This window comes from Ixodes scapularis, unplaced genomic scaffold (genome assembly GCF_016920785.2).
Source record: "Ixodes scapularis isolate PalLabHiFi unplaced genomic scaffold, ASM1692078v2 PGA_scaffold3__209_contigs__length_174095766, whole genome shotgun sequence".
Taxonomy (NCBI): domain Eukaryota; kingdom Metazoa; phylum Arthropoda; class Arachnida; order Ixodida; family Ixodidae; genus Ixodes; species Ixodes scapularis.
Genome location: NW_024609868.1, coordinates 154,285,644 through 154,348,783, shown reverse-complemented (window position 1 = coordinate 154,348,783; position 63,140 = coordinate 154,285,644). Strand labels below are relative to the sequence as shown.

General features: G+C 44.4%; 1 protein-coding gene across 1 annotated transcript; it reads right to left on the bottom strand.

Moving 5' to 3' along the window:
• Positions 1 to 34,177: 34,177 nt before the first annotated feature.
• Positions 34,178 to 54,921, bottom strand: LOC115325471 (juvenile hormone acid O-methyltransferase-like). Its single transcript, XM_029986191.4, has 3 exons — positions 54,451 to 54,921; positions 45,906 to 46,071; positions 34,178 to 34,363 (listed from the first exon to the last, which is right to left on the bottom strand). Exons 1-3 carry the CDS (start codon positions 54,919 to 54,921, stop codon positions 34,191 to 34,193), a joined length of 810 nt encoding a protein of 269 aa, XP_029842051.4. The 3' UTR covers positions 34,178 to 34,190.
• Positions 54,922 to 63,140: the final 8,219 nt, after the last annotated feature.

Sequence of the window (63,140 nt, the reverse complement as noted above, 5' to 3'; positions counted from 1 at the left end):
GTAAGTCTTATGTGGCAAAGTGCGGTCGGATGAAGCTTGGTGTTTAGTTTATAAGAACGACCAACCACACTATTTTTTCAAGCAACTCAGCTGCATTCTTCTTCAAAGTTGGGAATTGTGGGCTTCGTGGAGTTGACACAAATAATTGATGTCGACAAATTACTACTGCCCTTGGACGACGACCGACACCAAATCAACTGTCATTAAATTGCTGCTCACCTGCTTTGTCGCGCTTAGTGTAGAAGCATGTGTCGTGTCGTGCTTATCTCCCGTCAAGGTGATAGGGATCAGCAGCTTCAGGGTAGTGTCGGCACCAGAGACGGAGGCCGCCGAAGATACTCCTCAACGTCCCGCGGTCGCTCCTCGAGACGGGGTCAAGGGTCGTTCAGCACAAAACCTCGCTAGCCCATGGACTGGCAAGGCCACCCCCGGTACACAAGGCCGGCCTCACGTAGCGGTAGCAAAGTGGCCGTCGGTCGGCCGTTCGCAACACCTCCGTCTTCCTCTGTGTACTTTGTTCAGTGCGGACCTACACTGGTTCTTCCCGACGTCAGGAATACTTTGGCATTGGGGTGTCCCGTTGAATTGGCATTCTAACAGACAGCTGGTGGCGGTCGTCGTGCCATTACGGCGTAGGTCATTCTCGGTTCGTCAGGTGCCGCTTCGCTCGCAGAAATCTCCGGTTGAAATACCTGTTGAACTTCTTCCCGAACAATCTCGACAATCGCAATAAAAGCCGGGCGACTGGTGACAGGAAGTAGCTTCCTGATTTCCCAGACAACATTGTGTATGATGTCGCGGATGCCTGGCAGGCTAGCGTCGAAATTTCAGTTGGTCGGCTCGAGTGTTGAGACACTGGGGAGTTGTTGATAGTGTCGGGCTGGGGCGTGCAGTGCACGTTCAATGTTGGAAGCCTCGGTGATGAACCTTCCGACTGTTGTCGGAGGGCTGTGGACAAGGCTGCTGAGAGTGTTGTCCCGCACATGAGAGACATGAGGACTGTCAGCTTTTTGTCTTCTTTTAGCGAGAGGGTCAGCGCGGGCGCTCGATCAGGTGCAAACATCCTCCACGAAGGCGGTGATGCTCTCGTTGGAGACGTGTCCTGGACCGAATGAGGTGTTCGGCCCTCTCTCGTCGATGTTGGCTGACAAACAAGGGCTTCAGCTCAATCTTGCAAACTTCCCACGACGCTGAGAAGGATTCGTGGCTCTCTAACCGGTGCCTGGCAGTTTCTTTCACAAGTATAAGTTCTGTAGGTACTGGTCGTCTGTGCACCCATTGTGGTGGGCGACACAGTCATATTGTTCAATCCAGTCCTCGACGTCTTCACACACCTTGTGAAAGGGCGTCGGAGTGCGAGATGTGACGGACATGCAAACAATAGTAGAAGCGGACGCGGTTTGCTGCTACGGGTTCACCATCGTTGCTTCAGCCTGCATCGGTTTTTCTGGCAGGAAACCGAATTCCGGTGGTTCTTCCCGGTAGCAGCGACTGAATTGGATTTCAGGTTCTTCGTGGTGTACTTGCGGGATTCGCCCTTGTGGGACTCGCTCGTCTTGCGGTTTTTCTGTCGGACTCGGGATTGGACTTGGTTCACGGTTCGCTGGGGGTGTAAGACGCGGGACAGTCCGCCACCTGTGTCCTCTTGTGGGCAACTCGACTGAGGAGCCGCCAGGTGCACGATAAGTGAAAGGCTAAGGGTACAGTACCCAGAACCTCCACCAGAACATACGATGATAGCTGAAAATATGATAACAGCCAAGCATGGGCTAGAACTTTCCAGAATAGTAAAGATTGATGCAAGGACTAGACCAAGCATCTGTGACAATATTACAGAACTGATACAAGGTTCAGGTTGGTTGGTTGGTTTTATTGTGCGTAGATCAAAGGTAAATACATTAGAAATATTACAGAAGGAGGTCCCAGAGTCACAGACTGGAAAGGGACCTTCTGTTAATGGTAGCAATAATAATAAAACAAATTTACAGCAGTCAGAATAGAAAATAAATTATGACATGAATAAGTGAAACACAGAACTAATTGCAGTGATATAAAATGAACAAAATAACAGTAAGTTAAACACTCATAATAATTATAAACGTATAAATAAAATAACACTGAATAAACAGAGCAAGGTTATAACAGTTGGAATTGCAAATCAATTTTGAGAATAAGTGAAATGCAGTACTAATTACAATAATATGAGAGACAAAACGGCAATTATCAAAAAGAGAGATACACAATTACGTCATGACAGCAATGTATGACTAAAAGGACTGAAGAAATATGCGAAGTTTCTGCTTAAACACGTGAATTGATGGTGATTGCTTGATGGCTATAGGTAATGAATTCCACACAGCCGTGGCTGAGAAGTTGGTGGTAAATTTACCATAGTTAGTCCTAGGCTTAGGCAATAACAAGTTATGATGAAATGCGAATCGAGTTATCTTATGCTGTGGAAACTGATTATCGTTAAGAAGTGTTAGAGCGAGTTTGCCGTTCACGAAATTATACACAAGTAACCCGAGGGTATGTTTATTTAAATTGCTAACAGATAAAATATTAAAAGCACGGAAAAACCAAGAAATATCTGATGAAAAGTGACTAAAGGTGATGATACGAAATGCTTGATTTTGGACGTGCTGCAATGGAGACAAATGTGTGCGATAAGTATTTCCCCACGAAGATATGCAGTAGTTAAGATGACTATGTGTAAATGCGTACTAGAGGGAAATGAGCGTATCGATGTGGAAAAAGGCGCGTACTTTGATTAATGCTCTTATGCCGAATGCTGCTTTTCTAGTTAAGGAGTTAATATGCCTGTGGAATTTTAAATGAGTGTCTAATTCAACCCCAAGAAATACAACGTGGCTTGCAGCCGTCAATACATTAGAGTTTAAGTGAACTGATGGAAGCCCTGGAACGATTTTGTTGGTTGATGTGAAAATGACAAAAGTAGATTTAGAAGCGTTAATGTTTAGTATATTACGCCGACACCAAGAGAGTCTATCCTGGACAATAAAGAAGCTGCATTGCTTTAGTGGCATTTTGTCCGAATGAGTCAACTCCTTTGGGATTTTGACGACTGCTGTAGACGAACTGAACTGAAACGGATGTGGAAGCACTTTTCTAGTAATGCGCCGCTGCAGGCTGTCGCCGCGAAGCGGCGTGAGCGGGTGGGCGGGGTAGGTAATACGCTTCCAGTGATACACGCGCAATGAAATGTTCATACAGCTTGCAATTCGAGTAACAAGTGTTGATGAAACGCATGTGTCGACGAATCGTGCGGCAGACCAGCGGATTCAATACCAACTGCCACACCTGTGCTTTGTGAGAGTGCACGCCTACGCCAACACAATTTAGGAAGCAGCACAGCATCACCTAGCACGGCACAAGAGCTACCAGCATGAAAACAGCTCTTCGGTGCGCCGCACACCTGTGCTCCATGAAAGAGCACGCGTCCGCCGGAACAATTTAGGAAACAGCACAGCATCATCTAGCATAGTACCGGAACTACCAGTTCTCCGGTGTGCCGCACAACCAAATTGAGCCCTCGGTCGTTTGAACGAAGCGGCACCACGATTACACATAGCCAAGCACGACTCACACGATTTCCGTAGCAAAACTGTGTATTCAAATACCTTCAACACGATTTACTGCAGACCTCAAAGGTTTCAATGGTCAACGAGAGCACAGAAGCGTTTCGTTGAAATGTACCCTTGCGATATCCGAATCAATATAAAGTCTGAGCAACCCAGGGCCGATTGTTTCTTTCGTGGCATTATCAGCAATATCCCCGTCGATCACCAGCGAAATTCATAACGTTCCTTCGCATTTCCACGTTATACCTACGTGAGAGACCACGCTGAACTCTGAAGTCGCTTTCGACCACCTCCATGTGACGGCTCTTGCATCTAAAATCAACTCGCTCAGACCAACGCATACGACAAGCTCCGGCCGATGCTCCGACCCAGCTGGAACCAGCCGCTGCCTGGGCGCTGCCATCTTTCCTGTGACGTCACATATTTGGTTTGGTCACGTGACGAGTAGTCACTTTTGCGTACAATGGCAGCGGCCTGTAGTGGGTCACTTTCGAGTGCAGACCGGAACCCCTGGTTTATCGCTCTAAGCCAATATACCTTGTTGGGGCAAGCATAATTATCCCGTAATTCAACTCACAAGGTTTGTCAGACTATCGCATGCAAGGACACGCAAAGAAATTGGACCGTTAGACCCTCGAGGAAAGAGGAATTGCTATAATTATGCTGAAGGAGCAGAGTTCCTGGATGCGTACGGTGACACCTAGGTTTTCTGGTACATTGCGTACAAACGAGGTGAGGTTGCTAACTTACATAAACAGCCTGCAGTGCGAAAGGATAGTGATTTTAGAGCTTAACTGCGCGTTGCATTATGGGACGTTTCCCATAATGACGTCACACGAGACACCACGTGTGATGTCAACCGGGTTATACCTTGTGAGGGTTACGAGGGTTACCCTCACGAGGGTCACGAGGGTTACCATTACGAGGATCACGAGGGTTACCCTCTCGAGGGTCACGAGGGTTACCCTCACGAGGGTCACGAGGGTCACGATGGTTACCCTCACAAGGGTAACGAGGGTTACCCTCACGAGGATTACGAGGGTTACCCTCTCGAGAGTCACGAGGGTTACCCTCACAAGTGTCACGAGGGTTTCCCTCGCGAGGGTTATGGGAGTTACACTCACGAGGGTCGCGAGGGTTAGCCTCACGAGCGTCACGAAGGTTACCTTTATGAGGGTCACGAGGGTTACCCTCACATGGGTTACAAAAGCTACCCTGACGAAGGTCGCGAGGGTTACCCTCTCGGGGGGTCTGAGGGTTACCCTCACGAGGGTCAGGAGGGTTACGCTCACAAGGACCACGAGGGTTAACCTCAAGAGGGTCCCGAGGATTACCCTCACGAGGGCTACCTCCATGACGTCACACCTGACTTCAAGTGTGATGTCATTATAGGAAGCACGTGACGTATGACGTCCCGTGTGACGTCGCGTGACGTAACAGGCATTTGACATTGCCAATATTCCCGCTAAATTTAGCGGGGAAATTTTCCCACTAAATTTAGCTGCAATACTGTCTGCGTACCCTCCCCTCCTCCTCCTCAAGAGCTGCGCTCTAATTCGGTGTTACAAAAATTGTAATCGTCTAATTTTTTTTAAAATACCGTATTAATTTTCCATTTTACTTTGATTCCGTCACACTGTGCATGCGCAGCTTGCTACCCCAGGTTGTTGAGTGGAACTTCTGAAGCGAGTTTTTGCCACCAACTCCTACCAAGTCCTGTGTTAGCGCACTGCAGAACACCACATTCAGCACCTCTAACAACAGTTCTTTTTTTTATTAATTAAACACTAAATTTGTCAATGGGTATGTGTGTTTGGTTCTAGCATAGGGAGATTAGAGAGTTAAATTGACTTCTTCAATGAATTTTGCCAAACAAAACAGGAGTCGGCCGAAGAAAACTGAACTTTGCAATACTACACCGAAATGTTAGAGAAGCCAAGCGGACAAGGGTGTTTTTTATGTTGCTCAGCAAGGCGAAACCAGGTGCGAATACAATTGTTAAATTTCCTCAAAGACAGCAATCCCAGCACTTCCCGAGGTGCTCGAAGAGACACTCGGGGTTTTGCTAAAACCCAGTGGCAATCTCTGGTTGTCTATCTTTATTGTTCCGTATTGGTGAGGTTCAAAGGTACTGAAACCAAATTTTAGCGCTGATTTATTGCCTAAATTTGACCTATTGAATACAAAGACCTCAAAACATCAGTCGTTGGCTGAAAAATGCAAGAAAATCTATTTTAACATGAAATCAATGATTCACAAATTTCACGTAGCTGATGCCTCTGAAGCTTCGATGGGGTGTCCTGTCATCATTGGACACGTGACAGCAGCGCAGTGCTGTGGGAGATTGGCGGAGAACGCCACCGTAAGTGGGCCACGCTGGAATGCATCGGCAAGCTTCTTTGAGCCGTTCTAGTGTTGACGAAGCTGAAGCCGGGGCAGTGGCGTCACTAAAGGGGGGGGGGGGGGGGGTCCGACTGTCCCTGGTGCAGCGCTTAGGGGTCTGGAGCTGGGCAGTGAAAGGGGGGGGGGGGAGGGGGAGAGGAGCTGCGGGGAACAATGGGGGGGGGGGGGGGGGGGTCCGGAGGGGGAACGTGTCCAAGCGAACCACAGCCTTAGGGTGTGGCCCTAGTGACTACTGCGCCGAGTTTGATGTCCAGGCGCCCTTCGTAAAGATTGTTTGCTTCGTTGGACGGATGGAATGTTCACGATAATTCTGCGTGTTTACAGCAAGACGCCATGCTATTCTGTGGCAGAGAACTTAGTTCTTTCTAACATTTTGTACACAAATGCGCGCTTGTAAAACCCTCGTTTTTTTAGGGATATAATATTATAAGTTGAATAATTTTAACAATTTCAGCGGCATTCTATACTCTATGTCTATCAACTAAAGTTTCTGAAGAACAACTTTGTTAAAATTTTCTTCACAAACAAAGTTCGTGAAGCAAATGTTTTCTACGAGAAATGATGTGCGATACTTGAAAAGGTTATGAATCAGCGTGGTCTATCGACTATTGTAAGACACTGTTCGGCTGGTCCACCAGTTCGCGAAAAAGGAGGAACTACCAAAGCTGCTGGTATCGCCCAATCGACCTTCCCGCTTGACCGTCGTGTAATTATAAATAATAATAATAAACCGTATATTTTCATTCATTGATGGTGGAGACCGAGGGGAAAACTCACACTATCGCACGGTAGTGCGGCCGTCATTTTTGTATTTAGTACTGTGGGCGTTCCTTATGGAGGTCCCTCTACTAATAATCGCCGCCCGATCGATATGCGTTTCGCTCGTCACCCAGGGAGTGGCATAACAGCGCGAGAAGGCAGCGAATGGGTTTACTGTACCTCCTGGTTGCTCGTCGTCGAGAGCCGGCAATCCGGGCCCCCTCCGACCCTTGTTGTCGCACGTCGATCAGAGCTCGCAGTCGGAGTCCGTGTCCAGGCCTGCGGATCGCCTTTCCCACGCCAGCGCTGCGTAGGCTGGCTGTCCCGGGCTATCACCGCCCGAGTCTCGCTGCGGAACCACCCCGGGGATCGTCGTCACCTAGGCCAGATGGCCAGGGCTCGCCGTTTCCAGCGGTCCGTCTCCAAACCTCGCTGGTGGACCGCTCCGGGGTTCGCCATGGGCCAGGTCAGGCAGCCCGGCCCCGTCGTTCCTGCCCAGCTCCAGCCTCGCTCAGCCCGCACTGTCTCGCGCCAGCTCGTGACTTCTCCGCCGACCGCCTGTCACGTGCCCTCTGCCTCGTCTTTCACCCTCGGCTCCCACAGTATTTTAATGCGAAAGGAGGGCAAATGTGTTGAAGCACTGAGTGGACCAAAAAACAGCATGGTTTGGCCAAAAATTACATAGCTTCGCTGAGGTCTCGCTGCAACTAAGCCGGTGCCGGTGTAGTTGATTGATGTGGCCATCGTAATAATACTTATTTTGAAAAGGAACTTTGCGCGCACAACCACAGGTAGCTTGCAGTGCAAGCACTCCGCGAACGCAGTGGTCGTGACGGTGGAGGTAGAGATGGTGAGATAGTGCAGCCCTCGGATACCTTGACAAAGCGAGGTTGTAACGCGACGACGCCACCAAGTGACAAAACTTATAACCACAGCACGCTTGGCCTCCAGAGAGAACCGATGATGTCACGGGCACAACCTAGCGCAACGGATATCCCGAGAAACATAGCACTCTCCGACAGATGATTTTGAAGCGGTTTCAAAACTGCGTAATTTAGAAGAAAAATCAAATACAGCCATCTACTCAAAACTCAAGCGTGTGATTATCATTTACCGGTACTATTGATCCTATTCGACTTATTCCTTAAGGATTTGCAGATATTTCAAGTTCAAACTCAGTATTCCTTTTACCCAAGATTTTACCTGCACAATCTAGGTTAACATTACGGTATGCCATGTTCATAATTTGAGTTTAAACACATGCTTTTCAATGATTCAATTCTGAAAAAAATACCTACTACAAGTGGTGCTCAGTCAAACGTCCACGGGTTCCTTGAATACAGATAACGTCATCTGAAATAATATTATAAAAATAGCACCAATAGATGGAGAACTAGCTCGGTCAATCCTAGTCGAGTTCTGTCTTGGTTATATTCACACGTAAGCATGATTGCGTCTCCAAGAGCGGACCTTTTTTGCGCATGTCAGTCTCAGGTGAAGCAAAATTATTTTAAGTTGCCCCAACGTGACATCATGGACTCCGAATAAATGTAATCGAGGGACTGTTTTCCCAGAATACGACACACTGCGATTTGGTCGTGAAGTTCTTCACACCCAATACAGTCGCATGCAAAGAATATTATTCGGACGTTCATCCGCTTTGCGTGCGTATCTACGGAGTGTGAAAACGTTCCAGACAAGAGTAGTGCTCAGTGAACACACACGTCAAGACTACGTCTTAGCAAAAAATCATTTGAAAGAATAACAAAAGAATACATTCAAAAGTAGTGCACCTTCAAAATCTCAGTAGAGTAGATTGCTGGGCTAGTTGGTTTTGGAATTTGGAATACATTTTAGCGCTCAAAAAACAGGGACAAAGAGGCGAGAAACAGACAGCACAGTGCGCTACTAACAACTGATTTTATTACGTGAAACGACACTTTTATACCATCCGAGTTTCTGATTTTGCTCCGTCGCTAGCCAACCCGGTGCCAGGCCGCGTCATTGAGGAACGCACGCTCCTTGTCCAGTAAATCAATTGAGGCCACGCTGACACATGCTGCACCACCCTTCCTAATCTCATCTGCCTCGATTATCTCCCTCGCAGTTTTTTCCTTGTGCCGTGCCAGAATCTTGCTCTCGGAAAACAACGGCATACACTTGCACCTTTCACAATGATCAGACAGATGACCGTCCCGATAATTTCCTACTTTAAGTTTGTGCTCCCTCAGCCTATCATTAACACACCTACCTGTCTGACCTATATACTTGTTTCCGCATGATAAGGGGATCTGATATACTACTCCCTCCGCACATTCAACGAAGGGATCCCTGTGTTTTACCGCGCAGCCAGAAGGGGCCTTACAAAAAGGATCTGTCATCCTACATAATCTACTAAGTTTGTTTGGTGCGGAAAACACTACTTTCACGTTTGATCTATTGGCCACCTTTTTCAAGCCATGCGCCGTTTTGTGAATGTACGGTATCACCGCGACCTTCTGTTTATCTCTGAAAACCATTGGGCAAGGGCGATCTTCACTACGCAATCTTTTTAATACGATCTCTGCAACTGAGACCACTACATTCTTCGGGAAGCCAGCTGCCAACAACCGCCTATACTGCGTGCCCAGACCTTCTGACATCACATGGTGGCATGATTTTTTGAGGGCGTTCAATACGCACATATTGGCAATACTCCTTTTTACCAGTTTTGAATGAGCTGAATTGTACGGCAACAGGGGTTTCCCCTGTTGCCGTACAATTCAGCTCATTCAAAACTGTTATTCAAAACTGTTGCCGTACGGCTCATTGTGCTCATTCAAAACTGTTGCCGTACGGCCTGTTGCCGTACGGCAACAGGGGAAACCCCTGTTGCCGTACAATTCAGCTCATTCAAAACTGGTAAAAAGGAGTATTGCCAATATGTGCGTATTGAACGCCCTCAAAAAATCATGCCACCATGTGATGTCAGAAGGCCTGGGCACGCAGTATAGGCGGTTGTTGGCAGCTGGCTTCCCGAAGAATGTAGTGGTCTCAGTTGCAGAGATCGTATTAAAAAGATTGCGTAGTGAAGATCGCCCTTGCCCAATGGTTTTCAGAGATAAACAGAAGGTCGCGGTGATACCGTACATTCACAAAACGGCGCATGGCTTGAAAAAGGTGGCCAATAGATCAAACGTGAAAGTAGTGTTTTCCGCACCAAACAAACTTAGTAGATTATGTAGGATGACAGATCCTTTTTGTAAGGCCCCTTCTGGCTGCGCGGTAAAACACAGGGATCCCTTCGTTGAATGTGCGGAGGGAGTAGTATATCAGATCCCCTTATCATGCGGAAACAAGTATATAGGTCAGACAGGTAGGTGTGTTAATGATAGGCTGAGGGAGCACAAACTTAAAGTAGGAAATTATCGGGACGGTCATCTGTCTGATCATTGTGAAAGGTGCAAGTGTATGCCGTTGTTTTCCGAGAGCAAGATTCTGGCACGGCACAAGGAAAAAACTGCGAGGGAGATAATCGAGGCAGATGAGATTAGGAAGGGTGGTGCAGCATGTGTCAGCGTGGCCTCAATTGATTTACTGGACAAGGAGCGTGCGTTCCTCAATGACGCGGCCTGGCACCGGGTTGGCTAGCGACGGAGCAAAATCAGAAACTCGGATGGTATAAAAGTGTCGTTTCACGTAATAAAATCAGTTGTTAGTAGCGCACTGTGCTGTCTGTTTCTCGCCTCTTTGTCCCTGTTTTTTGAGCGCTAAAATGTATTCCAAATTCAAAATCTCAGCAGGCGTCTTCTGATTTACAGGTTCGCCGGTTTCATCCAAAGTTCGCTTGTTTTTATTCGCTTGTTTCCTCCAGGCATTTGCTTTCTAGAGCACGAAAGCCTTCCCAGGCTCAAAGCATTGTTTCCACTCAGCACCAGACTGAACAGATCGAAAGAGCTACACACAAAGCACGCACCAGGACTCATTGAACCGACCAGAACCGACCAGAACCGACCGAATCGAAAGCCAACCTTCCTATGGATTGGTGCATGGCAGTGTCTACACGACCAAACCTTTTGTATCGCCCGGTAGGTTGCGCCACCTACCACAATAACTGAATGTGCTAATAACACATCTGGTCGGATTCCTTGCTGATTCATTACTATTTTTTATAATAATACTTTATTTGTACTAGTCAGGAGGATTACCCAGGCGTCCAGGGTCACAAAAGGCAATCTTGCCCATACTGGAATATTTTGTGTGCCCAACCTGTGGCCCGTGAGTGCATAGAAATGCATCAACGATAGGTATTAAAGAATGAAGAGGAAGCGGAAGGAACGAAAGCTGTGGCCTGTGACATCACATGACGCCGCAGGTTCCCTGCTAAATATTGCTGGGAAATTGATGCCACGTGACCTCAACTCCCAATTCAGTTTCCACGCTAAATTTACCATGAAAATGGCGTCACATGACTTCGAGTCACGTTACCTATGAACAAGTTCAGTTTCTACGCTAAATTTAGCGGGAAAATTGACGTCACGTGACCTGAGCATTAACTAAGTTTAAATTCCGTGCAGCCGTTATTATGTGAGAATTTTTCTAAGTTGGCCAAAAACCTTATGTATTCTCTATGGGGCTCTGAGGTGCGCCCCCTCTGACATGCCACGGACGATGGAAGGTGGTTCCATGAGTCCGTTGTTTTGGGAATAAAATAATTGTAAAAAGTAGTAGTCTTACAGGCAAGAAGACCCATCTTGTGTTGGGGACCAAGACCTGATGAGATGTAGGAAGGTGGAGTTAGCAGTCTGACACGCAAGGAAGGATTATGAAAGACCTTATGAAATAGGCACAAACGGGAGAGTTCGCGACGGAGTGCAAGATTGGGCAGGTTCAAAGTTATATTCATGGATGTTACGCTGACGGTGCGGTGATAATTAGTAAGAATGCAGCGAACAGATATATATTGAACTGCTTCGACTGCAGATATTAATACGTCAGTGCCGGGGTCCCAAATGGCAGAGGCATATTCCAGCTTTGAACGAACAAGTGTTTTATGTAGGAGGAGATTAGAGATACAGAGACAAACGGAAAATGTCGTTTGAGGAAGCCTAGCATACGATTCGCATTACTTGTTATGTACTGAGTGTGAGTTCCCCAAAGGACGCAATATGAACACCCAAGTACTTATAAAGTGACACTCGTTCCAAGGAAGTGTAAAGTAATTAGCAAGAAGAGTCGGTGCTAAGTCGGGAAACAGTCATTACTTTATATTTTGTGTGTTAAGTTTCATCTTCCATAAATCACACCACTCGGATACACGATTGAGGCCAGACTGAAGACAAAAAACATCGGAGTCGTTAGTCACTTCGTGGTATATAACGCAATCATCAGCAAAAAGTTTAATTGAAGATAAAACACAGGAAGGTAAATCATTTATGGAGATAAAGAAAAGCAGGGGACCTAATACGGAGCCTTGAGGGGCCCCTGGAGTAACGGGAGCCAGACTGAATGATGTATTATTTGCGAACACGAATTGGGGCCGATTAGTTAGGAAGGAATGAAGCCAGACAAGTATGTTAGGGTCAATATTTAGTTTGCTAAGCTTATGAAGTAGAAATTTATGAAATGCTCTATCGAACGCCTTTGGGAAGTCATGAAAGATGCAATCAACTTTGCAAAGTACGATCAAGAATAAGATGAAAATCATGAGTGAAGGTCAGAAGCTGCGTCTTGCATGAAAATGATTTACGGAAAACATGTTGCCATTGAGGAAAAAAAAGAGTTTGATTCAAGGTAGTTGACCCGGTGTAAATAGATGACGTGTTCAATAATTTTGCATGGGATGCTTGTTAGAGAAATGGGGCGAAAATTGGGGGGAGAATGTCGATCGCCTGTTTTATGTATCGGCACCACCTTACCCACCTTCCGAACGTCCGGCAAACAATCAAGAGCAATACACTGCTCGAATATCTTACAAAGTATGATAGAAGAATATTTCTTAGTACTTCTTTAGAAATTTGGAGTTAATATCATCAGTCCCTGCAGAAAAGACACAAGTTTTTAATAGACCGACCTCAAAAGCCAGTTTGACTACGCCACCGCTGTCGCAATGCATCGAGGGAACTTTAGTCTTTCTGCACGTGCGAGAACCTCGTTGGAGCTCTGCGCGTGTAGAGCGTAAGACGGCACGAGCCCTCTCGCCCACTGCGCCTCCGGTGAACTAAAGTTATGGCGGCGTCACGCATGCGCCGAACGCTTGGTGAGATCGGTCTATTATACTAACCATGCCACCGGTCTCAAGTACAATAGGGTACATGGGAATGAAGTTATATTGTCGAAAGGGAGGTATCACAGAAAAATACGATCAAAGAATGAATCAACAAAATCAGAATTCAAAACATTTGCACAGTCATCAAGGGGCACAGGTTCGCCGGATGGACTAGACAGAGATATTGTTTGATTCTTATTATGACTGCTCAGATTCCAAAACTGTTTAGAGTTATTGGGTAGGAGGGACGGCAAGGTGACTGAAAAATAAACGGTCTTTGCAATAGCAACGGCGCATTTATAGGCCCTGGCTGCGTCATGGTGCTCTGACCATTTAACATCTGAATTGGAAAACTTAGCCGTTCGGAATTTTCGCTTTTTCTTATTAGACAGCCTTTTCAACGTAATATTAATCCAAGAAGTTTCCGAGATAACTGGAATATTTCGTAAAGGCATATGTTTATTCGTAGATTAACTACTTGCATTTTAGATAGTTCCAAGTTTTATCTGCAGAGTGGTCCAAAACGTTAGGCAGGTAATCGTCAAGAAACAAAGTTCCCTTTTTATACCATCGAAGTCAGCTCTGTTATAGTCCTGTATCGTTTTAACTTTCTTCTCAGTGGTTTTAGTTAGACCATTAAGTAGAAAATGTAGTAAAGAATGATCACTGAGACCTTGCATATTTGTTACTGAAGAAATCAACTCGGGAGATGTTGCCAGGATAAGGTCTAACACGGTGGCTGTGGTAGCGGTAACTCTCGCGTAGAGAGTGACTATGTGAGTAAAGTTGAAGTCATTACATAAATTTATAAATTCAGACGCTTCTGATGAAAATGGTCTGCAGAAAGCATGCGGGATACTCCATGATATATACTTAAAATCACCCAAAAGTACGATAGGCGAGGAAGGAAAGTGAACTAAAACTGAGTTAAGCACGTCATGAAGATTGACAACAAATTATATGTTGCTAAAGGGTGGACGATTACACGTGCACATTATTATCTTCTGATGATTCACACACAGACAAATACGGGTTATTTCCAACTCACTAATCAGCTGTGCACAAAAAAAAAATCGATATAATCTGCAAGGACCCCCTCCCCAGTTCTCGCACCTCTGTCATAACGATAAACATTGAAACGTTTTGCAACAAAATATTTCACAACTCCTAACACTTGAGGAAAGCCATGTCTCCGTTAAAATAACATCAGCGCTACTTGAGTCGATAACAGAACTTAAGTCATCTCTATGGCGCAAAACAATTCTTATATAACCAAAAAGTACCGATATCGGTTTACCACTATCACAGCCCACGCCCTTCGTGGCATGCTATGATGATGAAAGCATTTGTGATGTGCTAGGAGCGCCGTTGTTAGAGGGAAGCGTCAATACTTTATCTGTCGTGCGGGTATCAGGGCCTGGACCACACTGATACACGGTATCAGTACGTGCGTCATACATACAGCACATCTTGTTTATAAAGACTTTATTGTACCGCAACTAAAACACGCCGTTGCTAGCTTTCCCAAACTCGATTAGCTTTTTTTCTGGACAGACGCGTTGCTGGAGAGAAGTCGTCACAGGTATACGTGGTACTCCCTTTAAGTTTTAGACAAGAAGAAAAGGTTGGTCCTTGATTTTAAGCGAGGAAAAATTTACTATCGTGGGTCGGCATTTATTGACAGAGAAAGAACCGATACGGTGTGCACGCTCGATGCTCTCGGAGGGAACCTGAAGCTCAAGGGAACGGGAGACAAGTTCAAGGACCTTCTTTTCAGTTTCTGCTCAAGTTTCAGATGGAGAATCAGGATTTCCATAAATGATCAGGTTATCGCGGCGTGAGCGATCCTCGAGATTGTTGAGGCGGTCGCAGAAAACTGCATTGTCTTTCTTTAACGCCTCGGTAATATTCTTCACCGATTTTAAATCGTTATTTGCCAACTCAGGAGCACACACCTTGATTTCAACAAAAACAAGCCGATTCCCAATGTTGGTAACTTTTTATTCTATTGAACTTTGCTTTTCTATTATTTCTTTTACAGAGTTAGGTAAACTATCCTGTCCCAACTCCGATTTTAGAAACCGTTGATTAAGCTCTTGCAACAGTCTGAAGATTTCCGAAAACTGTTTGGCCTGGGGCTCAGACATAGGGCCAGAATTTAGTTCGACGTCACCAGAGAGCAACAAAAGCGATTTTAAAACATCAATGCACTCAATGATGGATAGATCAAGAACACTTGGGCATGGGAACAGCAAAATACAAACGTTGTTCGTTCTTTTGGTATCTAATGATGGAAAGGAACCAACCTGCACAAGGCCGCAGATGGGGTTAGATGACTGCGTCCTTAGGCTGCTCCCATGCCCACTGAACAGACTGGCGGGTCTCCACGCTTTTGTAGTGCCACTGTCGATGAATGATGACGTCGATGCCGTCGCTGGCTTAAAATGTTGAAAGACACGCTGCAGCCGATCCACGGATGCGCCGGAAGACGCGTCGTTGCGACGGACGAATTCCCCTTGCACTCCCAAAGCTGGCGTGACGAAAACTGGAGAAGAAAATGCCGGCAGGACGAGCGTGCCGCAGAGGCAAGCCAGAATCTGCACAAGGAAGCAGACTGGGTTAGATGACTGCATCCTTAGGCTGCTCGCATGCCCACTCAACACTGAACGAAAGACACCACTGGGATTTTGTCAAAACGTGTGTTCTCATGCTAACGCATTTAGACAATCGCCGAGCGCAAAGCGGCAGTGTAGAATATGTCAGCCGCGCTGACACAGTAGCAACCATGATCGGGAGACCAAACTGCTGGCCTCGTATGGCACGGGTCTATCGTTGTCTCTGTCCCACAAATCATCGGCCAATTGAAAAACTATGAAACTTTGTTCCGCGAGACACGACGCATAACTATTAGAGCACTTGACGACGCAGCTATTCATCAACCCTGCGCAACCGCACCGCTCCGACTTCAATGAGTACCAACGTACGCGGCGTGCATGGTTTCGTTTCGCTGGGGTTCTCACTGCCTACCTTCAGTAACGGCCGTGCGGCGGCGCGCCGGTCGCGTCGCGCGGAATGTATAGCCCAACCCCTGCTCTTCCTTTCTCATGGATGAATTTCTGCTGCGGTTAATGTGTGCATTACCAGCTCTTCACAATTCTACATGCAGACCCACCTGGGCATAGTGTAAGATCCTGACGAGGCAGCTGGCCTACATCATGGGAGCCCGGGAGGTTTCGGAAGTTCCTAGGAAGAGCGTGGTTTTTATTTGGCTTTGATGTTAAATTCCAATACCAATTTGTAGCTATTCCTATGGCATTGCTGACTGTATCAATTAAATATCCAATATTTATCCACTGTGAGAGCATGGTGACAAAATATCTCTTAAAAACTGAACTTGGATTGGTTTACTATAGTCAGTGACAGCTTTAGCTCGAAGGTTGAGCTGGAGCGGTGGAAGCAGACAGAAGGCTGGATAGGAGAAACTTCTATCCAGACTTCCGTCTGCTTCCTCCTTTTCAACACGCCCTTCGTTCTAAAGCTACTATTCACTTCACTCCGTTTCACGATAACTTGGCAAACTGTGGTTCTCCCCGCGTCACAATGAGTCTGTTGGAGCGATGAGTGTGACACCACGACACGGGAGCGCTTGTGTTGACCATGGAGTTGTCACATGCCTTGCTCCGACAATCTTATAGGATCATGGAGGCAGCAGCCTTTGCAGTTCATCATGTTATCATAAAACGGAGTATATAGTGCATTCATTTGTGCTGTAAGAATAGAGCATGCTGTTCCGAAAAAAAATTTTCATATAGGAATAATAAATTGAAGCTAATGATTCGGCTGGTCTCTGCCTGGTTAGGAAGCGATATAGATAGCAATACAAACTCTAAACAATATTCAATTTTCAAAATCTCGACTTTTCGGTATCACGTCAGCTCCTTGATCATGGTGAGTGTTCGGTTCAAACGCACGCCGCTCATGAACAGAATGTGGGAAACATCACGCTAACCCAGAGCGTGGATGCTGGAGAAGGTCCGCAAAGACAGGTAAAAAAAGGTTCATATTTGTTTGTTGGCTGAATCACGATTCGAAGAAGAGGCGCCATCTCCAGTTATTTTTCAAAGCCGGAACGGTGCTGCTGTCAAAATCTATTCTGGGGCGCCAGGTTTTACAGTATGTTCTTTTAAGGCACTCGTTCCCACATCCTTCTCGCAGACATAATACTTCTGTTGGCTAAGGATTTCTGGAAAGTTATACTCTCACCGACTTACGAGATTAAATATTGAGGCATGGTATCCTAGAGATTAGTTCTACAGCCTTTCTTTGGGGGGTTGATACTTTGGGAAGAGAGGTGGTGGCCGATTGTGGAAAGAGGCTTGTGACTCACGGTGCTGCCCTAGCGACCCAGTGCGCGAGAGAGGGCCTCGTTAGTGTTGCTGATGGAGTGCAGACAGATACGGTCGGAGGGAATAGTGCTGGTAAATAATTTTTTTTATATAAAAGAGATGGCGAAAGCACGCTTGAAAGGTGACGTAGTCACCAACGCTTTATGATAGCTACGATGATAAGAGTGAAAGTAAAAGTATCTGGCAGTCTGGGTTGGTTTCCTGTATACGAAAAACTCTACCCGCTTTCACCGGAATCTTTGTTCAGCAGTTACGGCTCTGGGTTGCATGACGTCACGAGTGAATGGTATGTGAATGATATTATTAACTGTGAAAGTGCCTAAGAATATGTGGACTGGAGAAATAAAGGACAGGACAAAGCGCTACTTACAGCTGGGTGCACTTAACTGAGAAATAGTTTGCATTTTTGTGTCGGGTGCCAGATTACGTGTACAGATAGTGACTGTGTTCTGTATAAACCTTCAGTTGAAAATAGCGCCTCGTTCTGTCTATGGGCGTACCAACCGGGGGGGGGCAAGGGGGCGCTTGCCCCCACCCCCCCCCCCCCTCCTTAGTTCTCAGAGTGGGGGGACAAGGTATGTGTTTTGCGCCCCCTGAAATAGCCGCCACTGGGCAGGGCAAACACTGGCCGGCAGCGCCCAAGGGATACCAAGGGCACCGCCCCACCCCCCCCCCCCCCCCCCCCACTCAAAAACAAGTTGGTGTGCCGCTGGTTTTGTCCCTTCCTTCCAGGGTCCAGATACTTTTGAGGCGCTTTCCAGTTAAACATGTACCTACTATCCGACTTATTCAGCTTACTAAAGAATATGAGCATTCATGAGAATGTCTTGCGTCATTGGAGATCGCAACAAGGTGTAAAGTTGGGCGAGTAGGTTGACGGCCATATTGAATGGGTTAAAACAGCGCAAAAAGACGAAGGAACAGTAAAAGGAAACACACGGACACAGCGCTAACTTAAACAATGTCAAGTTAAGCACCGCAACCGGTTTATTGCCTGCGCATGTGGGGTGGTGTATCTAATTCAGTTGTCCTGTGGAAAAGTGTACATTGGGCAAACGGAGAGATGTGTTAATTACCGGGCGAGGGAACATTCTCTGTCCTTACGCTCCTCCCCGTCTGGCGACTTAGCGGTCCACTGTGACAGATGTGAATGCTCTCCAATGTTTTATGAAATTAAGATTTTAGCCCGACGTAGAACTAGGTATGCTCGGGAGATCGACGAAGCTTTTTTTATTGGCAACCATGACGCGGGTATGTGCGTAAGTGTTCCGTCACTTGCCCTGGTTGGTGATGCGATAAATTTTATCAGAAAAACGGGTAAATACGTGCAGACGCGTGTCGGCTTGATGGGAAGATGACGTGTTATCGGGTCGATTGTTTTTATGTCAATCTGGTTTCAAGTTTGCTTGCTGAGTGGCGCAGAAGTAAAAAATTTAGTTGTAAGTCAGCGCTATGTTTGTGTGTTTAATTTTACTGATCCTTCGTCTTCTTGCGCTCTTTTAACCCATTCAATATGGTCATTTGGGATGCACATTTTCTGCCTCTCAATAAACGGGAGTTGGGAAAATATACTTGTTTAAGACCATCTCTCAGCTAAAAGATCACCAATTTAATTCATTTTATTCCTCAAGGTAACTTCGGGAATTACATTTACATAAGGAGGGACAAGCTAAAATAAATAAAATCGAATAACAGTTAGCCTACATTAAAATAGTTTAAAAGAAAGAAAATACGTCTGGGTATATCTCATTAACTGCTTTGATAAAGCGTTCATGTGCAAATTATTAGTGAAAATGTGTCTAAATTGCTTTTCGGAAACATACTTCATAACTTTGTTTTATAAATATTTTGTGTGTTCACGTTTAGTAAACACCACGCTATACTCAAGTGTCTCAATTGTGTTTCGGGAACAGGTTTCATAATTTTGTTTCATAAATATGTTATATGCTCAGTTTTAGTAAACACCAGGCTATACCCAAAACAGTATGAGCTCAAGGTATGTGAGGTTATCTTAAGATTAGACAAAAGTTTGTTCAGAAGTTACTATTTAATAAAACACACTTTCAAGATAATTAGACGCTTTAGATGGAAAGACATAATTTCAGAGCACTCTTCGTTCAAGTTACAAGAGTTCAGTATCCTGACAGAAGAGAAATACATGTAGGTGAAATATCGCAGTAAATTAACATTTTATACTTGTAATTTATTTTTTATGGAGTTCGAAGCAGACGTGAACCTAACTCCCATGTTCAATTTCCTTTCTGATGCGACCCAGAGGCTCATCGACCGGACTTCATCGAGCGTATCTCCCAAGAAGTGCAGGCCATTATTGAACAACCACAATGTTGAGAATGTTCACAATATCAACAGGAAGCTTGACTCTCAGCCTCTAGAAGAACCTTCGAAGCCAACCTACTTGTTGATACTCGAAGCTGCTAGCTTTCCTGAAAGAAGACATTGAATAAATTTCTGCTTTCGAGTTACCTGCTTTCGTGCCATAGTTTTTGCTAAAGCAACCTTGCACGCCCTTTTTAGCAACAACATCAGCGTTGCATGTTAGGGTGCTCTGTCCAAAATACCAGTTGTTAGACGGGGCTGCGTGCCATTTTTTTTGTGAACGGGGCATGTGGAATCTTCTTGAGGGGCAAAACGTACAAATCGGTTGCCCCGTATACCGAAATTACCTTTTAAGCGGGTCAACCCAAACAGGTAGGTTGTCCCATTTGCGTGGGTCGCCCACCACCGGGTCCTTCCTGTTCGTATAAGGCAACCCGTTCACATAGAGGATTACTCGCCAGTAAACGGGCCCCGCATGTCCATAACACCACATAGCCCAAACGGGTTAACCAGTACAAAGTATATGGGTTTTCTTCAGTAGGGGCTTCGTTCTCTGCACACAAAAAAAAAAGAAAAACGTCTTACTGGGCGCTGCTCCTCCTTGGTGCACGCCTCCAGCAGGACATATATTTTCATAATGTTGCTTTACCTGACATTTTATTTTAGGTTACTAGACCGGTGTACACAGCTGTCTCTAGTTGAGAATCACTCATAATTGAAGTACAGAAGTCTATCGACGGATTTCGAATTCTTATATTTTAATTGGAGCTAATTTTTTCTCTGCTGATCCCATTACATTTTATGAAATCAGACTACTTATGATTTGTAGCCAATTTGTGTACAGGCACGCTTAGCGTCAGAGGGGGCAAGCTGTAACTTTTTGGTAAATGTAGAACAGTGCATAGGGAGGGTCTCCAGTGTCTCCAAGAACACTTCTATACTCAAGTAAAAAACATGTTTCTTCAAGACAGTAGAGGACCTCGGTTAAGTGCGTAGTGTCGAGGGTTTTACACCTTCCACAAAAACATGTAACGTGTTGTTTTTATGCCCCAGGCTAAGAACCTTGGACAGCTAAGTTATCTGCTCGGAATGGTGAAGCAATACAGCAAGCTTCTTCCGAGTTTGGCTGAGAGCAGGGTGGATAGCACACTATAAAAGGTAATATAAATTATGATTTCCTTCAATATATATATATATATATATATATATATATATATATATATATATATATATATATATATATATATATATATATATATATATATATATATATCTTAACTGCTATTGTGTAAATTATACCCTCCGTCAAAAATATTCCCAAACATTAATTTTTCTGCTCTTTCACTATTATTTGGCGACCCGTGAGCATCTTGTATAAATCAACTAATTATTAAGTAAGATTTCTTTCACGTTTAACACTAGCAAAAAGCGTTGATCCTCTGAGTTAAGCTTTCTTTCTGCATTACAGTATTTTTTTTCTCACTTATCTAGCGTATTAAGCAAACAAATCAAAGCGTACAATAAATTCAAATAAGTCTCAGTGCATGCATCACTGATCAGCAGAGGGACATGAAGACCGAATTATGCATCTACGGTTGATCTAGTATTGGCCCGTTTTGCCTTAGACGTGTTGCTTTCTTCGTTGATGAGGCCATACCACCGCCTTTCATTCTCTAAAAACAAGCGATAAATTACTCCGGCCGGCAACTTTCAAAAAGTGCACAAATTAAAATGTCAAAATTCTACGCAGTTGTAGAGTTTCCTTTTCTTCTGTTGCTCCGCGCTTTTGTTGATAACCACAGACCGTTAGTTTTAACGCAACCCACCACCCCCGAAATTTTATCCGTCCGTGTTTTTCGCTAAAATTAGCGGAGAAAGTGGCGTCACGAGACGTCACGTGACCTATACACTTTGGAAAATTGTCGGCACGCCACCAATACGTCAACTCCGTGTGCCCGCTACATTTACCGCGAAAATGCGCGTCTTGTGGCCAAACATCGTCTGTTTCTCCGCAAAATTAAGCGGGAATTTTACGTCACGTGTGTGTTGCACCCTTTCAGTCACCCGCTAAATTTAGCGGGAAAATTCGCGCCTTTTGAACTAGACACCAATTCTGTTTCCTCGCTAAATTTAGAGGGGGAAATCGACGTCGCGTGTCCTATATAATCATTCAATTTCAAGCTAAATTTAAAGGGAAAATATACGTCAAGTGACACCCTCTTCCCACCCCTCTCCTCCCTCTCCTCTTGCCTCTTCACTCCTTCTCCCTCCTAGCAACGCCTCCTTTACAACCTTAAATGATTTTGCTGCCAGGGTGTTTCACAGCATTTTATACATCATCTTATTTTTAACGTTAAAGTCGGTGCCAATTTTTCGTATACAGCTGACCGCACGCAGGCGCAGTGGCAACAGTACTGCCGTGCACAAAAATGTGCCAACGAACACTTTAGCTAAACGTCTTCAAAAATAAAAATAACGGAAGTCGTTTCTTTAAGGTTTTCGTAAATGTAAACTCAAAATATGTTTTGTTTTGACTTTCTGCAGTATCAAAAAAATATTGTTGCCTCACTTAAACAAAAAATCAAACCACTTATGTTTTATTATGGCGTGCCCAGGTAGCACACAGCGTCGGCCGGTATCGGGGCTGGCCGGCATCGGGTTTTTGCTGTCTTTGATGGCCAGTCTTTCCATGGAGGTTCAAGTAACTGACCGGCATCGGTATATTGCTGTCTTTAATGGCCACTATTTACATGGAAGTTGAGTAACTGGCCGGCATCGGGTATTTTGCTGTCTTTGATGGCCAGTCTTTCCATGGAGGTTCAAGTAACTGACCGGCATCGGTATATTGCTGTCTTTAATGGCCACTATTTACATGGAAGTTGAGTAACTGGCCGGCATCGCGTATTTTGCTGTCTTTAATGGCCAGTATTTACATGGAAGTTGAGTAACTGGCCAACATCGGGTATTTTGCTGTCTTTAATGGCCAGTATTGACATGGAAGTTGAGTAACTGGACGGCATCGGGTATTTTGCTGTCTTTAATGGCCAGTATTGACATGGAAGTTGAGTAAATGACCGGCATCGGTATATTGCTGTCTTTAATGGCCAGTATTTACATGGAAGTTGAGTAACTGGCCGGCATCGGGTATTTTGCTGTCTTTAATGGCCAGTATTTACATGGAAGTTGAGTAACTGGCCGGCATCGGGTATTTTGCTGTCTTTAATGGCCAGTATTGACATGGAAGTTGAGTAACTGGCCGGCATCGGGTATTTTGCTGTCTTTAATGGCCAGTATTGACATGGAAGTTGAGTAACTGACCGGCATCGGTATATTGCTGTCTTTAATGGCCAGTATTTACATGGAAGTTGAGTAACTGGCAGCATCGGGTATTTTGCTGTCTTTAATGGCCAGTATTGACATGGAAGTTGAGTAACTGACCGGCATCGGTATATTGCTGTCTTTAATGGCCAGTATTGACATGGAAGTTGAGTAACTGACCGGAATCGGTATATTGCTGTCTTCAATGGCCAGTATTTACATGGAAGTTGAGTAACTGGCCGGCATCGGGTATTTTGCTGTCTTTAATGGCCAGTATTTACATGGAAGTTAAGTAACTGGCCGGCATCGAGTATTTTGCTGTCTTTAATGGCCAGTATTGACATGGAAGTTGAGTAACTGACCGGCATCGGTATATTGCTATCTTTAATGGCCAGTATTTACATGGAAGTTGAGTAACTGGCAGCATCGGGTATTTTGCTGTCTTTAATGGCCAGTATTTACATGGAAGTTGAGTAACTGGCCGGCATCGGGTATTTTGCTGTCTTTAATGGCCAGTATTGACATGGAAGTTGAGTAACTGACCGGCATCGGTATATTGCTGTCTTTAATGGCCAGTATTTACATGGAAGTTGAGTAACTGGCAGCATCGGGTATTTTGCTGTCTTTAATGGCCAGTATTGACATGGAAGTTGAGTAACTGACCGGCATCGGTATATTGCTGTCTTTAATGGCCAGTATTGACATGGAAGTTGAGTAACTGGACGGCATCGGGTATTTTGCTGTCTTTAATGGCCAGTATTGACATGGAAGTTGAGTAAATGACCGGCATCGGTATATTGCTGTCTTTAATGGCCAGTATTTACATGGAAGTTGAGTAACTGGCCGGCATCGGGTATTTTGCTGTCTTTAATGGCCAGTATTTACATGGAAGTTGAGTAACTGGCCGGCATCGGGTATTTTGCTGTCTTTAATGGCCAGTATTGACATGGAAGTTGAGTAACTGGCCGGCATCGGGTATTTTGCTGTCTTTAATGGCCAGTATTGACATGGAAGTTGAGTAACTGACCGGAATCGGTATATTGCAGTCTTTAATGGCCAGTATTTACATGGAAGTTGAGTAACTGGCCGGCATTGGGTATTTTGCTGTCTTTAATGGCCAGTATTTACATGGAAGTTGAGTAACTGGCCGGCATCGGGTATTTTGCTGTCTTTAATGGCCAGTATTGACATGGAAGTTGAGTAACTGACCGGCATCGGTATATTGCTGTCTTTAATGGCCAGTATTTACATGGAAGTTGAGTAACTAGCAGCATCGGGTATTTTGCTGTCTTTAATGGCCAGTATTGACATGGAAGTTGAGTAACTGACCGGCATCGGTATATTGCTGTCTTTAATGGCCACTATTTACATGGAAGTTGAGTAACTGGCCGGCATCGGGTATTTTGCTGTCTTTAATGGCCAGTATTTACATGGAAGTTGAGTAACTGGCCAACATCGGGTATTTTGCTGTCTTTAATGGCCAGTATTGACATGGAAGTTGAGTAACTGGACGGCATCGGGTATTTTGCTGTCTTTAATGGCCAGTATTGACATGGAAGTTCAGTAACTGACCGGCATCGGTATATTGCTGTCTTTAATGGCCAGTATTTACATGGAAGTTGAGTAACTGGCCGGCATCGGGTATTTTGCTGTCTTTAATGGCCAGTATTGACATGGAAGTTGAGTAACTGGCCGGCATCGGGTATTTTGCTGTCTTTAATGGCCAGTATTTACATGGAAGTTGAGTAACTGGCCGGCATCGGGTATTTTGCTGTCTTTAATGGCCAGTATTTACATGGAAGTTGAGTAACTGGCCAACATCGGGTATTTTGCTGTCTTTAATAACCAGTATTGACATGGAAGTTGAGTAACTGGATGGCATCGGGTATTTTGCTGTCTTTAATGGCCAGTATTGACATGGAAGTTCAGTAACTGACCGGCATCGGTATATTGCTGTCTTTAATGGCCAGTATTTACATGGAAGTTGAGTAACTGGCTGGCATCGGGTATTTTGCTGTCTTTAATGGCCAGTATTTACATGGAAGTTGAGTAACTGGCCGGCATCGGGTATTTTGCTGTCTTTAATGGCCAGTATTGACATGGAAGTTGAGTAACTGGCCGGCATCGGGTATTTTGCTGTCTTTAATGGCCAGTATTGACATGGAAGTTGAGTAACTGACCGGCATCGGTATATTGCTGTCTTTAATGGCCAGTATTGACACGGAAGTTGAGTAACTGGACGGCATCGGGTATTTTGCTGTCTTTAATGGCCAGTATTGACATGGAAGTTGAGTAAATGACCGGCATCGGTATATTGCTGTCTTTAATGGCCAGTATTTACATGGAAGTTGAGTAACTGGCCGGCATCGGGTATTTTGCTGTCTTTAATGGCCAGTATTTACATGGAAGTTGAGTAACTGGCCGGCATCGGGTATTTTGCTGTCTTTAATGGCCAGTATTGACATGGAAGTTGAGTAACTGGCCGGCATCGGGTATTTTGCTGTCTTTAATGGCCAGTATTGACATGGAAGTTGAGTAACTGACCGGAATCGGTATATTGCTGTCTTTAATGGCCAGTATTTACATGGAAGTTGAGTAACTGGCCGGCATCGGGTATTTTGCTGTCTTTAATGGCCAGTATTTACATGGAAGTTGAGTAACTGGCCGGCATCGGGTATTTTGCTGTCTTTAATGGCCAGTATTGACATGGAAGTTGAGTAACTGACCGGCATCGGTATATTGCTGTCTTTAATGGCCAGTATTTACATGGAAGTTGAGTAACTGGCAGCATCGGGTATTTTGCTGTCTTTAATGGCCAGTATTTACATGGAAGTTGAGTAACTGGCCGGCATCGGGTATTTAAGTTGAGTAACTGGCCGGCATCGGTTATTTTGCTGTCTTTAATGGCCAGTATTGACATGGAAGTTCAGTACCTTGCCGGCGTTGGTATTTTTCTTTCCTTGATGGCTAGTATTTACATGGAAGTTCAGTGACTGGCCGGCATCGGCGCTTTGCTGTGCAGACTGGCGAGCCCCGCCATGGAAGTTTCGTTTACTGACCGACATCGCTTTATTTTTTTGCCGTTTCCACTATGCAGTCAAGTCATTGAGACTGTGACGAACTGCGGCAATTCATAAAAAGCGAGTGGAAATTTTTGCGTTGATCAATCCTTCGTTAATGACAGTCGACGCTGGTGTATTTGATTCCAACATGGCAAAGCTGACGTGTTTTATCGCGAAAACGCGAGAAAAAACAATACGGTGAGGAAAATTTACAGTTCGGGATTTGAGAATCTGACCACCTACGCTACGAAAAATAAATTGTACAAGGCGGATGATACTGTTTCTGAAAGCTAGTTTAATTATCCGCACTGTACTTGAATCTCAGGAATAAAAACGTGTCTAGGCCTAATAAAAAAAGTAAAACTGCGGAGCTCAACTTTGATAAGTAAAACCAGCCGGCACTCGGGGGATAGCATTGATCTGCCAGAATAAAATAAATACTAGTTTCCGGAAGTCGTAAATTTAAGAGATGTGCTCAATACGTAGCGTGCCATCAGCTCAGGTAAATAAGTGCCTTGAAATGGCGGTATTTTTGTCTCAATAGTGGGTGAAGATGGCCGCTTTCAGAAAAACTTCGGCTGCATCACGGTGGCAGTTTTACCACCTACACATTTTCCCATTTTGATCTCAATATTCCAATTATTATTAACTTCCTTTCTTCGTTGAAAGGAGTTGCGCCGTTCGCCTACTACACTGACCCACCTATTAGCACGGAGGGAGCGAATTGTCCCGGAAAAACAAGAGGGCCACGGTTTGTGCATTGGATCATTTCAAACTTGGGCTCGCAATTTTTATTTTCACCTTTTGCGAGGTTTTTACCCTAAAGTTGGGTACCGGCGACAGAAAAAACATACACAATAATTAAAATTCAAAAAAGTCAAATAAAAAAATAAAAAATAAACTTCTCTTATTGGGACTCGAACTAACGGCCGCACGATCAGCAGGACAGCGCGGTAACAAAACAAACCCAACCGCCTTTCTTTTTATCGCCGGTTTTGACATAACCAATACAAAAGTATCACACTGTTCATTACCTTCATGAAGATCACTTATGCGCGGTCGCGAAATTTAAAATTCTTTCCATGTCGCAAGTACGTCTAGAATTGACAACCAATCAGGCACACAATCCAAGGTGGAGTATACAGATTTTAGTCTGCAGATAGATTCTATGAAATACATACGTACGGGTTGGGCATCAACTTCGGCATGCCTCACTGCCATTCTACTTCTCCATATGGCATACAGGCCCAGGAGCATCACTAGATCGACAGGGATTTCGACTTGTTTCTCCACAGGAAGAAACCTAATGCCGTATGGGGTTATTAGTTCGCTGGAGGACGTCCCAGAAAAGGAAAGCGTCCCAGCAGTCGAGAAAAACATGTTCGATAGTTTCAGGCTTTTTGTACAAAAAATAATGGAGGGTAATTTTTTTTTTCCCCTCAAGCCAAGTTCTGACAGGGAGTGTATTGGTGTGTAACTGGAAAAAAATGTTTTAATAGAAGGGGCCAAGGTCATCTTTTTAACTTTAGATAGCACATTACGCTCTGAGCCTGTATGAAACATGGAACAATACAACGGTTCAGGAAAAGCACTTTCAATAAGGTCACGAGTTAAACGCTTGCGTGTCACCGTCGACAAGCATTGAAGAGAAAAACGCACAGACAAAAAACGACACGCTTCTACCACTCCTCGAAGAAAACTGCTGAGTTTCCTCTCTTCCAGTCTACATGAAGAAACAACAAAGAAAGGGATTTCATCTGCAAGTGTCATTTGAATTACCGTCCGAAGAAAAGGGTTGGTTTGTTCTCAAGAAACATAAAACGGGATACAGTCTGCCTAACAAACACGTGAGATAACGATAGCCGTCCTTTACTAACACGACGAAACAATATGTCGCGACGCATTCTTTCCTATCTCGATCTCCAGATGAAAACGGCAAAAGCACGATGTAATTTCTGGATATTCACTCCAGCGCACGCCAGCACTTGAAGCACATACCAAAATTTAGCGATTAAAAAAACACTACAAACGGTAGCTCGCGTAAAAATGGACATATCCCATCCTTTCCATTTGCCAGCTGCCTCGCGCGTTTTCTGCACAACTGATGACCAGTATATGTTCGGTCTTTTATAATGTTGTAGAGGAACGCCTAAGTACTTGGAGGTGTCGACGTAAAACTTGTTTTCAAAAACGTCGGGCTTTGTGGCCCGTGTTCCATGCCATAAGCCACTGCACTTTTGCCAATTGACGGTTGAACCCGTAAGCTCGCAGTATAGCCTTCACTTCACAGACTGCTGCTGTGACGCTACCCTTATCTTTGCGAAAAATAGCGACATCGTCGGCATAGGACTTGAGGACTTCTATATTTTGTAATGAAAACCCATTAATACTCGTATTATTTGTTATAGTTCGACAAAAGAGCTCTAAATAAATACTAAACAACAAAGGTGATACCGGGCAAGCCTGTTTAACTAACGAATCCATAGAAATTCTCGATGTTGGTTTCCCTTTAATTATATTCTGTGTTGTGCATTCCGTATATTCCATTTGTACAAATTTTCTTATGACTTTTTCCACACGTACATTATCTAAATCTTTATACAGAACGGTATGTTGCACTCGGTCAAATGCTTCCTCCAGATCGATCTGGAGGATGGCAACCTGATCAAGTTCAGCATCGCAAAACTCTAATACACTTCTCGCAATGTGTTAATATAGATCTACCTCGTATACTATCGTACAGGTCTGGTGATCCCCTAGTATGTCGCAAATAACATTCTGCAGTCGTCGGGCAAGAACTTTCATTAATACTTTATAGTCGACGTTACCTGAAGCAATGGGTCTGTAGTTCTTAACATATCCTAATCTGAGTGCATCATCCACTTTAGGAATAAGGACAGTATGGGTATTTCGAAAGGAAGGCGGTATTTTTGTTTTGCCTCATTCAACTCGGTTATTACGTCCTGCAGGCGCGCAGCAATATCGTGTTTAATTTTTTTGTAACATGCCGCAGTCAATCCGTCAGAACCAGGAGCTTTATTTTTTTTTTTTTTTTTTTGCCAGTTCTTTGATTGCTATTTCGGTCTCTGCGACGCTTATCGGTTCTTCTCATTTTTCCGTTATCTCTTCTTCGAGACGGGGCATCGCTACTAGGTATTTTTAAAATTGCGCGTCGCTGCCGTGCTCCTGTCGCTGGAAGAGATTACTATAATATTCGATAAATGCTTTCTCTGTAATCTCCGGGTGACTACTTGGCAAGTCTTCGTATTCTATTTTGGCTATGTTTATTTTTATTTTTTTTTCCTTTGCATGTTTAGTTTTGGCACTTAATGCCCGTTTAGTGGGCTGCTCCCCTAGAATGTGTTTAGCGGCTCGGGCCCGCACGATGGCTCCTTTATACTTTTCCATCTCTAAGTCCGCAGTTGTACTCTTTACTGTCGTTATCTGTTCTGAAAGCATGCCTGGGCTTTAATTTTCGAGTTTACATAGTCGGTGAAGGTCATCAAAAAACAACTTTTCGTTTTTTGTTTTTTTTTTCTTTTTTTTTTTCAGTTAGCAAACCTGCTAGACCGTTCTATTGCACTAGATTTAACTCCGCGCTTGAACCATTCGCACTTTTCACAGGCGCTCGCCCCTACGTGGTGCATTTTACTTATTAATTTATCTACTGTCTCAATAAGGCTATTAATTATTCATTTTCCACTGGTCCCAACGAAACTGGGTTTTTTTCTTTGAAACTACCAACAATAAAAGAAACGAGTGTATGATCAGAAAAAAATACCGGCAGTACATCATAGTCTTCGTATCCGGTTAAAAATTCAATTGACACGTAAGCTCTATCAAGACGGGCATGACTCGAGGACTGATAATGTGTGTACCTCAAACAATCGTTGGTTCTTTGGTAAGTAGCGACATCCTGCAAACTGTATTCTGTAATCAACTCGTTAAGAATTATTGGACTACTGTCGCTTTGTCTTGTAATTTTGGATCGGTTCGGTGTGCCACAAACGCAGTTAAGGTCACCTAACAAGACAACTTTACGTTGAGAATCTAAATATTGGTCAATGCTCTGAAAAAACACTTTCCTTTCGTTAATGTCGTTTGGGGCGTATACATTTATGATACAATTTTCAACATTACAAATACTACAGCCGCAAATGACGAGTCGACAAACATTGTCAACTATTAGTCATTGGACTTGTGCGTTAAAAAATTTTCGTGAAAACCACATACAACTCCCGGACAAACCACTTGCCCGCGACACGCGCTCTTTAAAAAAGTGCAAGAAAGAAGCCAGTAGGCATGCGATCTCTTTCACTTCCAACATTGGTCTCCTGAATTGCGAGGACATCTACACCTTTGTCGATTCGGGGCCTCTTAACAACACGCCCGTCGGTCCATAAAAAAGTCCATGACGAAGCAAAAATAGAGAAAAAGCGTCGTCAGTTTTCACGTGGTAAAATCCAGTGTTCGGTGAAGTACATCTAAAAAGTATTTGAAGTAAAGTACAAAGTAAATGAGGGGTTATGTACTTCAAGTGAAGTAGTAAGTACCCCGGGCACAATGTACTTGAAGTGTGATAAATAAATGTACTTTCAAAGTAAAGTACTTTTAACACAATCTTTCATGTTGTCCTTTCATTCCCCTATACAGTGTTTTCTAAAACTGGTATGAATTGCCCCAGGGGTAATCGGGAGGGCCTCAGTTATTTTCGAAAATTCCGGCACATATTGGATAAAGTCAAGTGCCCACAAAGTAGTTATGGTTTTTTTTTTACTTTTGTTTTAATGGCGCCCAATTTAGAAGTCCTTTTGATTTCTCAATTTGCCACTCCTTGCACTGGCTTGCACCTGAGGGGGTTAAACGTAGTAGGACCAATCAGCCGCCGCCCTCTTATCAACTGATCCAGCTCTCCGCGCAATGGGTATAAGCGAGAGAGTGATGACGTGGCGAAAGAGATGCGTATGACTGTTCAACGAGGACGTAGCATTCACAGCAGTATCAGCTTAGGGGTGAACGGAGTATAGTAATGTATAGATCTTTTCATTTTCCTCCGCATGGGCGCTGCCATCTTAGAATCACGTGACGCGGCAGCCATTAGGTTGCTTCAACTTGCTGTTCCGCTCTCCCCTCCGCGCCTTGGCGGATGCGTTGAATTCGTGTTTTTCGTCGCGTTTCACCGCGCTTTCTTGCCTTACTCCAAAAACTGTAGTCCGATGCGTCTACTGGACGACTAAGACATCACGAGCGTTCAAAGGTCCTTATGACAACTGAAATTTGTTTACTAATAGTGGCGGAACATTCCCAGTCAGAAGCGCGTATATTTATATCGCATCTAGGATCGGAGAGCGTCAAGAATAGTCAGCGCAAGCAGACTATCTGTATTTCCTGAAAGTATCGTTCTTTGCATCCATAATATATCGAAAACAGATTCTTTTGATTACGTCAGGAAACTCGAGGAGGAGATAGACAACGAATGTTTAACTTGTATTTTATCTGAGGCTACAAGTAACGGTACGTCAATATCAGGAGATTTGTTGATTCATATCACACCTACATGTGTATGAGGTCCTCGATGTTTTTTTTTTTTTTTCGACGTAAAACATTCTCGGTCGGTTTACTTATGAAGTTTAAGAAATTGTATACCGTGCTCGCTCCCATTTCAACAGTCATTTGAAGTGATTTATTGATTATATTTTTAACACAAAAGTTGAGACTTCCCGCGTAAGAAACTGCCACAGACACTTAACAGTAACGAGTTTTAGAATAGCGTGCAAAAAGTAATAACGTTGTTTCTTTTTGCAAATACAAAACGTGTTTTTGGTTCGGCGCATGCACATTAATAACAATGTTTTTTTTTTGTTTTTTTTTTGTATACGCTGTATTGCAAAAACATACGCTGTATGCAAAAAAAAAACCAAAACAAAAGGCTTGGGGGGAGGTTTTGCATACGTTGTATGCAACCCCCCCCCCCCCCCCCCCCCAGCCTTTTGTTCAATAAGCCCCCCGTAGGTCGCCAGCAGGTCCGCAAAACAAGACTCTGGCGACTCAACTACATACGACTCCGTTGTGCGAAAGCAGGCTTGGATTTTCTGCACCACCTCCTTCTCGTATTTTCTATCTCGCAGCTCTATGACATACCCAGCTTTCTCAGGTGATAAAGATATCTCGTGCGAATGCACCATACGACACGTATCAAACAAAAACAAATTGGCCATAAGAAAAAAGAATTAGTAGTGCAATATTTACCCCGATCGAAGCCCTCCGGTTCAGGGCATTTTCGGATGTGTGCAGCCTTGCAGGGATTATGCCAAACGAGTCATCGTGGTGTTGAGGTCCAAGGCTGAAGGCAGGCACGATCTCCTAAAAGTGTTGTGTATGTGTGATGGCGCTTCACCAGCGGTATGCCGATAACATCGAGGACACCTGCAGCTGCTGAACAAGGCGACAGAATTTATTTGGCAACGCGTTAGAAGTAGGATGCCTAAAAACGCCAAGAGCAAGTGTCAAGCGGGGTGGCCTTAGAGTGCTGGGGGACGTCCAGCTTCCAGGAAAAGTGCCCAGAACTTTCCCAAAATGCCTCAAAAACAGCGTTGAACTGCGCTAGAAACCGCACGAAGAGGTAGCTGAGTTGCGGCGGATCTCAGATAAAACTGATACAGACGAACTTCGGGAGAATTGATGGTTTGTTAAGTTGCTCAACGAACACTAACACGTTGCCAACACAAGGTGGGAGGATGTTGGAAAGAGCTTTTTCGTTCTTTCAAAAAAACGAGCTTGAAGTTGTGTAACGGTCTGGAGCTGGCAACCTTGGAGAACGGCATCAGGAAGAACAAGACCGGTCACCTAGAGGTCACGTATTCGAGTGCCACGTCAGCCTTCTTGTGGGACTATGATAGGAAACGAGTCCCACGCGAAGGCTGACGCGGCACTTGCATCCAATCATGGCCCGTGCAGGCCTTCGGGACCTGACGTCATGTCACGTGACGAGCAGGCTTTGAAAGCCGTCTAGAAAATGTTGGTCGTACTCGGCTGCAAGTGTGTGAAATGCGCTTTAAGGCTTGTTCACACACTTGTAGCCGAGTATGACCGAGGGAGACAAGACCGGTTTTTAAGCCTCTTGCGACGTCTCAGGACCACCTCCGCAGCAGCGCATCCGGTCCTAAGACGTCGCAACAGGCTAGAAAACCGGTCTGGTCTCTCTCGGTCGTACTCGGCTGCAAGTGTGTGAACATCGCTTTAGGTGTTCGCCAGGAGTTCGGTTCCCGTTGTCAGCATCGGCCCCGCACCGGCCCGTCCGGCTTTGGCAACGCTAGCCCCACGATCCCGTGGGGCTAGCATCGCCGCGTTTACCAAGTTTTACAGCGTAAGCTGTATCGGGTTTGTTCAACTGGGCGAGTGTCTTGCCGACGAAAACAAACTGAGCACGCGTGCGTTCATCGCAGGTGACCTTGGCGCTAGGAAAGCGCGAGTACAGCTCGTCCTGTCGCTAAAAGTCTTGAGGACGTCGTCAATGTGTAGGCGCCGACGGTCTCACCCCGAGTGTGTTATGGTGGAAAGCCCTTGACGTCAAGATCATGCTGCGAGTGAACGTAAAGCGGCACGACGTAGTATCATCGAAATGCCGAACCAGCTGACGCTGTCCATTCGCATCACGTCGCGTAATCATCCGCGCAATTTCTTTTTTACGTAACTTGGGGTCAAGCCACCGATGTACCCAATTTTTAAGTCCGTGAGTGTAAACATCGCGGAGAATACATTTATTTTCAGCATATGGGCACTTTTATTTCAGCTTATCAAGATACGTGTGTATAAAATAACATTTGCCCTCACTGGGAAAGTAATACGATAATTAGTTGTCGAAGCCAAGAAGCAATTACTATACCATACAAATATAACACCCGAAAGAACGGTGTCTTCACCGCGGTGGTGAGACGTAAAACCGTAAATCCACTAAATATTCGGTTCCCGGCATCCGATCACGCGGTCAGATAGTACGTATGACCAAATCCAGCAACAAGCAGCAACAAGCCCCCTCCCCCGAAATGCTGCTTCCTCAGTTCTCCGACGCTTTCTGGGCGTGTAGGGTGAACAGATGCGAGTGAAAGCTGCAACCGGTTGGCGTCCGAGTGCATCCTCCCAACAGCCTCGAGGACAGCTCTTCTCGCATGCAGTCTTCTTTTTCCTTGGGAGTGCCCGACTTGACGGTGACGAGTGTAGCCAGCAAGGCTGAAAGCAAGCGGAACAACGCTGGATAAGAAATAACGCCGACTGCCCACGCGTTCCGCGGCCACACTTCGTTTCACGAAGTCCAATCTCAGTCGACGCCACGATCCCGTGGGGCCGATCAAGCAGCACCAAAAGCGCATCGTCACGGTGCCTTTACCGTGCGTGGTTGGTTGGTTGGTTGGTTGGCTCCATCGGGTCGTAGCATCGGCTGCAGTTGGACTGGCAAGTACAGCGTCTCTTTTTGGGCGAGAGGACAGGGTAATGAGCTCCCGAAGAATAACGAAGGTTAGAAAGGAGCACGCCAATCGCCGGAAAACCACCGGAACATGCGCAGGGCACGTGCTGACGAGGTAGCCAACCGAAACCGAAAGCGAGTAATCGCACTTGATATGCAAACAGAAATACGAAGATGCGGAACTTTGTTTGAACGGAACCTCGCTTCGTAAGTGGAGCTTCTAGACATCACCCATAACCGTTTTAAAGTGTGTAAGTAGAAAAACATGGAAGTGTTGTACTATTTGTTTTCGGGTATTACCGCTGGCACACGTACACTTCTTTAAGTTTATTCGCTCACCAATTTCATGCAAGCAAGTACTCGTTCCAGTTTAAAAATGTTAAAGCTAAAGACCCCAGGCTGGTGGCAGTGGTGCTGAATTGTCTCGATTGGATTAGACTTTATATATATAGATCACCAGCATTCAAAGTGTGTTATACCCCATTCACACGACCACAAAGGTACCTTTCGCTAAGGGACCTTTATTCTCTGCGCCGAATCAGTTTACGATCCACCGCGCGTGGCCTTTCCTTGCGACCCAAGGGCGTGGGTAGTATAGCGCCTCTTGCAATTGCAAGAGGCCGATTGCAAAGGCACCTATGTTAAAGCTATCTTCAGGCTGGCCGTGTGAATATGGTATTACACCCACACCTTTAGGGTGCTTGTGAGGGCCAAAACATAGGATGGTGGCAGTCTTAGTGGCATCGTAGAGATATTTCTTCAGGGGCAGCAAGTTTACAAACAAGCACAACATACACTTTTCACATACACAGAAAGTGCAAATCAATTTCATAAGCACTAGATGACACAGGAGAGAAGAATCATGACCTCTGATAACTGCTCGGCCGGTTTGTTCTACATATTTATTCGCAAGTGCACTGCCTCCGCAGTTTCATAAAATTAGACCTACGTGCTTTGTTCTCGTCAATATCTCGCGTAATGCTTCATATACAATCTTTTTTTTAATTTATCTCCAAACAGCATTGATAGATCGATTATTCGATCTATCAATGCTGTTCAACGATTATTCAAGAACGTTGCAAAACAACCTCAACGAAAGCGGGTGGCAGTACGGCGAACATCGTTCAAAACAAGATGTTCGCCTCACTCCACCGTACACTTTTTCACGCCCTTCAAAATTGAAGGATGTTCAATCCAACAGCACTATATTGTAGAATTGATAAGGGTATATTACATCAAAATAAGGATGCTGTAATGGTGTAATCATTGGCGTAATGTGGTGAAATCACAGCTTTGTGAAACGGATGTCGATGCCATCCATCGACTCCCCTCATGGACCGAACGGTCTGACAAGACTGCGCCCGTTCTTGTAAGTTTCACATCCCGCCGAACAAGAGAGACATGGCTCGAAAAAGGGTAGAACTGAGGAAAGCTAAGTCAAAGAATTTTCGAAATGAAAATCTCACAGCACAAAACAAAAAGCTATTCTGGCAAATGAGGACAAAAGCAACGGAAATGGAATATAAATTTGCTTGGCAAAGGAATGGAAAAATGTTCGTTCGCCGAGGCACCGGCGACCGAGTCATCAAAATCAGTGCGGAGAAAAATCTGGAAATTATACACTAAATAGTTATTTTTTTCTGTTACGTAGTTATTTCATTTGTCATCCACCGACATGACAAGCTATGTTGTAAAAGGCAGTTATTACGATTCCATTTCTTTCAAGCACTGTAATGCTTTGCATAGTAAGCAGTTTTCTCTACTGCACCTGAATGCTCGAAGTTTAAAAAATAAACAAGAAGCTTTTGAAACATTTCTAAGTGACCTAGATCACAACTTCGATATCTTAGCTTTTACCGAGACCTGGTTTTCCGACGACTCCGATATCGTTCATTTTTCGGGATACAGATGTACATCGCTATCTCGAAAAAAGAGGAGAGGAGGAGGCGTCGCGGTATATGTAAAAGAATGTCTAGATTATAATATGTCAGCCGAATACTCTGCGATAACGCCAGTCTGATCCCTAATGATCAAATGTGGCCATACTGTTCTTGTTGTCCTGTACAGGCTCCCTTAAGTCAAAATACCCATGTTTCTGAAATACCTTGAAGATATGCAGAGTCGTTTGTGCAGACTGGTTTACATGTTGTTCTTTGCGGTGACGTCAATATAGATGTGCTATCCTCAGACCCAACTACGCAAAAACTTCTTGATACTTTGCATTCTTTTGGCCTGGAAAACGTTGTGAAAGTAGCTACCAGGGTGGCGGACGTGTCTGAAACAATGCTTGACTTGTGTTTCGCTAACTACCCAATGAATGAACTAGAGGCATGTGTACTAATATCAGGCCTTAGTGACCATTTACCGATTTTTATGTTTTTCACGCCTTACTCGACACAACGCAAAATATCACCACCGATTACTTTTAGATTGATAAACGAGAATAAAATCAAGTTTTTTCAGAGGTTAGTCTCGGAGACAAACTGGAACAACATTTTAGAATCGGTTGACTTCAATATAGTATACGACGTATTTATAACGACTGTGAAGGAACTTTACGAGCGAGCGTTTTCTATGACGGAGTCCAAAATAAATAAGCAATCAAGGAAACTCTGGATTGACGCCACGCTTCGCAAAGGAATAAAACATCGTGATAAGCTTTACGGCTTATTTAGAAGAACGAGGTATCCGAACTATCTATCTGAATTTAAAAAGGAGAGGAACAAATTGCCTCGTGACGTTAAGTGAGCACGAAGCAATTATTATGAGAACAAATTTGCAGACATCTATAATAATTCTAGGAAAGTCTAGCTAGGAAACTGTTAACACCCTTATGTCAAAAAAATGCGGCATTACTGAGCTTACTATCGAAGGCATGTAATTCTCTGGGACTATCTAGGCCTGCTGACGAATTTAACAAACACTTTTTGGAGTCTGGTGCATCGAGTAGAAATACTTCCAACATTACTGATTACGAGCGTTATACCACATCTAGCACAGAAAGTTCGATTTTTATGTTTCCAACTACGGAATTAGAAATAAACAATTTAATACAAAAACTAAAGCATAATAGCGCTTGCGTTGAATACGGCATGAAAGCTAGACCTATAAAATCAGTTGCCAACTTGATTAGCCAACCACGATCACATATACGTAACCTAGTCTTAGGCACAGGTGTATTCCCAAGTAAATTAAAAATCGCTAGGGTATCAGTAATACATAAAGGAGGGGATAAAAATTATTTTAAAAATTAGACCAATTTCTGTTCTACCAGTTTTTTTCGAAAATTATAGAACAAGTTACCAATGAACGATTTTTAAACTACTTTAAAAAGACAAATCTTATATCAGAACAACAGTACAGGTTCCAGGAGCAAACGTCGGCGGAAACGGCATTGTTAAGCATAAAAGATAAAATAATTGCTAATTTTGAACACCAACTGTATACAGTAGGCGTATTCATTGACTTAAAAAAAGCGTTCGATTCAATCAAGCATGATATTTTATTGGGAAAACTTTATAGACGTGGGGTTAGAGGGAATTCGCTTCGCCTAATGAACAGTTATTTATATAATCGATTGCAATATACCAACGTTAATAACGCGAAGTCAAATATGGGTAAAATAAAGTACGGTGTCCCGCAGGGCTCTATCCTTGGCCCGCTGTTATTTTAGTGTATATCAACGACATAACTAACGTTATGCTTTCTTGAGATATAATGCTTTACGCTGATGACACTAATATATTTTTTTCTGGGAAAAACCTACAAGAGATTGAGCACCACACCAATACATGGCTCATAAATGTATCATTATGGCTCATAGCAAATAAGCTAGAATTAAATCCTAAAAAAAAAACTACGTATATTATTTTTAGACCACGCAATAAATGTGTCGAGCAAGAAATCCTCGTACAATATCACGGCGAAATTATTTAACGGGTTGTTTCGCACAAATTCCTTGGCGCTTTGTTTCACGAAAACTTAAGCTGGTCTTTTCACCTAGACAAACTAAGAACCGAGATCTCGCGCTCCATTGGTCTTATCTGTGGTGTTATACATTTATTGCCACGTCGAATAAAGAAACAGTTTTACTACGCATTGGTTCATTCTCGTTTTAACTACTGCCTACTTGTACCGGGAACAGCAACAAAAACAAATATAGACAGCCTATACACACTGCAAGAGCAAGTCTTACGTTTAATAGAAAATGCACCGTACAGGAGTCATACTGCTCCGCTTTTCAGAAAGCACCAGTTATTAACATTACAAAACGTTATTAAAAAAATTATCTTTAATCATCTATAATCAAATAAAGTCCGAGCCAACAGCCTTCTTTCAACAGTACCTTTGGATAGAACATACTTACAATCTTAGATCCACAAACTAAACAAGAGAAAAAGTACGCACAAACTACGGAAACCAGAATCGATCTAACCAAAAACCCATCCTTCTAAGTGGCCATCCTGATCTGATGGCTATAATCGAGGACAGTGTATCAATTCAGGCTTTAAAAAGAAACGTGAATATGTACTTTCTGTCATATCAAGAGTGACTGCATTTTCAGTTTTTTTTTTATTTTTTTCTCTTTGAAGTGTTATGATATGTGCTGTGTCATGTTTGTTATACTCCGTTTTCATTATAGCATATTATTTGTTATTTTCTTGACCTTTATGCAGTGCTATCCCGTGTGCATTGTTATGCTTATGCTTTTCACATAGTTGTTTACGTTTCGCAAGTTTTCATTATTCTGCCTTCGTGTGTACCACGCTGAGTGATGTGCGGGGTGGGGGGGGGGGGGGAGGGGTTTTTTAATTGCCTTTGGCGACGGCCCCCTAGACAACTGCCTGATGTATGTTGCCTGAATAAAAATCATTGAATTGAATATTCTCTGGATTAGCACTTTACACCCTCAAAGGATGGAAAATGCAGACTTGGGCCTATCTCAAATACTCTACTCAATATTGTGTATTTCAAATACATATGGTAGTATTTTGGAATCTTGCAAATTTATCTCGTCTAGAATATTTGCAACTCCATTTTAATTACATTTCTTACTATTTTGTACTCAGTATCTCAGATACGTTCTTGAACCTTGGGAAAAAAGTCTTGTCGCTGGGACAATCGTCAAACTCCAGAGAGGTTGTTACATTCCAGGGCAAAGCTCTACCGACTGCAAACTTGAAGACAAGCGACCAAACACATGAGAGGATAGAAGGCATGAGCAAACGCAGTCTCCGAATTTTAACGAAGAACCAAATGGATAGCTCATAATTCTATGTGTCCTCTTGTCCGGTTTTTTTTTTTCATGTTTGAATGGCAAGTTATTTTTGGAGCCAGCAAAATGCTGGTGGCGTCATCTGAAATTTACACTCAAACCCCACTTTTTTGCTGAAGTTAGAGGTTTCCATCATCAGAGGATTGTGACGCCAACGCTCGGTCTGATCACAATGAACAGTTTTCGGAGGTTCTGGTATGGCAATGCGCGAGCAGTTTCTCAAGGGAGCGCAGGCACTCCCTCGGCCAAGGAAGCTCGATCTTGTAGGCTTTATTGAGTTGCAGTGACCTATACATGGGCTTCCCCGAAAACACCTTGTTAGCGTATTGTGGCTTAAATTTTTCTTCCAGACTTGTTCACTTTTATTTTCTTTCATCTCCTTCCGAATGCGTACATTGTTTAATCCTCAAAATCATACAACAGTGGTAAAACGTCTTAGTGTGTGGAGCGCCAAAACTGACTTTCGTTGCAATAGGGTAAGGGAGAAAAAAGCTGTTTTAGTAGCCGGTGATCAAATGAAACAGGGCAATGGAATACCAAAAAGTAGAACAGTGATGAGCTTGAGTTGAGGGCTAAACAGGTCACAATCGGTGTAGAATGCTGATAGATCTAAACATTTGAAATTTTAATGTATGCCAAAAAACGCTATCACCTATAGGTGATAGCTTCTTGTGGCATAACTAGCATGTGCATGTGTTCTTTATAAACCTTGGACAAGCACAGAAGGCGTTTTCTGTAATATGCAGAAGACTTACCAATAAAACGAAAAATGCACAAGGTGTTGCCACAGTGCACACACGGGGGGGGGGTCCTCCCCACAAAGAACGTAGCCACGAGTCAGATGCGTGTGACCATTACTGAGCCGACACAGGATCACCTCATGAAAGCTTTTCTTATGACGGACACTGTCATTTGCCCTAAGCACTTTGGTCACATGAAACTTGTTGCTTATCTTATCCACTAAGCTTGCTATTTGCATTTAATGCGACGCCTGAGAGAGGTCTTGAGGTCCTCATACGCAATACGGAACTTTGCGCAGCTCAGCTGCTCGTTACATACCTGTACTTGCTGCACAATTTGAGGTCTCGTTGTTTGGAAAGCCTACATCATTAGAGGCCTAACAAAATATCTCGCGTGCGCTTCTAGGGCAGCAACAACCTCATTTATGACTTCAAGAACATTATGATTACTGGTAGGTGTTAGAAATAAGAAAGAAACCAAAGCATTTAGGAAATCAATATACAGAATGTGATCGGGAATGATTCCGGTCTGTAGTTAAGAGACCGTCCAGCTCCGCAGTAAAAAATAGGAGCTAATTAATTGATTCGCCTTACACGTTGAACTGCTGGACAAGTCATAAAACGTCCAACAAAAATTGAGGTTTTGTACCGCCCGTTTAAAGCTTTGTAGAATCGCCATACTTACGTTTCAGTGCAAAAAAATATATTGAAATGCGTCATCAAAAGTATCGCTGTTTTTTGTGTTTTTTTGTGCTTTATTTGAGTCTCACTTGGCAGGTGACACCCAAGGTACTATTTTAGTGGTAGACTTGACTGCAGCTGAATTCAGACTGAGTCCAAAGAATTCGGAAATAGCTTTCATTCTCATCGAGAGAAGAGGAAAAATGTCGGGTGTGTTTTTAAAGACCCTCTCCAAATCTGTACGTTCAACAGCCGTCCGCGCGTGGTGCGGAAAAACCTACCGAGCCCATATAGCATACATGAAGGTAAGTCGACTATCTTCTCGAGAGATAACTTTCTGGCCTCTGGATACATACTTGGCAGAAGAGATGCGAGAGAAGCGCCTGTTGCCAGTCGTAATCCAAGATGGCGAAAAGAACCAAGCCTTTTTAGAACAAAAGACCTAGCGAAGCCGTAAACAATGCTGCCATAATCTAGGGGTTAGTGAACTTCTAAGCGGCATACACGCAAGATGCAAGATCGGTCGGAAGCCCATGTCCGGTGGGGCGAAACCTTAAGGATTATACGCTCTTTGTGAACTTTAATTTTAAGCTTTTAGCAAGGACACTCAAGAACAAATTAGCATCAAAAAAAAGACAAAAACTGGAACATTAATGAGTGTCATAAGAGAATCTGAAAAAATTCTGTTTCCTAGAAAAAGCACACATACGCTGTTATTTCCAAAGAAAAATAAAAACCGATTTTGATCGACCCAGTACGAAAGCTTGTTGATGGCTAGCTAAATTAGCTCACGACATTGCAGGATGACAGGCAATATGAATGACATGCACTTTTAATGAATATTGTATACAATACCGATGCGAGAAAAGGAGGAGAGGAGGAGGAGAAAAGAAAAGGAAAGGAGAAGGGGAGGAGGAGGAGAGGGTAAGGAGGAGGAGAGGTATAACCTCCCATCCGTACCCTGTCCTTCTCCTCAAGAGCTGCGCTCTAATTTTGCGTTAGATACTTGTCAACGTCTTTCATTTTTAAACCACAGCTCTTCGGCGCCCGTTTCCGAGTTTTGCGGCGTCGGCTTCGCCGTCAACGTAACCGCGCTAAATTTAGCGGAAAAATTGACGTCACGTTACCTCAACACCAATTCAATTCCCCGCTAAATTTAGCAGACAAGTTCAGTTTCTCCGCTAGATTTAATGGAAAAATACCCCGCTAAATTTGGAGAACTGAATTGGTGTTGAGGTCATGTGACGTCAATTTTCCCGCTAAATCTAGCGGAGACACTGAATTTGTTCGCTAAAACTAGTGGAGAAACTTAATTTCCCCGCTAAATTTAGCGAAGAATTGAATATGTGTTTAGGTCATGTGACATCAATTTTCCCGCTAAACCTAGCGGAAAAATTTAATTTATTCATAGGTGACGTGACACCAAACCATGTGACGTCATTTTCCTCGCCAAGTTTAGGGGGGAAAATTAATTGGTGTTGAGGTCACGTGGCATCAATTTTTCAGTTAAATTTAGCGGGGAAACTGTGGGAGGAGGGCAGGGTATGGAGGAATAGGAGGGGAGGGTACGGAGGAGGAGAATGGGAGGGTACGCAGAAGGAGCAGGGAAGTGTACGGAGGACGAGGAGGAAAGGAGGAGGAGAGAGTACGGATGTAGAGGAGGGGCATACCCTCCCCTCCGTACCCTCCCCTCCTCAAGGGCTGCGTTCTAATTTCGCGTTACGGAGATTTGTATACGTTTTTCATTTTTATTTCAACAGTAAACTAATACAATCTAAAAAAAAGCCCGTGCGTCTACTTTCCCGCACCCCCCCCCCCCCCCCCCCCATACGCACACACACAGTCGGACAGCCAATCACCACAACTCACGGAGGCAACTCGGCGGATGCCGATGCCGAAGCATATGTTTAGACCAAAAAACGCACTCTGACTTTAAGCAATGCAATACGTCATGCTTACATGGCTTAATGTCACAACTCGGACTACGTTTTTTTTTTTTGTTCTGTTTTTTTTTTTTTTTTTTTTTGGTCTAAACGTATGTTTCGGCATCGTCATTTGCCGAGCTGCCTCCGTAAGTTGCTGTAATGGCCCCTCCGAGTGTCGTGCGGGAAGGTAGACGCACGGGCCTTTTTTGAAATGTATAAACCTTTTAATACTATATGTTTATAAATCACCGCCGGTGTGTAGGTGACACCTCTTCGCAACCCGATAGCGTATTTGGAAAAGCTTGTCGAGTAAGTGAACGGCCAATTTTGGCACTGTGATTAACGAGTTTTTCAGGATGTCACATCGCCTGGTTTACCGGGGAAGAGAGGAGGAAAGGGGGGGGGGGGGGGATGACGCTTAAGTAAACAACACATTATTCAAGCGCTAGTCTTCAACTGGCTCCTAGATTTGCTTAGTCACATCTGGGAAGCAAAGCTGGGAGCTGGCTTAATGCTCTATAGACCGACACGCGGGCTTGACGTCCCGGCGCTGAGGCGGCGCTGCGATCGCGCCGGAGCCGAGGGCTGTGGGCAAAAGGGCGCACGTTTCGCATGGGCGTCATAGTATTTCAGCATGCCGCGAAGCTGTGTTGCCGTTAATCTCACCGAAATGTACAAGTAGCGGAGTGAGCTTCTACAAGTTCCCGGCAGACTCTGAAAGGCATAGAAGGTGGATAATATCCGTGGATCGAAAATTATGGTCACTTCGCGCGTTTGTGCGGCAAGCACTTTCTCGGAGGCAAGTGCGGCTTCCATTTCAATCTCTGTCCCGAGGCTTGCTTATGTACAGGGAAACCGTCGTCTGATAGAGACCATCCGGATTTTGTTCCCACGGTATTCGCGCACAAAGCACCGGCCAAGCGCTCGCCGGAGGCTCGCTACGCCCGTGCTACCCAGCAGAAGGGGATCGGCGACAGAACGGCAGTGTTGTAGGCGTTACCAAAAAAAGTAACGAAATACGTTACTCGTTACTTGCAAATCAAAGGTACGCGTTACTGAGCTACGTTGCCTAAAAATAAAACGAAGGCGTTACCGCTACCGATCAAAAGTAACGCACGTTACTTCTGCGTTACTTTTTAAATTATGATTTAACACGTTTTACGGTTTTGACGATACAGGTTATATGCATAAGCTCACATATAAAAAAAACATTATGTTCATGCGGAAACAGAACATAATTACTTTATCTCTTTTTACGGTTTCACATAAATACTGACGAGAAAAAACGTAAAGAAAAACATGGCTTGACGCCTAAAAACACGGAAAAACTTGAAGTGTAATTGTAGTAACGAGTAACGTGACTACTTTACTTGAAACGGTAACGTAAGTACGTTACCCGTTACTGAGTTGAAAAAGTAACGAGTAGGTTACTACGTTACTGAAAAAAGTAACGTGTTCCTGGTAACGTCGTTACTTGTAACGTGCTACCGCCAAGACTGCAGAACGGACAAAGCGTTACTGCTTGTCATGCCTTGTGGTCATGAGAGTAGGAAAAATAGCATACCTTGACTCGAAGACGCTGTGTGTATTTGTTTGATTAATAAATACACTTCCGCAGACCCACAGTCTGCTGATCCCGCCGGCAGTGTGGAAACCGACTCGAAGTAATCGTAGGCTTCGAGAGACTTGTACGCCTGCTCCGTGTCGGCCGTGAACTGGCTTGGCGAAAAAACTAAATAAACGACAACGTGAGCCGTCGACTTCGGTGGCAGCAACTTCACGTCGGAAGTCCAGCAGGCCTTGTTTACGGCGTACGGATCCTCGTAGGCAACGCCGTCTACGCACAGTTTGTTTCGATACCGCCGCCGTTCAGGCTCGGGTAGCGAGCTCAAATAGTCGGGCATAGCATACGACATACGTTGCCAGGAAATACGACTCACAAATAAAGCTAGAAGCGTCCCTACAATGTCAACAACGAGCGCACTCCACACAACGCAATGGCGAAAACACGGAGGGCCGGGTTGCTTTTGCCCCATAGCATGCGCGGCCTTCCGGCCGTGTTGGTAAACAGAGCCGCTCCGCGTGTCGGTCTATAGCGTTAATAAGAGCCGTGTTTACCTAAGCCTCACGCCCCCTCCCCCTTCTTTCTCTTTCCCCTCAAACAGGCAGTGTGACGTCCATAGAAACACGTCATTCAATGTGCCGAAATTTAGCCGGTTGGCTTACTTCAGCAACACCAACTCGCCCAAGCTTCCATCTTAACTTGCTTCACAAGCTTCTCCGAATCCGCAACGCAGTGAGTGTCTGCACCTTTCGCCCTGAAGATCGACAGGAAAAGAATAACGATACTTTATCTCCCCTCGACCTCTGTCACCACCCGATAACGTGTGATTGGTGATCTCCGCTCTCCCAGCGTCTTTTTTTGCGTTCACGCCTTTAAAACCGTTATCGCTGTAATATGATAGAACTAATTCATTTAAATGCCACTGGGAGCTATTTGAAAGCACCACAGAAGTTTTTTTTTTTTTTCAAAACAGTTTGGTGTAAAGAGTAAATCACTACGACGATTACTTTCTAATAACGAAACACGCACAAAGTCCAACCTGTTCACCTCTAACAACACCCAACGCTCGCAAGTATGGCAACCCATGCATAGAACGGTAGCCATTAGTCTAAAGTGACTTACCAAGGACTTCCTCGTCGTTCCGGTACCTGTATTTCTTTGGGCTGACGTCGCACGCAACGATTACCATTCCAGCTTTGGTCACGAGATTTCTCACAGACATCTCCAGTTCGCCGACGCTTGGTGGCGGCTCGCGCTGCCACGTGTCGGGAAACAACTTGGTGGGGTCCTGTTCGAAAATAGATACCTTAACACAATCACGCAACTATGGCTCCTCTTTCGGCAAGAGGCCTCTAAAACGGCCTAAATAAAATGTGAAAAAAGTAAATAAAACATTGCGTGCCCGAATGTGGGTAAAGCCTTTAACGTTACCGCATAAAGTTTGGCCATGGACGGTGCTTGTTGCCCGCTAGAATCAGCGGATTTCGCGATAACACACGATGGCGTAGTCATCCTGCGGTTGTCAGACTACGCTCCTGTGGTTGCCAGACTGTGAACATCTCCTTAGCTCTCTCAGTAAAAACGGCTCTGTGGCAGCTTAGCGAGCCTTTGCTACGATGGCTTAAAGCAGCTCAGCAGCCGCACCAAAAACAGACATATAGCTGAAATTACTCGATTAGACAATCTTTCTTTTTTCATTTATTCTGTTTTATTTGAAACAAAAAATAAATCATGCACTGACGTCTATTATAGCGCTGAAAAAGCGCACGCCGTTTTTGATTCGAAAAAGTAGACTGCTCTCGGCACGACTGGACGGCTGCTCAGTGCTGAGCTGCCGTAAGCCGCCGAGGCTACGCAGCCGCCATCTGTTGGCTGCTGCGCCAGTCAGAGGTTGCGTGGTTATCCGACAGGCGCCTAGTTTACAAAAAAAAAAAAAAAAAACAGTTATGTTTTGTTTTCTTCCCTTTTTTTTTCTTTTTTTTTACTTTTTATTTAGGTAAGTTTGTGCTTTGAAATATGGATACGATGCTGCCACCACTTTGAGGCGCTAGTGTGGTAGATCGTAGCACGATACGTCAACAAGGCGATTTGTGAGGGTACTCCGGCCGTTTTTTGAGCTACCCAAACAAACTGCATTTTCTGAATACCCGCACTTCAGTTTTCAAGGTATGTTATTTATTCTCTCGAAATTCAAAATAGCCATTGAGAAAACAGTGCAAGAGAAATTCTCGAAGAATATGCTAACACGGCAGTTATCAAGTATAAAGGCTGAACAAAACAATGACAAAGTAATTGCAAAAAGCTTCGGAGAAACAAAGAATTTTCCAGACAGGATGAAATTGTCTATCATAAGGCCAGTACAAAAGAAAAAAGGATCCTAAAATCCTAAAAGGAACCAACAAATTATAGACCAATATCCATAATCCAGCCATGACACGCATCATGGAAAAGTATTTAGCAAAAGTGATGACCTCATTCTGTAAAAAATGAGGTCATCATTATGAGGGTTTTGAAAAAAGAAAAAAAAAAACACGGCTTTGCCGATGGAAAAATTTCGGATATCATTTATAAGGCTTTAGACAATAATCAAATCGCTATCGCACTGTTTCTTGACCTATCCCGAGTATTTGATACCATGGATCATTCATTCATGTTAGTAAAACTGTACAGAGTGGGTTTTAGCAGGGTGCCTCAATGTCCTTCTATTTAAGGTGATGCCACCCTTTGTAGTACCCGATGCCGACAGCACGCGCTCACGGGTAAAATACAAAGAAATCGACGAAAACAAAATGTCACCATAGCACAGTCAGCGCCACAAACGCGTGCAGGGACACGCTCCTCCACGCGCTTCTGAACAAAAAATAAAAATGAAAGTGTGGGACAACATGGCCAGATGTTTCCACCCTAAGCGAAGCGCACATGAAGGCACCCTAGCTTTTAGGGGGACATTTTATACCGTTCTCAAAAGTTACTTTACTAACAGATTTCAAATGGTGAAGCTCAATGGTCAAACAATTGATCAAATTAAAATTAAGTTTAGTATTCCACAAGGATCTACACTCGGTCCTTTGCTCTTTAACATATATATTAATGACATAGGTCACCTGAAGCTCTAATCAAATTTATTTCAATACGCAGATGATACTGCATTAATATTACCACACGAACAATAAAATCTCGCTGCTCCTATATTTCAAAACGATATAGTACAATTAATGAGCTGGTTCACAAACAACTGCATTCTTGTCAATCGCAACAAAACTAAACTCATCTGTATCCGAAACCCTCATAAACAAGTTCCGTTTGATGTTCCCATATTCCTTCATGATCAACATTGTGATCAGCGCGACTGCCAAAAAAAAGGATACTGTTAAAAGAACACCCTCCCTTGGTTTGCATTTCGACGGAAACATTTAATGGAGTAATCACATTCATCATGTAATACGAAAACTTCGCGTTGTTTCTGCACATCTATATAGACTTAAAGGGGTACTCCGCCGATTTTTGAGCTAACTCAACTAACTATATTTTCTGACTCCCCGGCCTTTACCCTTTTTGGTATGCTATTTAGTATCGTGAAATTCATAATAGTTATTGCGAAATCGGCAAATGAAAATGATGCAAAAACAAACATTCAAATATACTCGCCCTGTTCAGGGCCGTGACGTCAGTGGAAGGTTAAGCTTGCCAGTCGGGCGAGCAGTCTAAAAAATAGAATATGCCAATCATTTTTTCCGTGCTGGAGCGCGGGGACTGGAGCGAGCTTCCAAAGCATTCATTTGACACCATGAAACTGCTTCGAATCAGTTGGGAACGAATTCTACAGTCCAAAAAGCGAACCCGTGCCCTTCCACTGACGTCACTTTTTCATTGTTGCCAGTAGAGACTTTCAGTTTGAAAGACACGGTGAGGACCAAACTTGTAAATTCAATAATTTCGTGAAAAAAAAATTATTTTGACCTAATATTTGGGATAATATTTCGGCGATGTTGTTTGGCGAGTTTAGCAAAATTTCAAGCAAATCGGGGACCATGAAGAAATCGGCGGAGTACCCCTTTAAAAGTGGATGGGACGTCAATCTGAGGCGTGAGGTGTACGTATCATTGGGGGAATCTGTAAGACGTGACGGAATTACTATATATAAAGCATGTCCTAAATACAAATAACAAACATTTTATAGTATCATTAATAGATGTATTAACAATATAGTATATGGGTCAAAACATGAACTGAATGAAACCAAGGAAAAGAATTCAGTCGGACTATTATCATTTGAAAATGTTTTTTTTTTAAATTTGTCGTTCTAACCAGCCATCATTTTTCAAAGGAATTTAAAAAAGTACCCAACAAGAACAACACTCCGGCTCACAGAAACCTATGCAATTCCAAAAATATATACAAACTACGAAAAAAAAAAGAAAAACTATTATGTTCCTGCAATATTTAATAGCTTGCCTTAAGACATCCTAAGCCTGTCATCTAAGGGGCAGAACATGTACGAAAAAATAAATCAGTGGTGTTTTTGTCGAACTGAAATGCTCAACAATGAGGTATTCCGTCAGAGCTTAGTGTTTTCGATCGAGTTTCTCTCGTCATATACGTGCGGATTCTTGCCATTATGTGTTTAAATTCGCAATGTGTCTTTTGTAACCATTGAGTGACTGTTATTGTCGAATCGGGTGTTAGTTAACAAGTAAAGTTTTTACTTAAGCTTGAATTTCGTTGTTGACTGTTATTATGAATTTTTCTTTTATGTTTTACTTACATTTAACCATTATTTGTATCTACATAATAAAAACGCCTATACTGCCATGTCCCGCATACAAGCGCAACTACGCTTAAGGGGGCAAGATTGTATGAGAGTTTTTTTTTTTTTTTCTCAAATCAAATAGACTTATCTTAAGCAGATGCCGAAGCCAACATTCAAATTTCCGCGCGCTTTTCAGTGGTGTGAAGTCACCAATGGACTCAGGTCGCGCAGCTAGATTAAAACAGAGCACGCGTTTTTTGTTGTTTTTTGTGTTTTTTAGCGAATGAGATTCCAAGCATTCTTTTGCCACCATCAAACGTCTTGTAATCACTTAAGAACGTAGTTTACTGCCCACTTTGTACCATTTCTGTCGTCACACTTCAGTGTTGCTAGTATGGGGGAAGTGGGGGGGGTGGTTTGCGGTGTAACGAGCCTCGGTAATTTCGCCGAGGTCGCTCAAGTAGTCAGACATTGCCAGGAAGACGTAGAATCAACAATTCGAACGTGAAAAAGGGCAGGGCGACTCACACCGACGCCGACAACAACGCATTTCAATGGTTTGTTTATGGGCGACAACAAGCTTCTTGCCCACACTCCATCGCGCATGCGCAGCGCCGGTGGCGTCCGCTAGGGGCGCTCAGGTTTGTTCGTAAACATGAGTTGGTAGATAGTTCTATAGCAAGACAGTTCTCGTCACTAGCTGTCAAGGTTCCTAGACGGGAATAACAAACGAGGCTTTAGCGACATCCACCAGGTGCTCTTTGCTAACCGTATAATTTGTTTTAAAATTTCGTTTCGTGTCTTTTTTAACAACATATTGGTGTGTCCGATGTGATACTGCTCCTTTGAACACGTATAGACCAAAATATAAGCGACGAAATTTCGCTGTAGTATCTTTTTAAGGGCTACACCCGGATTGCGGCACGCGGTATACTCGTAAATCCGGGTTCTGTCAATGCCTTTTTAAATATGCGTCATTTGTTCTGTAATAAAATGGCCTCAAGTTATACTTCTTCATCCGTTTGTGAGCGAGCACTATATCGAGTTCCTGCATGAAGCGGTAAGGATACATTGCTACACACATGGGTCGCTAGACGGTACAATCCCCCGCAATAATAAAGACCCACTCGCCTATTCAGTTTATGCGTTGGTGTTAAGCCAACACAGACACATATACACCAACTCATCTCTGTGACGTCACGGCGCGGTGGTGGCGCGTCGGTCGCACTTCCGGTCTGGGGCTGTGGGCAGAAGTCCCCATGCCAGACGTGCATTCCTGCGTTGTTTTGAAAGGAACCAGACTAAAACCTAACTTCTCGTCAAAACGCCGCGACTGGGGCCGTACCAAAAGTGTCGAGAAAGGTTTAAAGGTCAGTTTTCACGTGCTCGGTTCGTCCAAAAATCTTGATATGTGCCGAGAAAAGGGAAAAGCAGACGCCGTCGGACAACGATTGCTTGGGCGGGAAGCACTTTGGGTTGAATTCACACATACTTGTGGCCATCAGATTTATTTGTTTTCTTCCAACATGAACGCGAAAAAACTGTCAAGTTGTGCGGACCACCTGTGGACTACGTTCAGTGCGTCTTCAAGTTCAAACGGCCGCCTGATTGTTCGAATTGTCGTCTGCTCTTTCAAACGTTTCTGCTTGTCGTCTGCTCTCTTAGACGACGCAGGTCCGTATAGACCAAATGTTGGCGCGGTACTTGCGATAAGAAGTGAGTGCAGGCCTCAAAAGACTTAAATTTGAAGGTTGGTAAGTAGGCTGGATGTAAACAGTAAATACGAGAAGATGTTGGTCATTGTTACCAGTGACCAACACCGACTTGTTATGCCTAATTCAGTTGGTCCGATTCTGCTTGCGATTTTCAGTATCGTCGTCGACCATCTCAGCTACGGTTCACGCTTTTGCCGCCCGAGCTCGTCGCGACTGAAAATTCTGAGCGAAATCTCATCATGCGAATCAGGCTTTAGCGTACAATCTGCGGCGTCCACGCGGAATGAATCGCCGCATGTCACATTATTCACGCGAAGTTTTGCGGTGTAATGAGCCTCGGTAATTTCGCTTACGCCGCTCAAGATAGTCAGACATCGCCAGGAAGACGTAGAACCAACAATTCGAACGCGAAAAAGGGCAGGGGGACTCACACCGACGCCGACAACATCGCATTTCAATGGTTTGTTTATGGGCGACGGCGAGCTTTTTGCCCACACCCCCATCGCGCATGCGCGGCGCCGGTGGCGTCCGCTAGGGGCGCTCCGGGCGCTTCGGTTTGTTTGTAAACATGAGTTGGTGTATAAGCTTGAGGGAGGAGAAAGAACGAAGGTTAGTTTATTTATTAGTACTAAGAAATGTTGAAATGTATCTGTCAAAGCGAATTCGGCAGATACACCTTAAAATGCATTCTCTAATGGGTCTTTCATATTGCAGGGGGGTGTAGAGTGGCCCATTTTTTTAATAATATCAAGCGAGCGTCCACCGCCGGGACGGCCAGCGCTGTGCCGCGGAAAAATGCGGCTTCGCGGGAGAGATTAAGCGCGTGCGCACAAAGCGCTTTCTGGTGGGAGCGTCGTCTGCTAGGCTATTCCGTTGTCCGCATACAGCCCCTACTCCGTAGCAAAGGAAGGCAGGGCGCTTGCCATGTCGAAGTGCATGGCCGATAACCCCTCCTCTTGAAATGCGTTTAAAATCCTATTGACGTTGGCATGTGTAACCGCGACTGTCGTTGCTATATCCCTTTGCGTCATGCCGCCCATCAACATTCTCACAACACGTTCCCGTGTTTTTATGGGCCCTCGAGGAGGCATAAAAATGTGCGCGCGCCCGCTGGTCAGAAAACACTGTGACTACCCGGCTACATATATGCTAGATGACGACAAGCAACAACGCAGAATACAAAACCACTAAGCGGAAACCCTGTCTACACTGCGTTTCAGTTATCTTGGCCAGTCCATCGCTAAAAGTGTGTCACGTGGCCTTCCCGTTGGGTACCAACTGCACGGGGAAGCACGATGTCACGTGGCAAGGTGAAAGCACTGGACTGGTTTTGATGCCTCGTAGCATTGTCTGTGGTATATAGTTTAATGCATCGTTGCATTCAGTTTGTCGCGTCACCGTATTTTTCATTTTTGTTTGTTGGTGTTCACAAAAGTAAACATGAAATGAACGAAAAAAAAGTAAATTAAACTCGAGATGACGCGCGTTTATGCCACGCCTGAGCAGTATCACGCAAGCAAGCGCTGTTCAGATCTATGCCAGCAGATAATGAACAGGGGATGTGTGCGGTTCACGTAATAGCCTAGCAGACGACGCTCGCAACTGAAAGAGCTTTGTGCACACGCGCTTAATCCCTCCAGTGACGCCACATTTTTCCGCGGAACAGCGCTGGCCGTCCCGGCGGTCGACGCTCGCTTGATATTATTAAAAAATTGGGCCACTGTACGTGCCGATTATTATAGAAGTTCGGTATCACTGCACATTGCCAGAACAACTGATATCGTGGAAAGTGCAAGACGTTCCATAAACTTGCGAACTTCGGAGCGCAGCCAACGCGAAGAGCCGACGAGCCAATCAACCGGCGTGGAAAGTGCAACGTCACCGCGCTCAATCACTTTTGTCTGTGGGCGTGTTTTTGTCTTTAATGCAACCAAACTCATGAAGTGTGCCGTGACACTGCGGTTTTAGTCCGCCATTGTGCAGGGAGTCAACAGCTGCCAGCAGAAAACGTTTTTTTTAAAGGGGTCTATCCTTGGAATAGGTTCTCTAAAGGTTCGCAAGAGCCGCCTCGCAGCTAAGGACAGAGGAGCTGGCCATTGATTAAGTGTCAAAATAATAAAGGGCATTCGCACGCCCGACGAAACACCGCAGACTATTTGAAACCACGGGGGAAACGATGCTGGCCATAGGGTACCTCACTGTTCTTTTTCTTGGGCTGGTTCCAGTTTTTATACTCCTCAATACCGGCAGCACGCCATCACAATGAAAATGCAAAAACTAATAGCGGGAACCAGGATAGCGCTGTCACATAACGTTCAATGGCAAGAAGTCGAGCTAGAAAGCACTGTTTAAAATACTCCAAAATTAAAAAAAAAAGAACTTTAGGTTACAAAATGACGTTGTGTCATCAACCTGAGACATACGTGGTACAGGAAGTGTTCCAGTGCCGGCAATAAAAACAAAAACGTTCGCAGAGTTCATGCAGGGGAGGCGGTACGAGAGTGATGCACCAATTTTTATTTTATCTCAAAGTAGAGCGTTGTTATGAGTAGCTTTATTGTAGCCTATTGCTTTATTCTTTAGAAAAATCTAGCTATGTTTCTATTTTTATCGTTGACGTAACAGTGTCTTCTCCGGCTTCGGAGATTGCCACATTTCATCTGGTTGTGGTTCAGGTTGCGTTCAAGGACGCAATCAGCTATATATACGTGACAATATCCGGAGTCTAAGTCAACACTGAGACGGGGCCAAAGTTAATCATACGCAGTGATGTTAAAAACAAAACAAACAGATGATAGCGGAGGCTTCATTGAAAAATGACTAAATATTTGTACAAAGATATACCCAAAATTCGTGTTAGATTCATTTGCCAAAAAAAATGAAGGCATTCCTTTCGCGCTCTTTTTCGCATATCACGTTTAAAACGCTTCCACTTTTGGAAAACCCACATAAATTTTAAGTCCAGTGCTCTGTCTACTAGGAGCTGGCAATATAATAACTGGCCTCATAAATGCGTGACTAAAGTAAACGGGAAACTTCAACTTCATTGGGTATAAAATTGCTTCGTAATAAAAGCTATAAATTAGCTGTCAATTAAAATACATTGACTTGCCACAACGACTTTGCGTGGAACTTCAGAATTCGTACTTAGTAAGAATAAAATTGGATGGTAGCCGATTTTAGAAACGTCAGAACAACTCACGTCAAGTATGTCTTTCCAGCGTTCCATGGCAGCCATCTCCATCCACACGTCGTACAACACAAATTGTGCAGAGAAGACAAGCAGAGCCTCTCCGCCATCGTTGAGCAGTCCGCTGATGTTCCTGAAGGCCGCTTCTTGATCCCTGATCCAATGCAAGCAGAAGAAGGAGTAAATTCGGTCGAACCTCCCGTACTTTTCCACAAACATAAACACGTCCGGGGCTCCTAGGTCGAGGACGTCGTAGCAGATGGCCGGATGCCCGAAGTTTGCTTTCGCGTAGTCTACCATGGCCGATGACGCGTCGACGGCAACAACCTTCGTGCAAGGGTGGTTCCAGGGAAGCAGCACGTCCCTCGTGAAGTCGCCCGTTCCGCATCCGATGTCCAGGACCTGTCGACAATCTTCGGTGGGCCTTCGGAACGTCGCTTTTTGCAAAGCCTTGGTGTTTTTCCGCCTCGACATGGAAGTCATATCTATGTAAATATCGGGCTCAAACTTTGGGAACATGTTTCTTGTTGTACTTTTTTTCTTTTTTTTACTTTGGTTAGACACGTCTAATCAATCCGGATTGCAAGTAGACATAAAGTGCTTCCTTGCTACGGTTATCCTTGTACAGAAAATTACACTTAATCGGTTTCATGCGCCGTGGTCACAATGAGTGCCTCCACTGCGATGGCCACCGAATTGCGTCTACGTCTGCCTGCGACTGCGCTGACTGCGCAATTGCGCTCTTTCACATGTCACGTGGTTCGAGATTTGGGTTGGGGGCGGGCTGAAGCTTTGAAAGTTTTAGTGGTAAGCCCATCAAGTGTACCGTATCATGTTCGAAAGTAGCGTTCCCAAAAGTTCCACAGAGCAGCCTCCTCACGCATAATGCCATATTTCAGAATCAATGGCATTTAGATGAGTCATCACATCGTTCTCTTTAACCCCCTCATTATAAAACATGAATTCGCTTCGATCACGCACACGCCCACTATCGATTGTATGACGCGAGCAAATGAGGTAGCAATTTCTGTTCGCTATTGCTGCGTCACGCTTGTACAGCAAAACCAAGATGACAATAGGTCTGTGCCTTCATCCATACAAAACAAGAAAAGTTAGATACACTTGACGACATCTGTGTACATTTATTAGGCAGCGGTTATTAAAAGATCGTAACTCAAGGCTCAGGCCCTGACAATGGCTTTAAAAGGGCGACGTAGTTTCTGGCAAAATTCAGAAGAGCACAAACGCGCCAGCGAAGTTTAAATAGAATGAACAGAACCCTGAACTGAAGCAAGAAACGAGGAATACGCATATCAAGGTGTGTGTGTGCGCGTCATGCCCTGCTTATGTCTTCAGTCTCAAAGTTCCGTTCGTGGCGTTTGCCGCCTTGGCGTCGATGCAGCATCTTCACTTTAGCATCTTAAAAATACGCGTAACAGATGCCAGAATTTCAAATTAGGCCGAATTCGCGCAGCACAAGGCAACAGCAAATGAACAATGGTGCACGGGCGTTCAATGCCCCTAAGCGTATGCCAATTCTCTTTTATTATATTTACTTGCTTTCTGTGGTAAAATTTTCAAGTAAAAACACGCAATTTACTCCGAGTAGGTTTCCCAATTATTAAACGCGGTCAGACACCATGCAGACATTCACAGAGGAATCTGTCGCGCACTCTGTAAATAAGTAGATATTTGCAAGGGGCTCCAAACTTGCATCACTGCGGCTGATAAGGTAACCAGAAACAGCAGGTAAGAATTCACAGTTTCTAGTAATCCGCTGTTAATGCTTATTATTAGGGGTAACACTTGAGATGCTGGTTGAAATGACTTGTAAGTAACATGTCAAAAGGTAAAAAATATACGTCTTTATAACTTCTCTAAGTCGCGCCCAAATCCTGAGGAACCTCAACCGTTCAGAACAAAAGTCTTCGATAAAGCATATATCCTCTTCCGCCTAATTTGTAGTCTTTTCTACACTTCGACAGAATCAAGAGTGATAGTAACAGCACCAACATCTGCACAGTTCCCCATATTAGCATGAAAGATATATTCAAATTATCCTTCTTTTCGCGCATAATTCAAAGAAATTATGCCACAGAGAAATTTAAGTACTTTAAGTACGTTGAGAACATCTAACATGCAATCATTTTATGTATTTGTGATCGGTTTGCTTTTTACGTGGGCTTAGAATACTCAAACATGTTTAATCAGGTACAATTTAAAATGTTTCTTCAAGTGACGGTTTATTTATTTATCTTTTTTCGTCCCAGCGTGCACTCTGCGCCAAATTGTCTTCGCTGCACAAAAAAAAAAATTTTTGTCCGCAAAATCGCGGTTGCATGCTTCAATACGCACATTTCTTTTTACCATATTACGTTGTTTTACGTTTAAAAATTCTTTAACTTCTAAATTTTATCAATTTAAAAAAAAAAAAACTTTATTTGCATGGGATTCCTGGAAACACGGTACCACGCAAAGTGGCACCTGACATGCTGAGCACATGTAGCGTCATCACTGTCATCAGATTCTGAATTCACTAGCAGGTCCTGGATTTCAGCATCCGCCAAGGAGCGCGAAGTTTGAAGCACACGGGTTCGCCATTGAAAAACAGTGTTGACTCGGAAACGTATACCGACAAAGTTGGCTCCACAAAACCCTCCACGTGGCGTCAAAAGGAGAAACCACAACTACACAATATAATTCGGTTGTCATAGTTGTCCATAAATGCCGCTCCGGAAAAAAAGAATCTTTTGCTTGTTTCAATTAAAGTGGTACTCCAGCTATTTGTTTATGGTCGCTGATTTGCCTCAAGATTGGCTCAACACACCTATAAACACGGCAGTACCAGTCCCCCGAATATTATCTGAAAATTAAAAAAATGTATATATTCGCGGAGTTATTGAATTTTTTAATTTCGTACTCATCGCGTTTCTCAAACGAGAGCCCCTACTGGCAACACTGAAGTGTGGCGACAGAAATGGTACAAAGTGGGCAGTAGACAACGTTCCCAACTGATTACGAAACGTTTGATGGTGAAAAAAGAATCCTTGAAAACTCACTCACTGAGAAGCACAAAAAAAAAATGCTACAACGGAATTTCGGCGCTTATACTTTGGAGCAGTATCATATCAGACACACCATTTGTTCAAAGATAAGGAATTTTAGAACGAATTAAACAAAAAGGAATTAAGCAAAGAGCACCGGTGGATGTCTCCAACACCTCGTTTGTAATGCCCGTGTAGGAACCTTAACAGGTAGTGACGTTAACTGTCTCGCCTCCGGCCACCACGAGAGAAGAGGGGAAGGAGGAACTCCCCTCTGTTCGAGAATCTCTTTTGTGTGTCCCAGAAGTTGCTATTGCCCCTATACAAGATTGCAGAAGATTAAACTGTCACTCAAAATTGGTACAAAGGCAGCCGCCTCGGTGGCTGGAACGACTAGGCCTCTCAACGTCAGCCTCGCCGCAGCTTTGCTGGTCCCGAGAGGAACTACGTCACGATTGCGTCGGATGTCACGTGCTCTCTGCTGGCTGTTCTCCGAGCGCTTGCCAGAGTGGGCCGTTTATAACAAAAAATACAGCCACCAGGCTCAAAATAGAAACCTGCGACTGTCATTTACAGATATTGTGGATCATATTCAACTTATTTTTGAACACAACGGGTATATTTCAAATTTCGTTGAAATATCCCTTTAAAGGGGCCCTGCTATCATAATTAAGCGTCTACCTTTTTTTGCGGTTTCCATGTCCCTTGGGGTTCGGGTAAGCCAGCCGGCACGGAGAGAATAACTAAATATCAGTGCGTCATATTTTAACCGGACGACGCGGAAAGCTCTTCCACCGGCGAGGGCGACCCGCGGTACCGAAAGCGCGCAAAATGTGACGTCTTTGGTCCTGGGCTTACTACTGGTCAGAGCTTTTTTAAAAGCTTCTTTTTAGTCTAAATACAAAATATAAGTGGCGCGAACCGCTTCATTTATTTATAAAAGTAGTTTTTGTTCAGTATTTTAGATGAGGAAATAAACAAATGCAGTTTATAAAGTACGGAAACAAGAAATGTCGCCTCGACATACCCGCCACCAAGCGGTGGAAAAGGCGGCGCATACTAGAAAGGAGTAGTGGGATCAGGCGCCGACACGGAAAGGTCCCGGATGTACGCGGCGGCGCTGTGGTCGTATGGACAGTAGGATCCGACCGGCTCTGAGCGTTCCGAAGGTCTTTGGCGAGAAGTTTTGTCTTGCGGTTTGGCCGTTTCGCGGTATGGCAGCGCGAAATGGCTCCCATTCTGAACTGATCTTCACCCCGTGTTTGCTGTCGTTTGTGGCCAATGCTGAATTAGTGTTTAATCGCGCAACAAATGCATTGAGAGCCGCTCTGGCTGCCCGCTAGCATATCCAGAACATGCTTTAGTGGCGCCCTCTCGCGCCGTCGACACGGACTGCGGCAGCCGTGAGCGCTCGCTGAGCTCACTACCCCTCCTCTAGTTCACGGCCACTCAAGCAACCAAGGACGTCATGAGGGAGGTTATTTTTTGTTTGTTTTTGTAAGTTTAATTTGCCTATAACTTTTAAAATAAAGCGAAATTCGAGAAAAGAAAAGTTTCATTAAGTTACTACGGTCAGTACGCTCAGGTTCGGTGCAAATTAAAAACCAGTAAAAAGGTGATTGCAGGGCCCCTTTAAATGGTATTGAGGTGTTCAGCAAAATGCAAGTAGCGAAGTTTTGTCTCTTCCACCGGCGAGCCCAAGGCGGGAACGCCCCGGAAAAGAAGACGTCGATCACCGTCAGGGTCCAAACACGCACTGATTTATTCAGAAGGAAACAACGCGGGGGCCAACTGCCCCGGGGAACATCCACCTGGGCGCACGGGCCCAATGGGTGAACAGTAGCGCCGCCTGGCTACGGGGGGGTTGCTGTGGCAGTTCGTGGCGCCATCTAGTTAGTGTGGCGAGTGAGATTTAAATGAAAAAATTGAAATATTACAAAGTCCACCCACCTTGAACCCCGGGTGATCGATTATCGTCTCTTTAACATCCAACAGAACGCGACTCACAGCGCACCGATGCACGGTGATGTTTTCGCCGCACCGAAATATGCATTCAGCAACTCAGAAGCTGAGAGAACTTGCTGCTCGGCTGTTAGCAAATGGGGCCCCTCGCGACGCCGTCAAAGCTTCCGCGGCAACTGTCAGAGCCAGCGAGTGTCGGGTAGTATTCCCTGATTACGTCCCTGACGAACCTTGAACCGAACACATCAAAAACGTTGCGATATGGTTCGTGAAAGATTGCTTCGGCTCGCCCCATCCGCGAGCGTGAAGGTCGCCATCTTCATTGAGTTTGGCAACTCCGGCCGCCTCACAACTACAAAGTTACTCAATCGCCAAACTGAATCGTGACGACATTTTGACGTCACCGCTAACTTTATTATTTCACCAGCATAGCTCGAACTCCATCGGAATCCCTAGGAAAAAATTCAATCGCAACGTCACATTACGTGACCAAAAGGGCAGCCAATCAGCGACCGATTGAGTTAACTTTATCATTGAATTTGCGATCTAGCATAGACAGCCGCAGACCTCTTTGGTCTTCCTGCCGAAATGACGGCGGCGAGGTGTTGTCCCGCGGCTTCCTGAGCCGCGGGACAACAGATAGACCACACCATTGGCAGGTGGTGTGTGACATCAAGCTTGACGAGCACCGACGTCGAAGAAAAGTGGAGGAGGCGAGAAGGAAAGCCCGTGAATTTGGGTTGCCCGGTGTCCAAACAGACATAAGACCGACGACTCCAGGACGCTTCAATTTTGACGATTTTTGCAGGAGTCGTGTGGCCCGACGATTTTTGTAGTAGCCTGTTTGGACAGGCCTTGACGCCGCACGCAAAACGAACGCCGCCAGGCGAAATCGTTTCTTTTTTTTTGCTCCATGGAATTCAGCCTTGGGAGCTCAGTCGCATAGCAGCTGCATCTATTTTTGCTTGTTGCAAGTGCACATCCAACGAAAACTCCAAAAGTGGTTTCGAAACTCACGCAGCACTTGAAGCATGATCTCCATCAAAGTTTAGACCCTACAAACAAATCATAAATTTTCTCTGGTGATGTAGCTGTAAATTATTTAGGTATGAAAAAATCAGCAAATGGGGCTGTCTCAAAAGGAATTAACCCAATTGCAAATTTGGCTACTAATACAGACACCAAAAAGTGCACGCCAAATTGTGATACAGAAACAAAATGTTAAGTCATATGCCTGATATAAAAGGCAAAGCTGAACTGTTTGGGATATGTTAACCATTTCAATGTGAGTCTGGGAGGCAAAGAAGGAATTCTGAACAGAACGAAATCTTGAAAGTCGCTTCAATAAGTGATTTTAAACTGTACGAAAAAAGTACCACATATACGTGTGATGACATGGAACTCGGTCGTTTCCCCGATCAAAAATCACTAGACGTGGCCGAACACTGGGCATTTGTTCAAAGAAATCCGTAATCCTTTTCAGGAAGGTGGAGCACAAATGCTGCAGGATCAACTATTCCATGCAGTTCACATTCTTGCGAGGTACGTCGGCAACATCGGTACAGCTCCGAAGGGATACGCACAACTTACCAATGGCACCCAGCACATCGAAGGTGGGTTGTGCTCTTGAACTTAGGAATTAATTAAGAGTGCACAAAATCATAAAATGGGCACGTCCTCGCGATATGTATCCCGAAATCTAGTTTACAAAATACGTTTCACAATATATGATGACGACGCAACTGAGCTGAAGCAATAATACAGTGAAACTTCACTTGAACAAACTTCAAGGGACCTCAGGAAAAAGTTTGTTGAAGTGAAAGTTCACTCAACTGAAATAAGTATGCTGCAGCTTGTTATCACAAACGAAAGGAAAAATCGTGTTCAAATGATATTTCAACCGATTTATTTGTCACTCTGCTCATTTGCAAGTGTATTTCCGCCACTTAGCACTTTGTGTGGAATGCAGTAATCTTTTGCTGCACTTGTGCGTTTAGGACTACGCTGGTCGTGAATTGAGTCATGTTCTCTGGAATCATGTTTCCTGAAACCGGAATGTTCCTGGCTCGTAAATCTTTTAGCCATGTGGCTAAAAGATTACGGGCCATCTCGTAATCTTAATCGTAGACGATAGGGAGTTTTCGTAAACCGCGTTGCCCCCTCCGCTAAGCGCTCCGCAGCGAAGAAGTTGCTACTGCGCCTGCGCGCCGATAGCCTTGACTGTGGAGTTCCCGCTATCGTAGCGGGTTGCGGAGGGCCTTGCGGGACGGCGAAAACGATCTACGAAAACTACCTAATGACGATGCCGGGATCCCAAATGCTTTCGCAACGTCGACTTGACGCTGCCCGGAGTCCAACCTTCGCAAAATATCCCGTTTTTCGTCTAGAGACAGGCGCGTTCGCTTGGCGCTCATGATTAACCAGCACGCGATCGCCTCTTCTTGGCAGTGTTGCCAGATGGTAAGCCGTAAAAAAAATATAGCCCAAAATAGCCAAGACTAAAAACAATGATTATTTAGCCTTATATTGACAATTTCTCACACTCATACATACACGTTATAATCTCTGTTTCAACCCCCAGATGCACAACCTTTTGTGTACACTGTACATTATGTTACTTGCGAATTTAAAAAAAAAAAACAAAAAAACAACAACTTCGGAATGATGAAAATCCGTACAAAACTGGCCCTTCCTTCGTAGGTTTTCAGAGGTACAAAACACACAAAGGCAGCTTTATTGTGAAGCCCGGGAGATATGATCGTACAGTAAAATAACGAAATAAGGAGAACAGTCCGAACACTGGATGTTTCAAACCAGAACCCCAATATCTCAGGACCTTACCAATATCCCACCTGTATCTTTTTCTTTGTGAAGCATATTAGTGTCACTTATTCATGTTCACGCTATTTCTGATTGTGTTGTCCTTTCTTGGGGTGGGCAGCGACTGGAATGTAGTCAATTGTTTAGCGGTGAAACTGCGAACCTCTGATCTTTACAAACCTGGGTGCCTAAGAATTCTCACAATGGGCACCAAAGCAGCATTTGGAGAGTTCAGTCTACGCCCGGGCGGACCCATATGCGTCCGGGTTCAAGGCGCGCTACAGGACCCGTGGTAATAGTGCAATCTGTTTGGCTTGCTCCACTGCGCTGCAGGGAGACTGCTTGTACTCTGCAAGCATTGCTTCACTGCGCATTGTGAAAACACCAAAATTTGTAGAAGTTTGAAGCCTTCCTCCTTCCTATCTCTCCTCTCGACTAGCCAAAAGAGAAACATTTTTTTACGAAACTGATCAAAAGTTCGAAAATTAACAAGCCGAACCTCAAAGTTCAGCATCGAACCTTAGGTTCGACAAAAGTTCGCCGCATTCTTAGAAATAGCCCAAAATAGCCATATAGCCAACCACGAAATTTTGACGCCAACTAGAAAAAAATGTAGCCCAATTTGGCTATATATAGCCCAATCTGGCAACACTGCTTCTTGGTGGCTGAAGCTGCGGCTATGGCTATGGCTGTGAAGCCAGCTAAACACGCAAAGCCAGCTATGGCTTCGGCTGGCTACGAGCTTATCTAGATAGCCAATCCAGTTCAAAGCTAAAATGGCAGCAAATCATACGTCGCGCGCTTCTCAACGTGAAAATATGCAACAAAAAGTGCGGGTTGTACTTCTTGGAGTGATAAATGTGACCCGGAAGATAT

Bases quoted from the DNA above. Each gene is read 5' to 3' on its own strand.
- LOC115325471 (XM_029986191.4), bottom strand. From the start codon at position 54,921: ATGACTTCCATGTCGAGGCGGAAAAACACCAAGGCTTTGCAAAAAGCG. The intron at 46,072-54,450 runs GTGAGTTGTTCT...ATTTTCGAACAG, and splicing joins GCTGGAAAGACATACTTGAC to GACCCCACCAAGTTGTTTCC. The intron at 34,364-45,905 runs GTAAGTCACTTT...GCTTGCTTTCAG, and splicing joins GAACGACGAGGAAGTCCTTG to CCTTGCTGGCTACACTCGTC.